At 49.2% G+C, this 53,572-nt stretch overlaps 2 protein-coding genes across 5 annotated transcripts; one reads left to right on the top strand and one right to left on the bottom strand.

Annotated features, from left to right (window-relative positions):
- The first annotated feature begins 2,376 nt into the window (after positions 1-2,376).
- On the top strand, positions 2,377-26,529 carry NUDC (nuclear distribution C, dynein complex regulator). Of its 2 annotated transcripts, none has more exons than XM_019013454.3 (9): positions 2,377-2,651; positions 4,821-4,898; positions 21,588-21,791; positions 21,884-21,949; positions 22,785-22,904; positions 22,999-23,193; positions 25,519-25,602; positions 25,697-25,815; positions 26,262-26,529. In XM_019013454.3, exons 1-9 carry the CDS (start codon positions 2,571-2,573, stop codon positions 26,311-26,313), a joined length of 999 nt encoding a protein of 332 aa, XP_018868999.2. In that variant the 5' UTR covers positions 2,377-2,570; the 3' UTR covers positions 26,314-26,529. The 2 variants fall into 2 exon arrangements, with proteins under 2 accessions (XP_018868999.2, XP_063557410.1); XM_063701340.1 differs by lacking the exon at positions 2,377-2,651 and adding an exon at positions 3,091-3,214.
- A 2,979-nt stretch (positions 26,530-29,508) lies between these two features.
- Positions 29,509-40,589, bottom strand: KDF1 (keratinocyte differentiation factor 1). 3 transcript variants are annotated; one of them, XM_055389029.2, is made up of 4 exons: positions 33,910-34,023; positions 31,448-32,518; positions 30,790-30,864; positions 29,509-30,259 (listed from the first exon to the last, which is right to left on the bottom strand). In XM_055389029.2, exons 2-4 carry the CDS (start codon positions 32,484-32,486, stop codon positions 30,177-30,179), a joined length of 1,197 nt encoding a protein of 398 aa, XP_055245004.1. In that variant the 5' UTR covers positions 32,487-32,518; positions 33,910-34,023; the 3' UTR covers positions 29,509-30,176. The 3 variants fall into 3 exon arrangements, with proteins under 3 accessions (XP_055245004.1, XP_018869020.1, XP_004025300.1); XM_019013475.4 differs by lacking the exon at positions 33,910-34,023 and adding an exon at positions 40,519-40,589 and having other exon boundaries at positions 29,615-30,259; XM_004025251.4 differs by lacking the exon at positions 33,910-34,023 and adding an exon at positions 40,460-40,578 and having other exon boundaries at positions 29,616-30,259.
- Positions 40,590-53,572: the final 12,983 nt, after the last annotated feature.

Genomic DNA, 53,572 nt, shown 5'->3' with positions numbered 1-53,572 from the left:
AGTTCTAGGGTACATGTGCACAACGTGCAGGTTTGTTACATATGTATACATGTGCCATGTTGGTGTGCTGCACCCATCAACTCATCATTTAACTCCGCTGATTTTTAAATTGTTTTGTAGAGACAGGGTTTTGCTGTGTTGCTATGTTTTGCTAAGTGTTGGGATTACAGGCATGAGCCACTGCAGTCGGCCTGGATCTGCTTCTTGTTCCACACATAAACTTGTTTCTTTCACTGCTCACATGCTTCCAGTTGTCTTGGGAATCATTTATATTGGGATAAGACTTCTGATCCTGTACAGCAAGGGTCATGAGGTACAGCAAATGGTAGGAATATTCCTGGAAGCCCTTTCCACACACCAGGACAGCTCACAATGACTTAACTATACACAAAAGTGACTGCCAGCCACCCAGCTATATCCCACCAAATCAATCCAAACTGAGTGTATTTCCAACTCGACTTCACCTTAGCTGGATCACCAAATCCTCATGGCATCTCTGATATCACCTGATTCAAGGGAAAGTGAGATAGAGTGGGAAGAAATAGTAGTCTTAACCAATTGCAATTTTAGAATTTTGCTTTTGCACGTTAAAAGAAAAAAAATATGTATTTGACGCTATGAAGACATTGCTGGGGTTGCCCCCAGTGCCTAGGATGGGCCCGTGCAAGTGCAAGGCCCTGCCCTCAAGAGCCCTCAGTCTGAGGGAGAAGACACAGATCAACTCCAGGAATCTCTAATCCAAAGGGAGAAGTCTCTAGTCTAAAGTGGGGAACACCCAATTCCAACCAAAAGAGAAACCTAAAGGAAAAAAGGAAAGAAGAAGGCGTCAACTGTGTCAAATGCACCTGAGAAGTTGAGTAAGATAATAGTGGTTCATTAGCTTTGGCAATATGTAGCACTGTAACCATATCAGAGCCTTTAAAAAATAGACTAGAATAGGCCAGGCGCAGTGGCTCATGCCTGTAATCCTAGCGCGTTGCGAGGCCGAGGCAGGTGGATCACTTGAGGTCAGGAGTTTGAAACGAGCCTGGCCAACATGGTGAAAACCCCTCTACTACAAATACAAAAAAAAATTAGTTAGGCGTAGTGGTGCCTGTAATCCCAGCTACTTGGGAGGCTGAGAATCACTTCAACCTGGGAGGCAGAGGTTGCAGTGAGCTGAGATCGTGTCACTGCACTCCAGCCTGGGCAACAGAGTGAGACTTGGTCTAAAAAAAAAAAAAAAAAGAAGAATAGATAGACTAGAATATACTGTAGAGAGATGGAAGGTGAGGGAGTAGAAAAACAAGCAAACAAGTTTGCTGCAAATGGGAGCTGAAAATTGGAGAGGTAGCAGCAGAAGAAAGTGGGGCCATGGAATAATAATATAAAAACAGGGCTGGGCATGGTGGCTCACACCTGTAATCCCAGCACTTTTAGAGGCTGAGGCAGGAGGAGTGCTTGAGACCAGGAGTTTGAGACTTAGCCTGGGCAACACAGACTCCATCTCTACCAAAAAAAAAAAAAAAAAAAAAAATAGCAGGGCGTGGTGATGTGAGCATGTAGTCCCAGCTACTCTGGAGGCTGAAGTGGGGAGGATGGCTTGAGTCCAGGACTTCAAGGCTGCCGTAAGCCATGATGGCGCCACTGCACTCCAGCTTGGGTGACAATGCAAGAACCCCATCTCTAAAAACAAGCAAAAAGATATTAAAGCGTGTTTGTAAATTGAAGGGAAGAAGAAAGATATTTGTGATGCAGAAGCTAAAAAAAGGGATAATTAACAGGGATAGAGTTCCTGAAAAGACTAAGATGATGAGATTCATTGCACAAGTGGAGGGATTAGCTTGGATGGCTGGGTCCTGTCCCCGCATTAACAGAAGTGAAGGTCAATTTCAGCACCTGTCATAATTTCCTGGGCCCAGTGCAAAATGAAAATGTGGGTCTCCTTATTCCAAAATTATTAAGAATTTCAAGACTATAACAGAAGAGCATGAAATCAAGCGTGGAGCCTTTCTAAGCCTGGGTGCTGTGCGACTGCAATTTGTACTCCCACGAAGCTGGCTCTAGTCAAGTACGCAATGAGGTCGATGAGGAGGCTGTCCTGTGGTAAGTCCCTTCTAGGATTGGAAGAGATGAGTAAGGCTACTTTCAGCTTCACTGCTCTACAAGCTGAGGGGTCACTAGCAAGGGAGAGGAGCAAAACTTGTCCCTTTTTAACTTCCAACCCTGCCAGATTTGAGTCCAGGGCTTTCTAGAAGTCTCCACGGCATCGGGTGACCATAGCAACTCATGCCAAACTCTCGGGCCCATGGCTCCGCCTACCGCTTCGTGGACGCGCTTGTTGATTGGCTCAGAATGTCGACCAATGGTCGGCGAAGCAGGTTGCTTGCCGCACGGTCAATGGCCGCAAACCGGGAGGAAGGCGGGAAGAGAGGAGGTGGAGGCGGGCCTGGGCAGCCGCGCGCGTGCGTGTTTCCGGCTCCGCTGCGGAAGGCGGACCACTAGAGTCGTTGGGCCCGGCGCGACCCGCAGGAGCGTAGAGAGCGCGGGACTAGAGTGTAGAGCTCGGGACGTGGATCGGAGCCGACGCGATGGGCGGAGAGCAGGAGGAGGAGCGGTTCGATGGCATGTTGCTGGCCATGGCTCAGCAGCACGAGGGCGGCGTGCAGGAGGTAACGGCCCGCGCGGCGTCGGCCCACCCGGCGGCCTTGGCCACGCTCCTTCCGCCTTTCTCTGCCTTCGAGGGCTGAGACCCACCCCAGCGGCTCGCGGGCTTCTGGGATGCCCCCACATTCTCACTGCGCCCAGCTTCCGGCCTGGCCACCCGCCAGCAGGTCTCACCCGGTTCGCATCAGTCCCGGGCCCCCGGCGCCCCTCAGTAGTAGCAAATTATCGCGTCCCTGAGCTTAGGATCCCCCTTTAGTTTCACATATGCCCCCACCCCCGTTTCCACTTTGATGGCGGCTTCCGAGGAGCATCCCTTAGTAAGAACCGTCCCAAATATCGTGATTTGGATCCACCAAGGCTTGGGGCGAGCCGTCGAATGTGTGTGGTAGGGGAGCGGGGTGATGTTAGCACGTGGTCTTGTTAGGCCTTGAATGGGGGAATAGGAGGCCTGTGTTCACGATTAGTTTCCACCACCTACCAACTTGGAACCTTTACATCTCTCCAAGCCTGAGTTTCCTTATCTGTGAGACAGCTGCGAATACCGGTTTCCGGAGAGTAGTTAAGAACCGTAAGTTCTCAGTAATAAGGCTTTTTCATTCAACAAGTATTTGTCGTGTGATTGATGTGTGTCCCACACTCAACAATAAGGGCCAACTGTTACAGATTCTGAAGTTGGTTTTTTTGGAACAAACACAAAGTTAGAGGTAGAAAAGTCTGTCAGGATCAGAATTCTCATTCTCAGAGCCAGAGAAGTGGCAGGGATTTGCCTAGATCGTGCAACATGGTTCTCACCTAGACAGGTCAGTGTGCTTCCCAGAGTCCATGGCTGATTGTGTCTTACTGGAGGTAGGTTTCCATTGAACTTTCTATTCCTATGTAACCTAGATGTCTGGTGACCAAGGACTTCTAAGTCCTTTGTGGTGGGGAGAGTGTTTCTCATTTGCAAGTGTGAAAAGCCTTCCTGTCTCCATTCCTCTAAACTGTTGGCACAAAACTGGATTTGGGAGCGAGTTCATTTCTGAGCAAATTGAAAGTGTCTAGAAGCAAGAACGGAAACCATTGAGATATGTTCTAGCATCAGATTTAATAAGATTTAGACCCACTCTTGGGCAAATAAAGGGCTTGTATGTGCTGACCTTGAGTCACCACTAGATTGTTTCATTCAGCAAGAATTTTACTGAGCATGTACCTTTAGCCATATCTGGTGCCCAGCATTGCAGGTGGCAGACAGACTAAGCCATGGTTCATGGTTCCTATTTGTAAGGTGTTTACCCTCTGCCAGTGGATCTCTTGCTCTGTGCCATACATTGCTAAAGGCCTCACCTCCATGACCTCATGATCCTCACCAGGTCCCTAGAAATAGGTACTGCATCTTATTCCTGTTGTACAGAGTTAAGAAACTTCTGCAAAGTCAAAAGGTAATATATGTCCATCTGATACTCAAACCGTTGGCTACACTTGTACTCCAGCCAGAATTAATCCATCTTATCCTCCTTTGAAGTGGCTTCATTTGCTCTCCTCCTTCTTGCTTTGACCCAGTAACTTAGCCAGTGTCTTTTTTTTGTTTAGACAAGAGTCTCACTCTCACCCAGGCTGGAGTGCGGTGGCACGATCTTGGCTCACTGCAACCTTTGCTTCCCGGGTTCAAGCGATTCTCTGCCTCAGGCTCCCAAGTAGCTGGGATTACAGGTGCCCACCACCTGTAATCTAGCTAATTTTTGTGTTTTTAGTAGAGACGGGGTTTCACCATGTTGGCCAGGCTGGTCTTGAACTCCTGACCTCAAGTGACCCGCCCACCTGAGCCTCCTGAAGTACTGGGATTACAGGTGTGAGCCAGTGTCTTGATGGGCTTTTTACTTTCTGGAGAGGAAAGCTGGGCCCAGGCTTTTCATGCCCTGGATGCAGAGGAGTGTTCCATACGCTTAGGCTGCTTCTAGCATCACAAGGAAAGTGAAAGGCGCACACACGCACACACACACACAGAGGATATGAGAAATCTGCTTCATGGTGGAAGTGACTAAGAGAACCTGCTGGGGAGATATCTCCTCAGTTGGGAAGCTCAGAGGAAAAATAGTCAAGTCCCAAGTTCCCTCCTAGACAAAACAAGTTGACTTGTGTGCAGTTGAAGGGCTCCCAAATGCAGCTGTACAACTTTAATCTTCTCCCCCTTTCAGCTTGTGAACACCTTCTTCAGCTTCCTTCGACGCAAAACAGACTTTTTCATTGGAGGAGAAGAAGGGATGGCAGAGAAAGTAAGTGTTGGAAACCACTATCCTTTGGGCGGCTCTGTCTCTTAAAGAAGAAAAGCTCACCTGGCCTTCCTTTGGCATAATAGTAACTTTCAGCAGAAGCGAAATGCCAAAGGTGAGGAATTGGGGAAGGGAAGGAAGCTGTCATTTCTTCAAGCTCCACTCCTTGCTCAGCCCTCTATCTACCTTATTTCCCATGATTTTTGCAGTTCTACAAGAGGGGCAGGTGTTAACTATCCCCATTGAGGAAATTGGCTCAAGAGAATTTTGCACCTTATCCAAAGTCTTGAGCTGAGCTGTGGGAGAACCAGGGTTGAAACCAGTCTGTTGTAAACCTGTCCTCTGCCCCGACACAGTGCCTCTCAGTTCCTTTTCCAATGAGGAGGTTTTATTTATTTATTTATTTTCTGAGACAGAGTCTTGCTTTGTCACCCAAGCTGAAGCGCAGTGGCGCAATATCGGCTCACTGCAACTTTCGCCTCCTGGGTTCAAGCAGTTCTCCTGCCTCAGCCTCCCTAGTAAGTGGGATTACAGGCGCCCGCCACCACACCTGGCTAATTTTTGTATTTTGATAGAGACGAGGTTTCACCATATTGGCCAGGCTGGTCTCGAACTCCTGACCTCATGATCCACCCGCCTTGGCCTCCCAGAGTGCTGGGATTACAGGTATAAGCCACTGTGCCTGGCCAGGAGGTTTTATTTTTACTTTTATTTATTTTATTTTATTTTATTTTTTGAAATGGAGTCTCATTCTGTTGCGCAGGCTGGAGTGCAGTGGCATAATCTAGGCTCACTGCAACCTCCGCCTCCTGGGTTTAAGTGATTCTTGTGCCTCAGCCTCCCAAGTAGTTGGGATTACAGGCAGGCGCCACTATGCCTGGCTAATTTTTGTATTTTTAGTAGAGATGAGGTTTCACCATGTTGGCCAGGCTGGTCTCGAACCCCTGACCTCAAGTGATCCACCCACCTCGGCCTCCTAAAGCGCTGGGAGTACAGGTGTGAGCCACTGCACCCGGCCTGAGGAGGTTTTAACTAATTACCTAGGAGATGAGACTGGGCAAATATTAGAAACTGATGCTTAGAAATAAATTTAGAAGGCCGGGCGCGGTGGCTCACGCCTGTAATCCCAGCACTTTGGGAGGCCGAGGCGGGCAGATCACAAGGTCAGGAGATTGAGACCATGCTGGCTAACACGGTGAAACCCCGTCTCTACTAAAAACACAAAAAATTAGCTGGGCGAGGTGGCGGGCGCCTGTAGTCCCGGCTACTCTGGAGGCTGAGGCAGTAGAATGGCGTGAACCCTGGGGGGCGGAGCTTGCAGTGAGCCGAGATCGCGACACTGCACTCCAGCCTGGGCAACAGCGAGACTCCGTCTCAAAAAAAAAAAAAAAAAGAAAGAAATTTAGAAATACTCAGAGGCATGTCTTCTCAGATGCTGTGACTCAGAGTTAAAGGATTTCTGTTTTGTAGTATTGATTCTGAGACCTTGAACTTCTTTCTGATTCCTTAAGGTTGTAATTATACTTTTGAAAATTGTTATATCATGAGGAATTTTTTTTTTTTAATTTGAGACAGAGTTTCACTCTGTTGCCCAGGCTGCAGTGCAATGGCACGATCTCGGCTCACCACAACCTCCGCCTTGCAAGTTCAAGCAATTCTCCTGCCTCAGCCTCCCGAGTAGCTGGGATTACAGGCATGCACCACCACGCCTGGATAATATTTGTATTTTTAGTAGAGATGGGGTTTCACCATGTTGGCCAGGCTGGTCTTGAACTCCCAACCTCAGGTGATCCGCCTGCCTCGGCCTCCCAAAGTGCTGGGATTTACAGGTGTGAGCCACCACGCCCAGCCTTTTTTTTTTTTTTTTCTTTTTTTTTTTTTGAGACAGAGTCCCGCTCTTTTCATCCAGGCTGGAGTGCAATGGTGCGATCTTGGCTCACTGCAATGTCTGCCTCTTGGGTTCAAGCAATTATTGTGCTCAGCCTCCTGAGTAGCTGAGATTACAGGCGTGAGCCACCACGCCCGGCGCCATTATCTTTATAATAGGCATAAACAAGAGACATAATAAGGAGACGTTCTTTGCAAACCGTTTTCTGTGGCTTCAGGATTCTAACAAGTTGGTAAACTCTTTAATGTGTCCTGAAGGTCTGAGGCCACTCTGTCATAGACACATTACCTAAGAGTAGGAGTCCCAGGTTCTTGGTCTAGCTTTGTCACCTAGTCGAGTTCCCAGCAATGCTCTGGTTCTTTCCATCTTTACATCTGTAAAATGGGAGAAAGTAGACCTCTTCTAGCTCAGATATTTTTTCTGTATTGTCACTAACACCTCTGGCCTTTCTGTGGGTCAGACTACCTGTAAAACCTCATGCCGCAAACTTATAAAAAAATACAAAAGCACTTTTAGTTTTTATAGCTTTTGGGACTAGTCATTTATTTTTTCTTTCTTTTTTTTTTTTTGACACGGAGTTTCATGCTTGTTGCCTAGTCTGGAGTGCAATGGCGCGATCTCAGCCCACTGCAACTTCTGCCTCCCAGGTTGTAAGTGATTCTGCTGCCTCAGCCTCCTAAGTAGGTGGGATTACAGGCATGCACCACCATGCCTGGCTAATTTTGTATTTTTAGTAGAGACGGGTTTCACCATGTTGATTAGGCTGTTCTCAAACTCCTGACCTCAGGTGATCCCCCAGCCTCAGCCTCCCAAAGTGCTGGGATTACAGGCGTGAGCCACTGCACCCGGCCTACTTTTTTCAATGAATGTTTATTGAACACTTAACACTTTGGATTATGTTAGGTGCTATATCAAACCCTTTGGGATTGCAGAGGTGAATACAGATTTGTTCTTTGTTTTCATGGATCTCACAGTGTAGCCAAAATAAAAAAAACAAGCAGTGAAAAAGTAGTGGGTGTTGGGGCAGAATCCCTGGGAACATAAAACTAACCTAGGTTGGGGCTTAGAGAAGACTTTGTGAGGAAGTGATGCTTCAGATATGAAGGATGAATAGCTGTAAGAAGGGAGAGAGATGAACCCTTTGTGTGTGTGTGTGTGTGTGTGTGTGTGTGTGTGTGTGTGTCAGGTCTTGCTCTGTTGTCCCAGCTGGAGCACAGTGGCGTGATCCAGCCGCCTTAGCCTCCCAAAGTGCTGGGACTACCTAATTTTTCTTTTTCTTTTTCTTTTTCTTTTTTTTTTTTTTTTTTTTTTTGAGACGGAGTCTTGCTCTATGACCTAGGCAGGAGAGCAGTGGAGCGATCTCAGCTCACTGCAATCCCTGCCTCCCAGGTTCAAGCGATTCTTCTGCCTCAGCCTCCTGAGTAGCTGGGATTACAGGCGCCCGCCACTATGCCTGGCTAATTTTCGTATTTTTAGTAGAGCCGGGGTTTCACCATGTTGGTCAGGTTGGTCTCGAACTCCTGAGCTCGTGATCTGCCCGCTTTGGCCCCTCAAAGTGCTGGGATTACAGTCATGAGCCACCGCGCCCAGCCCCTAATTTTTCTTAACTGTAAGAGGGAGCAGTCCTTACCTTACAAGGATGTTACGAGGATTTAAAAAAAGGCAAAGACCACAATCCACTTCAGAATCCCTTGGGGCCACATGTGTTTTGGTATTTAAAATTATTTGGATTTCAAGAAGGCAATACAGTGCATATAATGTGCATTACATACAATAATCTAATCCCAGGCCAGGAGCTGCATCCTGCAACAAAACACATTAATATTTCTGCAGAGATATATATATCAATATACATACCAAGTAGAAGAAATGAAGGCTGTAAATACCTCATGCCACGAACTTACAAAAAAATACAAAAGCACTTTTAGTTTTATAGCTTTTGGGGCTAGGAATTGTAAACTTGAATACAGCCATAGTGATCTAATCAATATGGTATTGATAGAAGAAGAGAAAAATGGACCAGTGAAGCAGAATAGAAAATCCTGGAATAAAGTCTAGCATTTATGAGGATTTAATGTGTCTACTGTGGTAATTCAGTTCATTAGGCAAAGCATGATTTAATAAGTCATGCTGCTACATGAATTTTTTTTGGTTAAAAAAACAAAATTTGCCATCTGTCATACTCTATAAAAATACCGATAAGAAAAATCCTGTAAGGAAAGCTAGGAAACTATAGTCTTATGTGGGGGAGACTTTTCAGCATTAGAAAACTGGAAGCTATAAAAGAAGAGATAGCTGTTTGCCTTTTCAGATGCTGAAACTTTGTAAATGGTAAAAGACATTTAAGTCAATTGAAGAACACCAGATTATGAGAAAATATGCAGTGCAGAGGAAAAATAACATTTAATTGTGAATTTCATATTTAGGAACTCATAAATAAAAATTAGCCAGGCCTTGTGGCACATGCCTCTAGTCCCAGCCACTCAGGAGGCTGAGGTAGGAGGATTGCTTGAGCCTGGGAGGTTGAGGCTGCAGTGAGCCGTGATTGTGTCACTACGCTGCAGTCTGGGTGACAGAGCAGGACTTTGTTTCCAAAACAAAACCCACAATGAGATACTATTTCACATCTGTTAGGATAGCATCCGTTAAAAGATAAAACAAAATAACAAGTGTTGACAAAGATAGGGAGAAACTGGAACCCTTGTACACTGTTGGTGGGAATGTCAAATGGTGCATCTGCTGTGGAAAACGTTATGGCGGTTTCTCAAAAAGTTAAAGAATACAACTATCGTATGTTCCAGCAGTCATGCTTGTGGGTATATACCCAAAATAATTAGAAGGAGGATTTATTTGCACACCCATGTTCACAGCAGCCTTATTCATAACAGCCAAAAGGTGGAAGGAACCAAAGGCTCCACCAGCAGGTGAATGGATAAACAATGTGGTATAGACATACTCTGGGATGTTATTCTGTCTTAAAAGGGAAAGAAATCCTGTCCATTGCTACATGGATGTACCTTGGAGGACATCATGTTATATGAAATAAGCTGGTCACAGAAGGACAAATACAGTTGATCCTTTGTATCCGTGGGCTCGGCATCCATGAGCTTAACCAACCACTGATGGAAAATATTTGGAAAAAAAATCTTTTTAAATGACAGTACAATAATAAAAAATAATATGAATTAAGCCCGACGTGGTGACGCACACCTGTAATCCCAGCTACTTGGGTGGCTGAGATGGGAGGATGGCTTGAGCCCAGGAATTTGAGATCAGCCTGGGCAACATAGCAAGACCCCTTCTGAAAAAAACAAAAACAAAAAACAAATTAAAAAAATACAATCTAATTACTTACATCCATAGCAGTTACATTGTATTAGGTATTAGGTAATCTAGAGATGATTGAGAGTATACAGGAGGATGCATGTAGGTTATATGCAAATAAAATGCCATTTTATATAAGGGACTTGAGCATCCTCGGAAATTAGTGTTGGGGAGTGGTCTTGGAACAAATCTTCGTGGGTACGGTGGGACTACCCTATTGCATTCCACTTACATATAATTGAAGGCATATTTTTTGATGAGTAAATATTATGTGACTATCTAAAAGAAAAGTTACCATTTAAAAACATAACTGTAGGGCCAGGCGCAGTGGCTCATACCTGTAATCCCAGCACTTTGGGAAGCTGAGGTGGGTGGATCACCTGAGGTCAGGAGTTAGAGACCAGCCTGGCCAATATGGTGAAACCCTGTCCCTACTAAAAATACAAAAATTAGCCGGGCATGGTGGTAGGCGCCTGTAATCCCAGCTACTGAGGAGGCTGAGGCAGGAGAATCACTTGAACCCAGGAGGCGGAGGTTGCAGTGAGTCGAGATCGCACCACTGCACTCTACCCTGGGCAACAAGAGTGAAACTCCGTCTCAAAAACAAAAACAACAACAACGACCACAACAAATATAACTGTAATGGTATTACCTTCTCCAGAAAAGCATACCAATTCTTTAAATATTACCAGAGATCCACATCCAGTCAGGGTTCTGATTTCCCTCAATGCTCTCTTACTATTGTGTTTTGTTTTGTTTTGAGACAGGGTCTTGCTCTGCTGCCCAGCCTGGATGGTGTCCAGTAGTGCAATCATGATTCACTGCAGCCATGACCACTAGGCTCAGGCGATCCTCTCACCTCAGCCTCCTGAGTAACTGGGAGTATAGGCGTGCCCCACCACACCCAGCTAATTTTTGTATTTTTTGTAGAGTGGGGGTTTCACCATCTTGCCCAAGCAGGTCTTGAATTTCTGATTCTGATCTCAAGCGACCTACCCGCCTTTGCGGCCGCCATTTTACCCAGCTCTTTTGTTTTTTTAAAAAATATGGGCTGAGATGGGGGGATCACTTGAGGCCAGGTGTTCAAGACCAGTCTGGTCCAACATAGAGCATATCTGTACAAAAAATAGAAAATCATAGCCAAGAGTGGTGGCACAAGCCTATAGTCCCAGCTACTCTGCAGACCAAGGTGGGAGGATCTCTGGAGCCCAGGAGTTTGAGGCTGCAGTGACCCATGATAAACAGCACTGTAATCCATCCTGGGCAACAGAGCTAGAGCCTGTCTCAAAAAAAAAAAAAAAAAAATAGTGGGCTGGGCACAGTGGCTCACACCTGTAATCCCAGCACTTTGGAAGGCCGAGGTGGGCAGATCACCTGAGGTCAGGAGTTTGAGACAAGCCTGGCCAAATGGTGAAACCTCGTCTCTACTAAAAATACAAAAATTAGCTGGGCATGGTGGCAGGGGCCTGTAATCCCAGCTACTCGAGAAGCTGAGGTGGGAGAATTGCTTGAACCTGGGAGACAGAGGTTGCAGTGAGCCGAGATCACGCCATTACACTCCAGCCTGGGCCACAGAGCGAGACTCTGTCTCAGAAAAAAAGTGTGGTAAAAAGCACATCATAAAATTTACCTTCTTAACCTTTGTTTTGGTTTTTTTTGTTTGTTTGTTTGTTTGTTTGAGACGGAGTCTCGCTCTGTTGCCCAGCCTGGAGTGCAGTGGCGCCATCTTGGCTCACTGCAACCTCTGCCTCCCAGGTTCCAGCAGTTCTCCCACCTCAGCCTCCCGAGTAGCATGGGATTACAGGCGTGTGCCACCACGCCTGGCTAATTTTTGTATTTTTAGTAGAGATGGGGTTTTACTACGTTGGCCAGGCTGATCTCGAACTCCTGACCTCAGGTGATCTGCCTGCCTCAGCCTCCCAAAGTGCTGGGATTACAGGCATGAACCACTGCGCCTGGCCTATTTTTTTTTTTTTTGAGGTAGAGTCTCGCTTTTTCGCCCAGGTCGGAGTGCAGTGGCACCATTTCGGCTCACTGCAACCTGTGCCTCCCGGGTTCAAGAGATTTCTCGTACCGGTTGGGCGCAGTGGCTCACACCTGTAATCCCAGCACTTTGGGAGGCCGAGGTGGGCGAATCATGAGGTCAGGAGATCGAGACTATCCTGGCCAACGCGGTGAAACCCTGTCTCTACTAAAAATACAAAAATTAGCCGGGCATGGTGGCACTCTCCTATAATCCCAGCTACTCGGGAGGCTAAGGGAGGAGAATCGCTTGAACCCAGGAGTCGGAGGTTGCAGTGAGCCAAGATCGCCACTGCGCTCCAGCCTGGCGACAGAACGAGACTCAGTCTCAAAAAAAAAGAGATTTCTCCTGCCTCAGCCTCCCAAGTAGCTGGGACTACAGGTGCCCACCACCACGCCTGGCTAATTTTTGTATTTTTAGTAGAGACAGGGTTTCACTAACATTGGCCAGGCTGGTCTCGAACTCTTGACCTTGTGATCCGCCCCCAGCTAATTTTTCTATTTTTTTTGTAGAGATGAGGTTTTACCATGTTTCCCAGGCTGGTCTCTAACTCCAGGGCTCAAGTGATCTGCCTGACTCGGCCTCCCAAAGTTCTAGGATAACAGATGTGAGCCACTGTGCTGGCCCATGTTAACCATTTTTAAGTGTACAGTTCAGTAGTGTTAAGTGAACTTACACTAAGAAACATATTTCTAAGACCTCTTTGCATCTTAGGGAACTGAAACCCTGTACCCATTAAGCAACTTCGCTTTGTTCCCTCCCCTACCTCCTGGTAACTGCTGTTCTATTTTCTGTGTAGGTTGACTACTGTAGATACTTCATATAAATGGAATCATACTGTGACTGGCTTATTTCATTTAATGTAATGTCCACAGATTTATCCACATTGTAGCATGTGACAGGATTTCCATCCCCTTTAAGGCTGAATAATATTCCATTATATGTATATATCACAATTTTTTTTTTTCTTTTTGAGACAAGTCTTGCTCTGTTTCTTGCCCAGGCTGGAGTGCAGTGACACGATCTTGGCTCACTGCAACCTCAGCCTCCCGAGTACCTGGGACTACAGGCACACGCCACCACGCCCGGCTAATTTTTGTATTTTTATTAGAGTTGGGGTTTTACCATATTGGCCAGGCTGGTCTTGAACTCCTGACTTCGTGATCTGCCTGGCTCGGCCTCCCAAAGAGCTGGGATTACAGGCTTGACCACTGCGCCCGGCCACAATTTTTTTTTTTTTTAATCTATTCTTCTGTTGATGGACTTTTGGGTTGCTTTCACCCTTTGGTTATTGTGCATAGTACTTTTGTGAACATAGGTGCACAAATATTTTGAGATTCTATTTTCAATTCTTGTAGGTGTTACTCGGCAGTGTAATCTATTGGATCATATGGTAGTTTTTGTTTTTGTTTTTGTTTTTGTTTTTAAGACAGAGTATTATTCTTGTTGCCCAGGCTGGAGTGCAGTGATGCAATCCCGGCTCACTGCAACCTCTGCCTCCTGGGTTCAAGCGATTCTCCTGCCTCAGCTTCCTGAGTAGCTGGGATTACAGGCACCTGCCACCACACCTGGCTAATTTTTGTATTTCTAGTAGAGACGGGGTTTCACCATGTTGGCCAGGTTGGTCTCAAACTCCTGACCTCAGGTGATCCACCCGCCTCGGCCTCCCAAAGTGCTGGGATTACAGGTTTGAGCCACTGCATCCAGCCAGTTTTTAGTTTTTTGAGGAAATGCCATGATCTTTTCCATAGCAGATGCACCATTTGACACTACCACTAATAGTACATGAGGATTCTGTATTAGTCTGTTCTCATGCTGCTATGAAGGAATACCCTAGACTGGGTAATTCATAAAGAAAAGAGGTTTACGGCTGGGCACGGTGGCTCACGCCTGTAATCCCACCACTTTGGGTGGCCAAGGTGGGCAGATCACGAGGTCAGGAGATCAAGAACATCCTGGCCAACATGGTGAAACCCAAGCTCTACTAAAAATACAAAAATTAGCTGGGTGTGGTGGAGTGTGCCTGTATTCCCAGCCACTTAGGAGGCTGAGGCAAGAGAATCGCTTAAACCCGGGAGGCAGAGGTTGCAGTGAGTCGAGATTGCGCTATGGCACTCCAGCCTGTCGAGAGAGCGAGACTCTGTCTCAAAAAAGAAAAAAAAGAAAAGAGGTTTAATTGACTCAGAGTTCTGCATGACTGGGGAGGCCTCAGGAAACTTAAAATCATGGAAGAAGGCATTTCTTCACAGATTGGCAGGAGAGAGAATGAGTGCCAGCAGAAGAAATGCCAGATGCTAATAAAACCATCAGATCTTGTGAGAACTCACTCGTATCATGAGAACAGCATGGGGGAAACCACCCTGGTGATTCAGTTACCTCCACCTGGTACTGCCTTTGACATGTGGGAATTACAATTCAAGGTGAGATTTGGGTGGGGAAACAGAGCCAAATGGTATCATTCTGCCCCTGGTCCCCCCCCCAAATCTCATGTCTTCACATTTCAAAACATAATCATGCCCTTCCAACAGCCCCACAAAGTCTTAATTCATTTCTGCATTAACCCATAAGTCCCAGTCCAAAGCTTATCTGTGACAAGGTATTACTTCGTTCTCATGCTGCTGTGAAGAAATACCCGAGACTGGGTAATTTATAAAGGACGGAGGTTTTTTTGTCGTCGTTTTTTTTTTTTGAGATGGAGTTTCGCTCTGTCGCCCGGGCTGGAGTGCAGTGGCGCAATCTGGGCTCACTGCAAGCTCCACCTCCTGGGTTCACGCCATTCTCCTGCCTCAGCCTCCAGTAGCTGGGACTACAGGCACCCCCCACCATGCCCGGCTAATTTTTTGTGTTTTTAGTAAAGACGGGGTTTCACCGTGTTAGCCAGGATGGTCTCGATCTCCTGGCCTCATGATCCACTTGCCTTGGCCTCCCAAAATGCTGGGATTACAGGCGTGAACCACCGCGCCCGGCCAGGACAGAGGTTTTTTTGTTTTTGTTTTTTGTTTTTTTTCTTTTGAGACAGAGTCTCGCTCTGTCACCAGGCTGGAGTGCAGTGGGGCAATCTCAGCTCACTGCAACCTCTGCCTCCTGGCTTCAAGCGATTCTCCTGCCTCAGCCTCCCGAGTAGCTGGGATTACAGATGCCTGCCACCACGCCTGGCTAATTTTTGTATTTTTAGTAGAGACAGGGATTCACTTTGTTGGCCAAGCTGGTCTCGAACTCCTGACGTCAGGTGTTCCGTGCCCCCTTGGCCTCCCAAAGTGTTGGGATTACAGGCGTGAGCCACTGTGCCCAGCCGTAAACCTCTTTTCTTTATAAATTACCCAGTCTAGGGTGTTCCTTCATAGCAGCATGAGAACAGACTAATACAGAATCCTCATGTACTATGGCCAGGAAAGAGGTTTAATTGACTCATAGTTCTGCATGGCTGAGGAAGCCTTAGGAAACTTACAGTCAGGGTGGAAGGTGAAGGGGAAGCAGGCACCACCTTTACAAGGTGGCAGGAAGGAGAAGTGCCAGGCAAAGGGGGAAAAGCCCCTTGTAAAATCATCAGATCTCATGATAACTCACTATCAAGAAAGCAGCATGGGGGTAGCCAGCTCCATGATTCAAATTACCCCCCACCAGGTCCTTCCCATGACATGTGGGGATTATGGGAACTACAATTCAAGATGAGATTTGGGTGGGGACACAGAACTAGATGATATCATATATCATCTAGTCAAGACATTTGTCTTTTTTATTGGGTATTTGATTACGATTGTTTGATTCCTAATTCAAATAAGGTTCACACATTACACTGGGTGATAGAAACCTGTAGATTAAGAGACCTCAAACAAAGACAAAAACAAAAAATTAAGGGTCAGGCACAGTGGCTCAGGCCTGTAATCACAGCACTTTGGGAGGCTGAGGTGGTAGGATCACTTGAGCCCAGGAGTTGAAGACCAGCCTGAGTAATACAGTGAGACTCCATCTCTACAAAAAAAATGTTTTGTTTTGTTTTTTGACTTGGAGTCTCTGGTGCTGAGGCGGGAGTGCAGTGGCATGATCTTGGCTCACTGCAGCCTCCGCCTCCTGAGTTCAAGCAGTTCTTCTGCCTCAGCCTCCCAAGTAGCTGGGATTACAGGCACCCACCACCACACCCGGCTAATATATATATATATATATATATATATTTTTTTTTTTTTTTTTGAGATGGAGTTTTGCTGTTGTTGCCCAGGCTGGAGTACAATGGCCTGATCTCGGCTCACCACAACCTCTGCCTCCTGGGTTCAAGCGATTCTCCTGCCTCAGCTTCCCAAGTAGCTGGGATTACAGGCATGCGCCACCACGCCTGGCTAATTTTTGTATTTTTAGTAGAGACAGGGTTTCTCCAAGTTGGTCAGGCTGGTCTTGAACTCCCGACCTCAGGTGATCCGCCTGCCTCGGCCTCCCAAAGTGCCTGGTTTACAGGTGTGAGCCACCGAGCCCGGCCTAATTTTTGTATTTTTAGTAGAAGCAGGGTTTCACCATGTTGGCCAGGCTGGTCTCAAACTCCAGTGGTCTAAATCCTGACCTCAGGTGATCCACCCAACTTGGCCTCCCGAAGCGCTGGGATTACAGGCGTGAGTCACCCTACCTGGCCTACAAAAAAAAATTTTAAGATTTAAAAAATAAAACAAAAGATACCTCTTTTTTCCTTGCAATTTGTTTTTTGAATAAAGGGTTGTTTGTCCTGGCAAAGTTTCCCACAATCTGGATTTTGTGTATTGCATCCTAAGAATGGTTTTTACTCACAGCCATTCTGACACCAAATGTGTAGGGTTTTTCCACCACTCGATGACCAGTTCTCCAGTTCTCTGGACACCAACTGGGTATCCTACAATTCAATTGAATTCTGACTGTAACTACCCAGAATTACTGCAGACTCCACAGGTTAAGGACTCAGTCCCATAAGACAGTGCCCACTTGACACACCAGTTATAAGTTCCAAGTTGCCTCGTGTACTTCTGACCAACCAGCTGTAAACTGGGGTTTGCCATGACCACCTTTTCAGGTTTAATAATTTGCTAGAATGATTCAGAACTCAGGAAAGTGCTTCATTTACTGTTACTGGTTTATTATAAAAGACATAACTCAGGAACAGCCAAATAGCTGTGTAGGGCTAGGTACAGGGGTGGGGCCTGGAGCCTCCATACCCTCTCTGGGTGTGCCACCCTCCCGACACCTTGATGTGTTCACCACCCTAGAAACTCCAAACCCCATTGTTTAGGGGGGTTTTGTTTTGAGACAGGTTCTCACTCTCACGCAGGTTGTAGTGCAGCGGCGCAATCTCGGCTCACTGTAACCTTCAGTTCACAGCAACCTCCGGCTCCCAGGCTCAAGCAGTCCTTCCATCTTAGCCTCCCGAGTAGCTGGGACTGCAGGCATATGCCACCGTGTCCGGCTAATATTTTCGTATTTTTGGTATAGACGGGGTCTCACCATGTTGTCCAGGCTGGTCTTAACCTCCTGAGCTCAAGCGATCTGCCCGCCTCGGCCTTTCCAAAGTGCTGGGATTACCGCTATGAGCCACTGTACCCGGTAAACTTAAATTTATTTGCACAGATGTAGTTCCTCAGTGCGCTAGCATTTTATTTATTTATTTTTATTTCTATTTATTTGTTTGTTTTTTTGAGACAGAGTCTTGCTCTGTCACCCAGGCTGGGGTGCAGTGATGTGATCATGGCTCACTGGAGTCTTGACCTCCCAGGCTCAAGCAATCCCCCTGCCTCAGTCTCTCGAGTAGCTGGAACTACAGGCACGTACCACTACACTCAGCTAATTTTTGTATTTTTTATAGAGACAGGGTCTTCCTATGTTGCCCAGGCTGGTTTCAGACTCCTGGGCTCAAGTGATCTGTCTGCCTCTGCTTCCCAAAGTGCTGGGATTACAGATGGGAGCCCCCGTGCCCGACCTGGATTAGCATTTGAATAACAGCTATTTCATAAAATTCTTCTGCCTTCTGAAAAGTATTTGAGAAGGCTGGCATGGTGGCACATGCCTGTACTGTCCTGGGCCTCTTCTGGGGGAGAGTGACAGGCTTGGATTTAGAGCAGGCCCAGCCCTCCCCACCCTGGTTGGCTGTGGTTCCCAAAGATGTGTCCAGTGACCGAAGCTTGAGTCGGTGACAGCCTCTGGGTAAGCTTCCACACCCCTGGGGTTATCTGTCTGAGGCTGGGCCTAGGTTAAGCTGATGGGAGGATGGGTCAGAGGCTGCTGTGATTGGCCTTGACTCTGCCTGGTGGTTTAGCTCTGCCCTTGCTTAACCTCCAGGAGCTAGGAAGGAAGTACAAATGGGATGTGACATGATTCAGTGGAGCTGGGAGAGGGGAGGGCCCTGCTCCCACCTCCCTTTGGCCACTGGTTGGCAAATGCCTTTAGTTCAAGGTCTCTCTGATTAGGGACTTAGGACCAAGGCCCTGTGGTGGAACAGCCTCTGCTGGTGTAATTATGACCTATTGTTTCTACTGACAGCAGAATGGCCTCCCCTACCAGTTTAATTCGTGGTTTAGGGGGTACGTTTGGTGTTCTTTAACCTTGTAGAGTGTGGAGCTACTGTGATGTGGCATGGGACGGGGGTTTGGGCATAGCAGGAGAATTTGGCGTCAAATGGGTGAGAATCCACAGGGCATTTAGCAGAACCCCAGGTCTGGGGGCCCGTGGGTGACTTCTGTGACCTTGAGCCCCTGCAGAGCTTTCCCTGCAGTTCTGCCTTAGAGATGCTTGAAAGAGGGTTTATTGACCACTGATCACATGGCAAGTGCCCTGCAAGGCCTCTAGGGGTATGTGCGTATGTGTGCACATGCACACTGTGTATGGGTTGGCATTGAGTTGAGTGTCCTAAGGGTATGTTCCTGGCCAGAGGTGAAACTTTGACACTTGACTGGTCATGGAGGATGAATTGGTTTGTTAGGTGACCTGAGAATGGGGATGAGACATTCTAGGCAAAGAACAACACATGCCAAGATTGCTTTTATTTATTTTGAGACAGGGTCTCGCTCTGTTGCCCAGGCTGGTGGCGCGATCTCTGCTCACTGCAGCCTCTGCCTCCCGGGTTCAAGTGATTCTCCCACCTCAGCCTCCTAGGTAGCTGGGACTACTGGCGTGTGCCACCACACCGGGCTCATTTTTGGATTTTTAGTAGAGACAGGGTTTTACCATGTTGGCCAGGGTGGTCAAGAACTCCTGACCTCAGGTGATCTGCCCGCCTCGGCCTCAAGTGATCCACCTGCCTCATCTTCCCAAAGTGCTGGGATTACGGGCATAAGCCACCACACCTGGCCAAGACTGCTTTTAGAAATAATAACATAGACCAGGCATAATGGCTTACACTTGTAATCCCAGCACTTTGGGAAGATGAGGCAGGTGGATCACTTGACCCAGGAGTTTGAGACCAGCCTGGGCAACACGGCAAAACCTTGTCTCTACAAAAAATACAAAAATTAGCCAGGCATGGTGGCATGTACTTATAGTCCCAGCCACTGGGAAGGCTGAAGTGGGAGGATCACCTTAGCCCCGGGAGGTCAAATGCATTCCAGCCTGGGTGAGTGAGACCATCCCTCAAAAATAATAATAATAATAACAAGATAGAGGCACAGAGACATGACCTCAGGGTCACGCAGGTAAGAGTAGACCAGGAACTCAAATCTAGGTGTGACTTTGAAGTATGCATGGACATTGGCCAGGAGGGCTTGTTAAAAATACGGATTGCCTGGCCATACCCCAGAATTTCTGATCCAGTAGATCTGGAGTGGGGCTTAAGATTTAGCGTTTCTAACAGGTTCCAGGTGATGCTGATGCTGCAGGTCAGGGGAACCCTGTGATGTGGACCTCACTAGGCTCTTGATTTGTGCTGTCATACTCAATCCTCATGACGGATAAGGAAACAGGCTTAGAAAGAGTCAAAGTTGTTCACTTGTCTAAGGCCAGGAGCCAAATAATGACAGGTGGCAATAGTATGGGTGGAGGGTTGCCCTTGGGTAGCAGGGATGCTGGCTAGCACATCCTGGAGTGGAAACCTCCTGGGAAGGTGTAGTGGAGAAAAAGGATTTGAAGTTGATAGCTTGCTGGCTGGAGAGAGGGTGAACAGGCTCTTCCTTCAAGAAAGCTCCCTGGCTTTGACCTGGCGCGGTAGCTCATACCTGTAATCCCAGCACTTTGACTGGGCACGGTGGCTCACACCTATAATCCCAGCATTTTGGGAGGCCGAGGAAGGCGGATCACTGGAGGTCGGGAGTTCGAGACCAGCCTGACCAACATGGAGAAACCCCATCTCTACTAAAAATACAAAATTAGCCAGGCGTGGTGGCACATGCCTATAATCCCAGCTACTCGGGAGGCTAAGGAAGGAGAATCACTTGAACCCGGGAGGCGGAGGTTGCAGTGAGCCAAGATCACGCCACTGCACTCCAGCCTGGGCAACAAGAGTGAAACTCCATCTCAAAAAAAAATTAAAAAAAAAAAAAAAGAAAGCTCCCTGGCTTTCTGCTAACGTGGCCTTTTGGGTGTGGTGTCAAGTCTTGCATAGCTGGACTGTGGTCTTGGAGACAGGATGCACTAAGAGTAAGAGTGATTAGTCAGAGGAGTGGGCCTGAGAACTCAGGAAAGGCTTGTGAGGGACTGAGGCTTGAGTTTTTACTTTAAACAGCGCCACTTTGTTTGTTTTGGTTTTTTTGAGACAGAGTCTCGCTTTGTCACCCATGCTGGAGTGCAGTGGCCTGATCTCGGCTCATTGCAACCTCCACCTCCCTAGTTCAAGCCATTCCCCTGCCTCAGCCTCCTGAGTAGCTGGGATTACAGGCGCACGCCACCATGCCTGGCTAATTTTTTTGTATTGTTAGTAGAGACGGGGTTTCACCATGTTGGCCAGACTAGTCTCCAATTCCTTTATTTATTTATTATTATTATTTTTTGAGATGGAGTCTTGCTCTGTCACCAGGCTGGAGTGCAGTGGCACGATCTCTGCTCACTGCAACCTCTGCCTCCCAGGTTCAAGCAATTCTCCCACCTCAGCTTCTCAAGTAGCTGGGATTATTACAGGCCCCCGCCACCATGCCCAGCTATTTTTTTTTTTTTTTTTTTTTTTTTTTTTTTGTATTTTTGGTAGAGACAGGGTTTCACCATGTTGGCCAGGATGGTCTTGACCTTGTTATCCACCCTCCTCAGCCTCCCAAAGTGCTGGGATTACAGGTGTGAGCCAGCGCGCCCGGCCAAGCATCACTTTTTAAAACAGCCAGTTTATTGAGACAGGTGCTTTGCAGGTATTGTCATTACAACCCTATGAGATAGATGTATTTTCCTCATTTTGCAGATGAGGAAACCGAGTCTCTGGGTGCAGTGCTTTGCTCTTGCACCCAGCAGGTAGAGAGTGGGGCTGGACTCCAGGCTATGGGACACTGTCCCCTGCTCTGATGCCTCATGGCCTTTCTTCCCTCTCCAGCTTATCACACAGACTTTCAGCCACCACAATCAGCTGGCACAGAAGACCCGGCGGGAGAAGAGAGCCCGGCAGGAGGCCGAGCGGCGGGAGAAGGTGGAGCGGGCCGCCAGACTGGCCAAGGAAGCCAAGTCAGAGACCTCAGGGCCCCAGATCAAGGAGCTAACTGATGAAGAGGCAGAGAGGCTGCAGCTAGAGATTGACCAGGTGAAGGGTGGGCTTCCCTTCTCCACCCCTCAGATCCCCACTGGCACTGAGCAGTGGGGTCCTGTTGCCAACTGCTGTGCTCTTTGCCCCAGAAAAAGGATGCAGAGAATCATGAGGCCCAGCTCAAGAACGGCAGCCTTGACTCCCCAGGGAAGCAGGTGAGATGGACTGCAGGGACTTGGGATGAGCCAGGAGCTTGGAACTTACAGGAAATCTCCTGCCTACTGCTTTCTCTGGAATACCCTTCCTTATCCTATCCCCTCCCCTCCTGGCTTTGGGAATCTTCCCCATACTTTAAGATCACACTCAGAGACATTGAACCAAAGGATCCAGGTTAAAAAAATAAAAACCTGCCAGGCGCGGTGGCTCACACCTGTAATCCCAGCACTTTGGGAGGCCGAGGTGGGTAAATCACGAGGTCAGGAGTTCAAGACCAACTTGGCCAAGATGGTGAAACCCCATCTCTACTAAAAATACAAAAATTTGCCAGGCATGATGGCGGGCGCCCGTAATCCCAGCTACTCGGGAGGCTGAGGCAGAGAATTGCTTGAACCCAGGAGGCGGAGGTTGCCATGAGCCGAGATCGCGCCACTGCACTCCAGCCTGGGCGACAGAGCAAGACTCCGTCCCAAAAAAATAAAATAAAAAACGACTGACCTTAACCCATTTATGGCAAGAAAACCCAATAGCCAGAGAGGGCAGTGCCTATTACAGGTCCCATCTGAGGTTGGCTGGGTTCTGTGGGCCCAGCCATATCCTTTGTCACATGGTATAATAGTCTGAGCTCCTCTCAGACTGAGATCAGAACGAAGTTTTACCTGGTTCCCAGTGGACCAAGTCTTGGGGGTCTGCCCCTCTGTGGAGTGGGCAGGGACCAGGTCTGTTTTCTTTTGTGGCTGTATGCCCAGTGCTAGCCCTGGGCTTGGCCCAGTGAGGGTTCAATCTGTGTCTTGTCTGTCAAGTAAGTAGCTGAGTGTCCCTGATTGTAAGCAGGAGACTGAGGAAGATGAGGAGGAGGAAGATGAGAAGGACAAAGGAAAACTGAAGCCCAACCTAGGCAACGGGGCAGACCTGCCCAATTACCGCTGGACCCAGACCCTGTCGGAGCTGGACGTGAGTGTCAGGGACCAGAGGTAAAGCTTAGGGGGCCAGCCTGGGGTACCAGCAGCACTTAGTGGCCTCTTCTGACTGTCTCTGCCCTATGCAGCTGGCGGTCCCTTTCCGTGTGAACTTCCGGCTTAAAGGGAAGGACGTGGTGGTGGATATCCAGCGGCGGCACCTCCGGGTGGGGCTCAAGGGGCAGCCAGCGATCATCGATGGGGAGCTCTACAATGAAGTGAAGGTGGAGGAGAGCTCGTGGCTCATTGAGGACGGCAAGGTGGTGACTGTGCATCTGGAGAAGGTATGTGAGGCCCAGCCCTTCTAGCCTGGGGTGTTGATGGAAGTAGAAGGGAGGATGTGTGCTTATTTTACTCAGGAGCCATGCTGGGGGCATTGTGGGATTATCTTAATCCCCATGACAACACTCTTTAAAGTAGATCTGTCTCTGTTTTATTTTCTTAAAGACAAGGTCTCACTCTGTTGCCCAGGCTGGAGTGCAGTAACACCTTCTTAGCTCACTGCAGCCTTGAACTCTTGGGCCCAAGCAATTCTCTCGCCTCATCCTCCTGAGTAGCTAAGACCACAGGTGTACACCACCACACTCGGCTAATTTTTGTTATTAAATTTTTTTGTAGAGACGGGGGCGGGGGGTCTCGCTATATTTCCCAGGCTGGTCTTGAACTCCTGGCCTCAAGTGATCTTCACACCTCGGCCTCCCAAAGTGCTGAGATTACAGGCTTGAGTCAGGAAAAGAGCTCATTGATTTACCCAAGCTCCTACCTCTGGGAAGGGGTGGAGTCAGAATTGAAAGTCTTAGTTTCTAAAGCCACTTCTTTTTCACTAGGTTTGTACATGCATTCAGTTAATCAAATACTTGAACACCTACTCTGTGCCTGGTACTGTTCTTGTTCTAAGTGCTGGAAAGAGAACAGTGAACAAAACATAGGAAAATATGTGCCCTCAGGAAGCCTTCATTCTCAACCTCACTGCCTTTACAGAGAGGTAGGACACAGAGATCAGTAAATAAAGGTGGTCTGAAAAGGGCCAAGGGTCTGAGGAGAACTTCCCAGGGCACATAAGACCCTGTCCCAGCCTGCCCGACTGGCACTGGCTGCCCTCACTCACTCACCCCTCCATGCCTCTGCACTTGCTTTGTCGCCCAGGCTGGAGTGCAGTGGCGCGATCTCAGCTCACTGCAAGCTCCGCCTCCTGGGTTCATGCCATCTCCTGCTTCAGCCTCCAGTGTAGCTGGGACTACAGGCGCCCGCCACCATGCCTGTATTTTTTTTTTTTGTCTGTTTTGTTTTGTAGTTTTTAGTAGAGACAGGGTTTCACTGTGTTAGCCAGGATGGTCTCGATCTCCTGACCTTGTGATCCGCCCACCTCGGCCTCCCAAAGTGCTGGGATTACAGGCGTGAGCCACCATGCTCAGCCCTTTCCCTGCCTTTTAAATTTATTTTTTATTTTTTGAGACAGGGTCTTGTTCTCACCCAGGCTGGAATGCAGTGGCGCAATCACGGCTTACTGCAGCCTTGACCTCCCGGGCTCAAACGACCCTCCCACCTCAGCTTCCTGAGTAACTGCGAGTGCCACCCTACCTGGCTAATTTTTAAATGTTTTTTGTAAAGACAGGGTCTCATGTTGCCCAGGCTGGTCTGAAACTCCTGGGCTCAAGGGATCTTCCTGCCTTGGCTTCCCAAAGTGTTGGGATTACAGGTAGGAGCCACTGCACCTGGCACTTCCCTGCCTAAAAACTTTTTCTGGCTGGGCGTGGTAGCTCATGCCTGTAATCCTAGCGCTTTGGGAGGCTGAGGAGGGCAGATCACGAGGTCAGGAGTTTGAGACCAGCCTGGCCAAGATGGCAAACCCCATCTCTAATAAAAATACAAAAAAATTAGCTGGGCATGGTGGTGGGCACCTGTAATCCCAGCTACTTGGGAGTCTGAGGCAGGAGAATCACTTGAACCCAGGAGGTGGAGGTTGCAGTGAGCTGACTGCACCACTGCACGTGGTGGCTCATGCCTGTAATCCCAACACTTTGGGAGACTGAGGCAGGCAGATCACCTGAGGTCAGGAGTTTGAGACCAGCCTGGCCCAATATGGTGAAGCCCCGTCTCTACTAAAAATACAAAAATTAGCCAGGTGTGGTGGTGCATGCCTATAATCCCAGTTACTCGGGAGGCTGAGGCCGGAGAATTGCTTGAACCCGGGAGGCAGAGGTTGCAGTGGGCCAAGATGGTGCCACAGCACTCCAGCCTGGACAAGAAGAGCAAAACTCCATCTCAAAAAAAATATATATTTCTTCCCATTTTAAATCTGGAATACTGCTTTGTGTCTTAAGACTCAGCCCGAGTGTCACTTTCAAACTTTTCTCCCTCCACCCTGGATGAATATCTCCCTTTCTGCTTTCTTCTTTCCCTTATCACACTGATTTGTAACTCTTTGCCTCTGTGTCTCCCCTAGCTGCAGGAAGGGCAGAGTCTTGTACCTCTGGATCCAGTGTAGGCCTGCAAGGGTCTCAAGTGCAGGATGTGGATGGGAGAGAGTTTGGTTGTGAAAGGGTTAAGGGGTGATTCCTGGTGCACAGAGCAGGCCACCTCCCACCCTCTGGTTGTTCTCTTCACAGATCAATAAGATGGAGTGGTGGAGCCGCTTGGTGTCCAGTGACCCTGAGATCAACACCAAGAAGATTAACCCTGAGAATTCCAAGGTGAGCCCTGGCTGGTTGGGGGAGCTTCAGCAGGAAGGTGAGGGGCCTCGTTGTTTCCAGAGCTTCACCAATTCCTGTCACTGCCTGCCCTCAGCTGTCAGACCTGGACAGTGAGACTCGCAGCATGGTGGAAAAGATGATGTATGACCAGCGACAGAAGTCCATGGGGCTGCCAACTTCAGATGAACAGAAGAAACAGGAGATTCTGAAGAAGTGAGCAATTCAGAGACGGGGTTGGGGGACCGTGGGTGCCTGGGGGCTTAGACTTCGGTGACAGCAGTGAGTGGATCACTGCGCTGCCTCAGGAGCTGCCCTGCCCCCTTTCCAGCCATGTTTATGGCTTTATGGCTTCGGCTTGCCTACTCTTGTCATTTGCTGAGGTCATCTTGAGGGCAAGGCCGGCTCATGGCATATGATAGGAGGGAAGGGGTAACAGGCGGTCATTGCCACCTATAGGAAAACAATGCCAGTGTTGGCGCCTCAGCTTCCAGCCTCGGGACTCAAATGGGTCTCAGATACCCTGGGCCCTGCTCCTACCCAGCCTGGCTTGGTGTTGCTGAGGTCTAAAGAGATTAGACTTGACACGGGGGTGCTGGGAGAAGGGACAGCTTTAGAAGAGAAGGATGAGCTGTTTCATCTTCTTGCTTCCCTTTCTCCAGGTTCATGGATCAACATCCGGAGATGGATTTTTCCAAGGCTAAATTCAACTAGCCCCTGTTTTTTCCTCCCTGAACTCTTGGGGCTGAGCTGCAACCACCCAACTTTCTTTCCCACTCTTCTCTGGGACTTGTGGGCCTCAGGGCTTGAGGCAGGCATGGGACTGGCCCAGGCACACAGGTCCCGGGGCATCAGGAGAAAGGCTGGGGCTTGGGACCTTGTCCTCCCCAGTTGGCCTACTGTTACACATTAAAACGATTTGCCCAGCTCCTTCTGTGTCCTCTCTTGCCTCTGGCCTTTCTCTGGGGCACAGGCCTCTTAACGGCTGCTGCTGGGAACTGGGAGTTTGGCTTTTAGCCCAGATTCTGCCATGTGACCTAGGGCAAATCCTTGCCCCTCTCTGGGCCTTAGTTTCTCATTACTTAAAGATTAAAACAAGGCTTGGCCGGGTGTGATGGTTCACGCCTGTAATCCCAGCACTTTGGGAGGCTGAGGGGAGCAGATCACCTGATGTCAGGAGTTTGAGACCAGCTTGGCCAACATGGAGAAACCCAGTCTCTACTAAAAATACAAAAATTAGCCGGGTGTGGTGGTGCACACCTGTAATCCCAGCTACTTGGGAGGCTGAGGCAGGAGAATCGCTTGAACCCGGGAGGCGGAGGTTGCAGTGAGCCCATTGCACTACTGCACTCCAGCCTGGGTGACAGAGACTCCATCTCAAAAAAATAAATAAATAAAACAAGGCTTTTAGTCTATGTATGTTTCTGAGCAAAGGTTGAGTTTTTCTGGCTACAGAGACCAGAACACATGTCAGATTCTCAAAGGGGTGCACAACCCAGCAAAGTTTTAAGACCGCTGGACTTGTTGATCTGATTTTTACTTCCCACTGCAGCGGGTCTGCCCTCTAGCTGTGAATCAAGTATTCTTGAAACTAGAGACTATTGTGTCCCAGGGCAGAAGAGCAGCAAGGGCCAAGGTGACACTGCCTGGCTCAGGGGAGGGGTACCAGGAGGACAGCCCAGGCCTCAGATCTGGTGTGTGTGGTACAGGGACCTTACCAGGAGGACAGAGTAAAGTCCAATGAGGCTCCATTGTTTGTATCTCTGACCTGGACCTCTGCAGATTCTAGACCTTCTCAAAGCCAGCTCCCAGGGCTGAAGAGGTGCTCCCCTTTGCTCAGATCCAGCCCACAGAGCTGACCCCTGCCCCACTTTGGCTAGAGGGTGGAGGTCAGAATGCTTGGGCCACAGAGATTATAGCAAGAATGTCTAGGTTGACTTGCTGTGAGTGCTTAGTTCTTTGGCTCCTAAATCTCTGGAACACAGATGTCTTTTTTAGAATTCAAGAATAGCTGGGCACAGTAGCTCACGCCTGTAATCCCAGCACTTTGGGAGGCCGAGGCGGGCAGATCACTTGACGTCAGGAGTTCGAAACCAGCCTGACCAAAATGGAGAAACTCCATCTCTGCCAAAAATATAAAAAGTTAGCTGGGTGTTGGCTGGGTGCGGTGGCCCAGGCCTGTAATCCCAGCACTTTGGGAGGCAGAAGGTGGGTGGACCACAAGGTCAGGAGATCAAGACCATCCTGGCTAACACGATGAAACCCTGTCTCTACTAAAAATACAAAAAATTAGCCGGGTGTGGTGGCGGGCGCCTGTAGTCCCAGCTACTTGGGAGGCTGAGGCAGGAGAATGGTGCGAACCCAGGAGGTGGAGCTTGCAGTGAGCGGAGATCGCACCACTGCACTCCAGCCTGAGCAGCAGTGTCCAAAAAGAAAAAAAGAAAAAGAAAGCTGGGTGTGGTGGCACGTGCCTGTAATCACAGCTACTTGGGAGGCTGAGGTTGTGGCGAGCCAAGATCGTGCCACTGCACTCCAGCCTGGGCAATAGAGCGAGACTCTGTCTCGGGGAAAAAAAAAAATTCAGAATAGCTTGTTAAAGATTTCAGAGAGGCTATGCAGTACATAGCTTTGTCTGTTTTCCAAACTTGCTAAACCTTTTTTTTTTTCTGGGAATGCAAATAATGGTTTAAAAGGCTAGGTTTGGAAAATGGTGCTCTAGGGCTGAGGCTTGGTTCGTGGTGTCACTCTACCGCTCTGTACTCCTGTTCTGCCCCGTGGTCATTTTAATCTTTTGGAGGCCTTGACCCGGATGCGACAGCAGAGCCTGGAGTTAGAACTGAACCCTATGTTCATAGCCCTGAGAGATCATCCTGTTTCCCTTAGGAAACTGGACAAACAAGTACAATTTGTCTAGTAGTTACTTTCCAAAGAGTGCCTTTCGGAACAATAAAAAGGGTGGTGGGGGCAGCAGGTCAAATGGGAGCTGGAGTGGGGGGATCCTCAACACTTTCTAGCTTGTTTGTTAATTAAGAATGGGCTGGTGGGCCTGCCCCGGCCTCTCTGCTGAAAGAGGACCAGTAGATAAGCCTGTGTGTGAGGAGCAGCCAAGTAGGATCCTTCTGAACTCATCTGGGCTCTGCTACCTAATGAAGGGATTCTGCATCTGCCCCAGCAAGGCCAGAGCCACAGTTACTAACTGCGTGTCCCACTAAGTTCCTTGACCTCACTGTGAGCCCCACATTTCCTCTCTGTGAAAGAATAATGTCCTTTCTCCAAGGTTATTGGAGAGGCCAAGAAGATACTGGTGAAAACCACAGTGCTGGCCAGGCGCGGTGGCTCACGCCTCTAATCCCAGCACTTTGGGAGGCCGAGGCGGGCGGATCACCTGAGGTCAGGAGTTCGAGACCAGCCTGACCAACATGGAGAAACCCTGTCTCTACTAAAAAATACAAAATTAGCTGTGCGTGGTGGCGCATGCCTGTAATCCCAACTGCTCGGGAGGCTAAGTTAGAAGAATCGCTTGAACCCGAGAGGCGGAGGTTGCGGTGAGCCAAGATTGCGCCATTGCACTCCAGCAGCTTGGGCAACAAGAGCAAAAACTCCACCTCAAAAAAAAAAAAAAAAAAAAAAAAAAAAACCACAGTGCTCTGTTATTACCACAGAGAGCGCGCAAGGGGAGCAGCAGGTCCAAGGCTGGGTAGGGCCAACAAATGATCAGGGCTTTGGGGAAACTGTGGGTTGAGCAGAAGCAGGCCAGCCTGCAGGCAGTGGACTGGGAGAGCAGAGGCAGTTCGGACAGGCCTCCCTACAAGAACCTCTCAAACAGTGTCAGAAACCATTTATCCAACCTTTCTCAGGCACAGACTCTGTGCTTGGTTCTTTATCTCCTGGAACTCACAGTGAACCTGAAATGGGGGCAGCATTACTCCCATTTTATCCTTCCTACTTTAACTGCAGGGCACTAAGCCAGGCTGGACACCTATATCCTGTCTCCTGCTCTGGGCAGCAGTTAAGTGAGGCAGATGGGAGAGAAAGGACAGCCAAGATAAGCAGGCAGATACCAATTACCTTTGTACTTACAAACTATGGTCATGTTAAGATACAGAACATCAGCCAAGAACCAGAACCAACTCCTTAACATAACATAGAGTGGGCCCTGCCCACCCCCAAATACAATACATTTAAGATAAGCTTCTTTTAACTGTTGAATTACCCCAGGGAGGGAGAAGTTTGCATGATTGGTTAGGGTGGCAATAGGGGGATGGAGTCAGCGTTCACTCCCAGAAGGTAATTCCTAAGTCCTTACTTTCCATGATCAGGCCACCTGAAGACCATGAGCAGGAAGGAAGGGGCCCAGGCAGGGATCAGACCAGCTAGGGATGCAAGGAGATGTAGACCCCATGGCCCAGTGAAATGCACATGGTCCAGGAACCCAGTCAGCCAAGGCAGGAGGAGCCAGGGTGGGCACTGCTTCAGGTCTAAGGCCCAGCCTCTCCCACAGGGGTTCCTGGTCCCCCTCTTCATTCTGTAGGCCGTACTTCTCCCAGAAAGGGTGTGGCAGCTGGGCCTGGCAGGGGTTAGCAGTACACCTGGAGCAAGGGTGCCCCCGACGAGTCTGTGTCGGTGCCCTGGAAGGATGAGTCATGGCTTGCTGGGTACCCTGGTAGGAAGGAGAGGAGAGGAGGAAACAGGCTCAGGGGAAGGAGCTCATCCAGATCCCACGACCAGGGAGAAGCCTGCTGAGAAGGAGCAGAGTGGGACTTGAGCCTGGGTCAGTCTGATCCTGGCTGGATGACCCACTCAGTTTATTGACCTCTCTGAGCCCTAGCCTCCCTTTCTGTAAAAGGATAATGATTCCACTCCCAGGGGGTTGTTGTCAAGGGCAAGAAGACTGCAACAGAACCACACGGGTGTCTTTCCAGCACCATGCTGGATGGCCCCCCACCCACTACTTTCCTAGTCATCTGGGCTTGAAGGTTGGGGTCTGATCACTTTCAGCTTGCCTATTCTGGGCACCTGCACCCACTTTAAGCCAGCTTGCTAGATGGAGACAGGTCTGTGGCTGCTTAGGTCCCCGTCCCTTTTTGACATCATCCTCATCACCCCAAGAGAAAGCTGGGAGAGCAGCAGGTGAGGGGCCCCTAGGGTAGTCCCCCACCCTCCACACCCCTCATTAGGTCAAGACCACACCTGGAGCTCCATAAGGCCTCAGCTTCCGGGCGATGGCATCTGCAGTCGTCTCCTGGGAGATCTGCACTGTCAGCTCTAGGGAGGGAACGTGAGGCAAGCAGTGGTCATTAGCACGTTCTTTCAACCCTATTTCCTACTTCTGTTCCCAGCCCGATGAGGGAGGAGCCACTCACTCCTGGGCAGGGCTAGAAAAATAATGCTTAAAGACAGACATAGACAACGTGTGCATGCGCAGAGTGATGGATGAGTGGGAGTTTTGGTTAGCCCAGAACAGGTCAGAGGCCCAAGTTCATGTGGGTCCCTAGGTCCTGTTAACCAGACCAGGCCTAGAAGCTACTCTGGCAGGAGACAGCAGAGGAGAGGAGCCTTTTGGGGAAACTTGTTGAATGCAGAGGGAACCTTGTCCTTTCTGGGGACAGCAGCGATGGCCAGAGAGCTCTCCCAGGGTCTGCATGCTTCTCTCAGCCTTGCTCGGACCTCACCGGGAAGGGCCAGAGTGGGAGCTGGGGAGAGGGGATGCAAGAGTTGACAGAAAGGAGGAGGAAAGGCAGGGACTGGCTGAGGGGTAGACCCACAGTGACTAAAGACCCCATTCCAACCCTCCCCTGGCCAGAGCCTCCCCTACTCTGCCCCTCAGTCCCATGGGGCCCCCACCTACCATCCTGGCTGAGACCTGAGCCCACCATGGTCTCATGGCCACTGTCAGGGGCAGCAGCGGTTGGGGCAGCAGCCCGAGTTGAACGACCCTCCGAGGTCTGTGGGCGAGCACGGCTCTTTCGGGTACTAATGCGAATGATGCCGCGTACCAGGCGGCCCTCAGCATCCTGCTCATCCAGGTGGTAGTCCTGCGTGATGCTGCTGATAAGGTCCGAGATCTTACTGGTCTTCTCCAGGAACACAGTGTCTGATGTGCACTTGGCCAGCTCATCGATCTGGTGTACGCTGAACAGCTCTGTCAGCTTCTTGAAGATGAGCACATCAATCTCTCGGCTCGACATGGAGCCACTGCCCATCTCGGGCAGGTCCAGGTCCGACTCATGGAAAGAATAGTACTCCTCGGAGCCACGAGGACTACTGGCAAGGGTGCTGGGCAGGCTGTGTCGCATGGGTGGGGGATCGGCCAGTGGCTCCTTGCAGCAGGAGTCCGCATCAGGGGCTGGGGAGGTGGCCCTCGGGTAGGGATACACAGGGATGCCTTTGAGCTTAACGTCAGGGTAGCTGAAGCTGCTGCCCATGGTTGACTTGAGCCGCTGGCCATCCCGCCGGCTGGGGGGTGCACGATCAGGGCTGGGGGGCACTCCATTGTGCTCCTTGGCCCAGTTGGCTTCGGCAGTCCCCTCAGTGGGGTCCTCAGTAGACAGGCAGGGGCTGCATCCCCGCACACAGGCTCCACAGCGCTGGAGGCAATCCCGGCAGCGGCGGAAGCAGAAGGCAGCCCGGCACCACTCCCACACCCAGGGTCGCCAGAGCAGGCAGCAGGTGGGGGACTCAGGGGCCGGCTCAGCAGAGCCAGAAATGAAGGTAATGCTCTCTGGCCCATGGTGGCCAGGGTCCTTGGGGTCTGGTCTACGGGTGCGGCGGCTTGGTGGAGGCTGAGGTGGTTTATCATATGTCTCCAGACATAGCTCTGTTGGCCGCTCCCAGGGTCCCAAGCGTGGAGGCCCAGATGCTGGGCGGGGGTGTCCAGGGCGGGGCATGGCTCATTGCATGGTTTGCAGCAGCCAGGCACCTGCGGGGGGAGAGGCCAGGAAGGAGTCAGGATCAGAGGTGAGGGACAAACTCCTGGGCTGACTTGAGCAGCTTCACATTTCTAGTTTCTGAGAGGCCTGGGATGTGGATGGACCCAAGTATGCCCAAAAACCCTTATCTCTTGTGGCCCTCCCTCCACAAAGAGAAAGTCTCTGTGGTCTAACCCAGATTTCAAAATTCCCTGTGACTTAAACCTATTGGGATGGCTATGAAAGGTTGAACATTGGCCGGGCACGGTGGCTCATGCCTGTAATCCCAGCACTTTGGGAGGCCGAGGCAGGCAGATCACCTGAGATCAGGAGTTCGAGACCAACCTGACTAACATGGTGAAACTCTGTCTCTACTAAAAATACAAAAAAAATTAGCCAGGTGTAGTGGTGGGTGCCTGTAATCCCAGCTACTTGGGAGGCTGAGGCAGGAGAATCGCTTGAACCCGGGTGGCAGAGGTTGCAGTGAGCCAAGATCACGCCATTGCACTCCAGCCTGGGCAACAGGGCGAGACTGTGTCTCAAAAAAAATGAAAAGAAAAAGAAAAAAAGAAAGGTTGAACATCTTATCTGAAATGCTTGGGTCCAGAAATGTTTTGGATTCTGAATTGTGGATTGTATACATTATACTTACCTGTTAAGCATTCCTCATCCAAAAATCTGAAATGCTCCAATGAGCATTTCCTTTAAGTATCATGCTGGTGCTCAACTTTCAGATTTTGGAGTGTTTTGGATTTTTGGATTAGGGATACTCAATCTCTCAATCTGTATTTAAAAATAATCTCCCTTCCCCCAGAAAATAACGAGTGTTGGCAATAATGTGGAAAAACTGGAACCCTTGTGCATTTCTGATGGGAATGTAAAATGGTACAGCTGCTATGGAAAACAGTATGGTGGTTCCTCCAAAAATTAAACATCGAATTACCACAAGACCCAGCAATTCCACTTCTGAGTACATACCCAATCTAATTGAGAGCAGGGATTCAGATGTTTAGACAATGTTCACAGCAGCATTATTCACAATAGCCAAAAGGTGGAAACAATCCCAGTGTCTACCAATGGATGAATGACTAAACAAAATGTGGTATATACATACAATGGAATATTACTCAGCCTTAAAAAGGAAAGGAAATTCTTATACATGCTGCAACATGGATGAACCTTGAAGAACTTATGCTAAGTGAAATAAGCCAGACACAAAAGGACAAATAGCCCGGGTGCGGTGGCTCATGCCTGTAATCCCAGCAATTTGGGAGGCCAGGATGGGTGGATCACTTGAGCGCAGGAGTTCAAGACCAGCCTGGCCAACATGGTGAAAGCCCATCCCTACTGAAAATACAAAAATTAGCTGGGCGTGGTGGTGCACACCTGTAGTCCTAGTTACCTGGGGGACTGAGGTGGGAGGACCACTTGAGCCTTGGAGGTGGAGGTTGCAGTGAGCTGAGATCGTGCCATTGCACTCCAGCCTGGGCAACAAAGCCAGACCCTGTCTCAAAAAAAAAAAAAAAAAGACAAATATTGTAAGATTCCACTTATATGACATCTCTAGAATAGTCAAATTCATAGAGACACAAAGTAGAATGGTAGTTGCCTGGTGCTGGGGGCAGAGGGGACTGTGGAGTTAGTGTTGAATGGGTAGGGAGTTTCAGCTGGGGAAGATGAAAAACGTCTGGAGATGGATGGTGGCAATAGTTGTACAGCAATGTGAATGTATTTAATGCCACAGGAATGATGCTTAAATATGGGAATGATGCTTAAATATGTTTTTTTTTTTTTTTTTTGAAACGGAGTCTCACTCCGTTACTGAGGCTGGAGTACAGTGGTACCATCTCGGCTCACTACAACCTCTGCCTCCTGGGTTCAAGTGATTCTTTTGCCTCAGCCTCCCAAGTAGCTGGGATTACAGGCACGTGCCACCACGCCCAGCTAATTTTTGTATTTTTAGTAGAGACAGGATTTCGCCATGTTGGCTAGGCTGGTCTCAAACTCCTGACCTCAGGTGATCTGCCCACCTCAGCCTCCCAAAGTGCTGAGATTACAGGCGTGAGCCACTGTTCCCGGCCAAATGTGGTTTCTTTAAAAAAAGGTTAGGCCAGGCGCAGTGGCTCATGCCTGTAATCCCAGCACTTTGGGAGGCTGAGGTGGGCAGATGATTTGAGGTCAGGAGTTCTACACCAGCATGGCCAACATAGTGAAATCCTGTCTTTACTAAAAATACAAAAATTAGCTAGGTATGGTGATGGGCACGTGTAATCCCAGTTACTGAGGAGGCTGAGGCAGGAGAATCGCTTGAACTCAGGAGGCAGAAGTTGAAGTGAGCCGAGATGGCGCCATTGCACTCCAGCCTGGGTGACAGAGTGGCAAGACTCTGTCTCAAAAAAAAAAAAAAAAAAAGGTAAATAAGTTATCTTTTTTTTTTTTGAGATGGAGTCTCGCTCTGTCACCCAGGCTGGAGTGCAATGGTGCATTCTCGGCTCACTGCAACCTCTGCCTCCCAGGTTCAAGCGATTCTCTTGCCTCAGCCTCGGAGTAGCTGGGATTACAGGCGTCCGCTACCATGCCCAGCTAATTTTTGCATTTTTAGTAGAGATGGGGTTTCGCCATGTTGGCCAGGCTGGTCTCGAACTCCTGACCTCAGGTGATCTGCCCACCTCAACCTCCCAAAGTGCTGGGATTACAGGCATGAGCCACTGCACCCAGCCTACTATGGTAACTTTTATAGCTATTTTACAGAAAGATCTCCTGGATCTCACTTTCTGTGAAGTGGTTTCCCCCAGTTTCTTCCTGCTGTTGGTAAGTTTTTCTTGTTGAGAGCCTCTGTGGCTGCTCAACAAATGCCTTTCCATAAGACTTGCTATGGAACCTGATCATTAATACCTTTTTCCCTCTCCTGGTCCTTCAAATCAGATATGGGAATTTACGAGGTCTGTCAATATTTCAGTCTTACTCACATTTGCCCTGCTAGCAACATTTAACACCAACCACTGTTGGTGTCCTTTGATTAGATAAAAAAGCTGAGCCACAAAATATGTCTTCTTTCCCATTCTGACCTGGTTGCTAGGAAGCTCAGAGCTAAGACTTCCTTTACTTCATAAACACTGAGGCTGGCCCTGTGCTGGGTACCGTAGAACCAAAGATGAATGAATTACAGATCCTGTTCTTGATGATTCACGTATGGTTTTGTAGGGAAAACAGATGCTTAAAAGTTTGTAAGATGAGGGCCGGGCACAGTGGCTCATGCCGGTAATCCCAGCACTTTGGGAGGCTGAGGCGGGTGGATCACGAGGTCAGGATTTCGAGACCAGCCTGACCAACATGGTGAAACCCTGTCTCTACTAAAAAATACAAAAATTAGCTGGGCGTGGTGAAGCGTGCCTGTAATCCCAGCTACGCAGGAGGCTGAGGCAGGAGAATCGCTTGAACTTAGGAGGCGGAGGTTGCAGTGAGCCCAGATGGCACCACTGCACTCCAGCCTATGCAACAGAGTTAGACTCCATCTCAAACAAACAAACAAACAAACAAACAAACAAACAAAGTTTGTAAGATGGAGCATGTAGGATATATGAAGCATCATGGGAGTAAATAACTCTGCCTGAGAGAGTCAAGGAAGATTATGCAGTAGTGTATTTGGGAAGGTCCTTGATCTCATGTAGGGGTTTGCCAGGCAGTAACTATCCTTAGCTTGGATTTTCTGAGACACTGATCCCTTATCCTTTTATTCCTGAATTAATGGCACTGGGGTCTTAAACCGGGGGTGTGTGAGGAACGTGGAACTGGGCATTGGGATATCTGTGTTTTAGTTCCAGTTCTGGCCCTAATCTAACCCCAGATTTGGCACTTGGGAAAATTAATGCCACCTCCCTAAAGAGGGCCATCATTATCTCTCACCCAAATACTGTCACAGCCCCCATTCTGGCCACTTCCATTCCCTCTTACTTGCTGTAGCAAGTAAAAACTTTAAAATGTTTAGAGGAACACGGCAGACACCACTTTAATCAAATGATCAAAGATAATATCACCATAATGGGATGAACTGACATCAAGTTCCTCCTGATACTATGTACTAAGGAGGATACAACTCACGAAGTATTCCTGTCAAAAATGCATAACCTGAATGTAATAATGAGGAAATAATAGACAAGCCCAAGTTGAGAAACATGACAACTAAATGCAGTGTGATCCTAGAAAGGATCCTGGATTGGGAGGAAAAAATTGGAAATTGGATAATGTGAATAACTGGTGAAATATGTTATTTGATAGTATTATATCAATGTTACATTTTCTGAATTTGATTACTGTGGTTATATAAGATAATGTTCTATTCTTAGGAAACATACACTGAAGCACTTGGGGATAAAGGGGCAGGATTATCTGCAACCTAATCTCAAATGGTTCAAACACAAAAGAACAAAAGTTATGTGTGTGTAGAGAAAGGGAAAGAGGGAATGTTGCCCATGGTAAATGGGGATGTGAAGGATACAGTTCTTTTATTTATTTTATTTTATTTTTAGAGATAAGGTCTCCCTCTGTCACCCAGATTGGAGTGCAGTGGTGCAACCCTAGCTCAATGAAGCCTCAAACAACTGGGCTCAAGTGATCCTCCTGCCTCAGCCACTTGAGTAGCTAGGACTATAGGTGCATACCACCCTGCCCCACTAGTTTTTTGTTTTGTTTTGTTTTTTGGTAGAGATGGGATCTTGCTATGTTGCTCAGGTGGTCTTGAATTCCTGGCCTCAAGTGATCTCCTGCCCTGGCCTCCCAAAGTGCTGGGATTACAGGCATGAGCCTCTGTGCCTGGCCTAGGATACAGTTCTTTAACCATTCCTACAACTCTTTAACCTACTCTCCTGGCCTTACTCAGCACTCCTTCTCCAGGGACCTTCTGGAACCACTAGTCAGATGGGAGGCCCTCTCCCCATGGCCTTCTGCTGGGCTGTCAGCTGGGTCAGCCTTGTACTGATTGTTTGAGGATAAGTCTATGTCCCCAAGGACCATGACCCTGAAGTGCAGGGACTGTGTGTAATTCTTTTCTGCCTCAGGGTCTGGAACAGGGTTTGGTACACCAGGTGCCTCAGGGGACTGACAGATTTCAGGTTGCCTCAGGGTAGAACCAGGACCACTGGGTACAAAGGAAAAAAGACTTAGGCTCTACGTTGACCAGAGTATGGATGGGTGATAGGAGGTGAGGTAGGGAGTGAAATCCCATCTGCAAAGGTATCCCAACTAAAATTGTAACAGGTGATTTTAAATTCCCTTGCAATCCGAGGTAAGTGGTTTAAAATCTTTGCTTTAGTTTGAGAAATGTGGGGTATGGATTCACACATTCACGCAATTAACAGATATTTACTGAGGGCCCACTGTGTGCCACATGCTGGATTTATTATTATTATTATTATTATTATTATTATTATTATTTGAGACAGTCTTACTCTGTCACCAATGCTGGAGTGCATGGCACGATCTTGGCTCACTGCAACCTCTGCCTCCCAGGTGGAGGCAATTCTCATGCCTCAGCCTCCTAAGTAGCTGGAATTACAGGTGCGTGCCACCACACCCAGCTAATTTTTTTGTATTTTTAATAGAGATGGGGTTTCACCATGTTGGCCAGGCTGGTCTCGAACTCCTGACCTCAAGTGATCCACCTGCCTCAGCCTCCCAAAGTGCTGACATTACAGGCATAAGCCACCGCGCCCGGCCAGCTGTTCTAAATTCTTTTTTTTTTTTTTTTTTTTTGAGATGGAGTCTCACTCTGTTGCCCAGGCTGGAGTGGAGTGCAGTGGCGTGGTCTTGGCTCACTGCAACCTCTGCCTCCTGGGTGCAAGCGATTCTCCTGCCTCAGCCTCCTGAGTGGCTGGGACTACAGGCGCGTGCCACGCCTGGCTAATTTTTTGTATTTTTAGTAGAGATGGGGTTTCACCATGTTAGTCAGGATGGTCTGATCTCCTGACCTCGTGATCCACCCGCCTCGGCCTCTCAAAGTACTGGGATTACAGGCGTGAGCCACCGCGCCCGGCCCAGCTGTTCTAAATTCTATGGATAAAGTGATAAAACAGACAAAATCCCTCAGCCTCAGGAGTTTACAATCCAGTGAGAGTTGATTATTGATGGCTTACACTGTTCTAAGTACTTCAGACATAATAACCAATTAATTTTCACAACCCTCTTTGTAATATTATTACCTGTATTATTATACTAAAGCACAGACAGGTTAAATAAGTTGTCCAAAGCCACACATCTATCTGTACACAATTGGCCTGGCCCCAGACTCTTATCCACTACCCCATCCCATCTATTACTTGGGAGAAAAGAGGCAGTCAAAGCTGCCAGCTCCATGGACCAGCGTGTGCCCAGAGAGAGCCCATGTTGGGAGCCCTGTCTTCCAGGCTCAAGCCTTCAGGAGAGTGGACAGTTCTACAGTTAACCATGCTGAGCTCGGAAGTACGTGGGGCTCCTGAGGATGGATTGGCTATTGTCTTCTCCCCAACCTCCAAAGCTTTAGGACTCTCTATTATTGATTAAATTAATCCAACGAGGTGCCCAGCGTTGTGCTAAATGCTGAGAAAACAGCAGTGAATGGGCCAGAGGACTTTCACCTTATTTGACTCTCACAATTGCTCTGTAAATAAGTAGTATATCTCCATTTCACAGATCAGGAATCTGAAGCTCAGAAAGGTGAAGTGACTGGCCCAGAGACACCTAGCAAGAGAGGGCTGGAGTAAGATTTGCACTGTGGCCCGCCAGGCTCTGGAGCCTGCGTACTTTGTGTGTGCCACCCATCTCCAGCGGTGGTGGGATGAGAAGACCTGGGATAAGGACAATGCCTGCCTCAGTTCCCCACTTCCCTACAGCCATTGAACCCTCCTGAAGTCAAACTCAGGCAGTTTCTTCCAGGCTGTATCTCCCCGACCCTGCTGCTGCCACCGCCCCGCCACCACCCCGCCCAATCCTAGGAACGTGGTCACTTGGTTTAGTGAGGGGAGGCTCCCTGTCCCTATTGTGGCTTGAGGCAAGATTCTTAACCTCACTTTCCTCATCTTTAAATAAGGAGAGACTAGTATCTTCATGCCCCGCCAATCCCGTGAGATTTAAATGAAATATTGAGTGCAGGGGGCTTCCCGCAGTGGCCTTGCCCATGGGAGGGGCTAGGTCACTAGGCGATCTAAGGCACCGCAAGGATGTTCCCGGGGGTCAGAGGGTCCCGGCCCGCCCTCCCTGGATTTCTCGTTGATGCTTTCCTCTTTCCCCTTAGTCCCGCGAACACACACACACACACACTCAAGGGTTTATGTACCGTTCCCTCCTCCTAGGGTCACCAGGACAGGCCCGGCCGCACCAGCCTCTGCCCCCAGCCCAGCGCCAAGCCTCGGACACCCGGCCAGGGAGGACCACCCAAGTCCTGCTCGAGAAACAGCCGTCGGCTCAGTGCACCCTCGGCCTCCTGCCCCAAAGGTGCAGCCCGAGAGTCCCATATCCGCGGGCACCTAGTCCTGGGGACAAGGAAGAACCAGATCCTGGCACTGTCCCCTGGGCTACCACAGCCCCTACACCAACTCTGCCCTCGGGGCGAGCACTACCCTCTCCAGCTGCAAGGGCCCTACCCCGCGGGCGGACCCAGCCTCCCTCCCGTCCCGACGCTGTTCCTCGGGGTGAGCACCAGCGTTTGTCCCATCCCGACGCTGCCCCCCGGTGAGTGCGGCCCCCGCACCCAGCCAGTGCAGCGCTGAGGGCGAACGCGGCCCCTCACCCCATTCTGCGCGCCCAGCCCGGGCGCCCGCTCAGGCCGCTCCCCAGCCCGGCCTGCGCACCCCGGAAGTAGGAGGGTGGCCCCCGAGGAACCGGGCCCGGGACCCTCTCTTGTCCGGGCTTAGCTTCGGGGGGCTCCCGACACCGGCGCCGCCCTGGCTTGCGCCCCCCTGGGCCCGCGCGGGGCTTACCTGTCCCGCCAGGTGAGCCGCCTCCGGCTCAGCCCCTCCCCCGCCCCCTCGCCGCTCACCTGGGGCGCAGGTGAGCGTCTCGCGGGAGCGCTGCACGGGCCGCCGCTAGGGACACACTTCCTGCCTCCGCGAAGCGCCGCCGCGCACCTGGACCGAGGCCCCGCCCCGGGGCTCTGTGGAGCTGCGCGTCCCCGCTCGGGTGCTCGGCCCGTTCGGCCTAGTCCGGGTAGGTGAGGTGTGGCGGGGAGGGGTCGAGAGGCGCTGGGGCTCAGTCTCCTCTTCTGTTCAACAGGCTGGTGGTCCTGTCAGTCTCTGAGCACCTGTGGAACTTCTGCCCGGCCATAAAGCTCCAACTCAAAGGGAAGCTCTCTTTGGGAAGCTTTCCCTGATCCTGTCTGTTTTTCTGCTGGTTAGAACAGTCCCTGTACTCAGCACATTGTCGTTTTCTTATCTTCTGTCTCCTCCTTTAGCCTCCTACCTTGCAGGGTTTGGTCTTGTTCCCCTGTGTTCCTGGTGCTCAGCACAGGTCCTGGCACATACTAGGTGTTCAACAAATATTTTCCACTGAATGAGGCCCTGGGCCCCAATTTCTCCCTTTGCCCTGAGGCAGAACTGGGAGCCTGGGCCGCTGATCAGTTTACCTTTTCTTTTGTTCAGAGAAATCTGCAGGTAAAGACAGGAACCTCAGCTCTGAGGCCCCGAGTAGGGTAGAGGAGGGGGACAGGATATGCAGCTCTGAAAGATACATCCAGGATCAGAAGTGGTGGCCAAAATGGGCCATGGTCACTACATTCAAAAAGGTCTCTGCAAGAGGCAACACCATTGAATGTCAATAAGGCAAGGCTCAGACTATTCTGGGTTACTGTTCCCCTTAGTATTAATAACAACTCAATAACTTAACAATAGCGTTAATAAACAAGTGACTTGGCCGGGCGCAGTGGCTCATGCCTGTAATCCCAGCACTTTGGGAGGCCGAGGCGGGAGGATCACGAGGTGGGAGTTTGAGACCAGCCTGGCCAACATAGTGAAACCCAGTCTCTACTAAAAATACAAAAAATTAGCAGGGCGTGGTGGCAAGTGCCTGTAATCCCAGCTACTCGGGAGGCTGAGGCAGGAGAATGGCTTGAACCCGGCAGGCAGAGGTTGCAGTGAGCCGAGATCGCGCCACTGCACTCCAGCCTGGGCGACAGAGCGAGACTGTCTCAAATAAACAAAACAAACAAACAAACAAGTGACTTTTAGGGAGCATCTCCAGGAGCCATGCATGCCGAAGCCGTTAATCTGTGAAGTGGGTCAGGTATTATCATATCCATTTTACAGTAAGAGGAAACTGAAGCTTAGAGAGGGGACATTGTTTGCTCAGGCAGTTGGCACAAACTGACTTTTGGCAAGGCACTTTCCTTCTCTAAACCTAATCTCTGGAGATAGTAGTACCTCTCTTTAACTGGGAGGATTAAAAGAGATCATGGATGCAACAGGAAGATATCACTGGGATGCGTTAGGCATAGGTGTTCAATTTCCACCAGAGACCCTCCATCCCAGCGCCTCCCACCACATCTTGTCCACATTCCCTCCTGAGGAAAAGTGCACATTGTATTCTTATTTGGAGCTCAGAGAATGAGTCACATCCTCACTTCACAGTCACATCTTGTGCAGTTGAACATCTGTGTACTCTAAAACCTAGCAAGTCCATTCCTATGGTACAGCCACGGTAAGCTCTTGTGCAATGCACCAGGAGAGAATGTATACAAGAATGTTACTAGAAACATTGTTTGTGGTAGCCCCAAACCAAAAACACGGAAATGCTACTGACAGGAGATAGAGAAATGTGGGATATTCATGCGAAGGAATTAATTATAGAGCAGTAGAAAATGAATGAAAAATAGCAACATGGTTGGATCATGGTAATATAATATTGGATTGAAAAAAGGCAAATCTCAGAAGACTACATATGGAATGACATCCTTTATATATGATTCAAAAATAACTAGAACTACTACATCTAAGCATAATATTTGGTTGAACCATATGAATTTGCTGTTATTTGACCTGTTTTGATCTAAAAGTAATGGCAAATTCATGTGCTTCAGCCTAATTTTTACATGAAAAAAAACTAAGAAAAGAGCAAGGGGTTGGGTGCAATGGCCTGGGCCTGTAATCCCAGCTACTTGGGAGGCTGAGGCAAGAGAATCTCTTGAGCCAAGGAGTTCGAGACCAGCCTGGGCAACATAGCAAGACCCTATCTCAAAAAATAAAAGAAAGAAAAGAACAAGGGAATGAGAAACACAAAGTTCAGAATAATGAATACCTGGCGGGCTAGGCATGGTGGCTCATGCCTATAATCCCAGCACTTTGGGAAGCCAAGGATTTGGGAGGTTTGGTTGAGCCCAGGACTTCAAGACCAGCCTGGGCAACATAGAAGGACCTGTCTCTACGGAAGGAAAAAAAAAAAAAAAAGGGCTGGTCATGCATCTGTGGTCCCAGCTACTTGGGAGGCTGTGGCAGGAGGATTGCTTGAGCCCAGGAGGTCAAGGCTGCAGTGAACCATATTAACACCACTGCCCTGCCCTCCAGCCTGGAACACACACACACACACACACACACACACACACACACACACACACACACACACACACACACACAAAATTACCTGGGGGAGGATGCAGGGATCCTCCTATTAAATCTACCTGTGGGAGAGAAACCCACAGGTAGATTTAATTTTTAGCAATGTTCTGGTTTTTGTGAATAGTGGATTCAGGGGCTTTCATTTTATAATGAATGAATGAAAAAATGGAAGTTTATGCTCTAATGCTAAATAATTAGAGTTAGTGTCACTTGCAAAGTTCTCAAGATACACAAACACATGAGAGCCTAGGGTCTTATTTTATTTTATTTTATTTTATTTTTTTGAGATGGAGTCTCGCTTTGTCACCAGGCTGGAGTGCAGTGGCACGATCTCGGCTCGCTGCAACCTCTGCCTCCTGGGTTCAAGCAGTTCTGCCTCGGCCTCCCAAGTAGCTGGGACTGCAGGTGTGCACCACCATGCCCAGCTAATTTTTGTATTTTTAGTAGAGACAGGGTTTCACCATGTTGGCCAGGATGGTCTCAATCTCTTGACCTCAATGATCCGCCCGCGTCGACCTCCCAAAGTGCTGGGATTACAGGCGTGAGCCACTGCGCCTGGCCTAGGTTCTTATTTAGTTTTTGTTGTTGTTATTGTTGTTGCTGTTGTTTGAGACAGGGTCTCACTTTGTCACCCAGTCTGAAGTGCAGAGATGTGATCTTGGCTCACAGTAGCCTCCGCCTCCTGGGTTCAAGGAATCTTCCCACCTCAGCCTCCCGAGTAGCTGGGAGTATTAAGTATTATTTAGTTTTCTCCCCATTTATTTATTCATTCTTTTTTTAAAAAGAAAAAATTAAGGTATAATTTACCTATAGTAAAATTCACCCTTTTTAGTGTACAGTTTTGTGAGTTTTGAAAAATGCATACAATGGCACAACCGCCACAGCAATCAAGATATAGATCAGTTCCATCACCCCCCAGAAATTCCCCTGAACCCCTCTGTGGTCAGTTCCTCCCCTTGACTCCAGCCCTTAACAACCACTGATCTTTCTTCTGTTTCCATAGTTTTGCTTTTTCCAGAACTTTAGTTGTAGAAGTGCAGAATTGCTCTACAAAATTCTAGTTCTGTGGTACCTAAAATGCTGTAGATTAATAAGAATATGATGACTGAAGCAGCTCAGAGCTACTTTCCTTGCCTAGAAAGAATAAAGGAAGAAAGGAAGGAAGGAAGGAAGGAAGGAAGGAAATAAATAAATATGATCTCTGAACCTCTGCCTACGCTTTCTGGTGAGTGTTTTGTGAAGAGTTTTGCAATAGGCACAAGGTAGCTGTTATTCTAATTATAGCCACACTGAAACCTCCCTTTTCTCTGCTCGTCTCCCTCCCTCACTCAAAGATACTGGGCCCTGTTCCGAAGGGTCCTTCCCATTGCCACGGTGCGTATTCAAAAAGTCTGTCAAAAATCAATGACACTCTTGGGCCAGGCACAGTGGCTCATGCCTGTAATCCTAGCACTTTGGGAGGCCGAGGCAGGTGGATCACTTGAGATCAGAAGTTCGAGACCAGCCTGGCCAACATGGTGAAACCCCGTCTCTACTGAAAATACAAAATTAGCCAGGCATGGTAGTGGGCGCCTGTAATCCTAGCACTTTGGGAGGCCGAGGCTGGCAGATCACCTAAGAGCGGGAGTTTGAGACCAGCCTGGCCAACATGGTGAAACCCTGTCTCTACTAAATATACAAAAATTAGACAGGCATGGTGGCAGACGCCTGTAATTGCAGCTACTCAGGAGGCTGAGGCAGGAGAATCGCTTGAACCTGGGAGGCGGAGGTTGCAATGAGCCAAGAACACGCCATTGCACTCCAGCCTAGGTGACAAGAGCAAAACTCTGTCTCAAAAAAAAAAAAAACAAAAAAAATCAATGACACTCTAGATACATACACAAAATAATCAGAACAGGGCTTCAAACAGATACTTATATGCCAGTGTTCATTGCAGCGTTATTCACAATAGCCAAAAGGTAGAAACAACCCAACAGATGAATGGATGAACAAAATGTGATATATACGTACAAGGGAATATTATTCAGTCATAAAAACAATGAAGTTCTGACACATGCAACAACAGGTATGAACCTTGAAGACATTATACTAAGTGAAATAAGCCAGACACAAAGGACAAATATTGTATGATTCTCACTTACATGAAATATCTAGAATAGTCAAATTAATAGAGACAGAAAGGTTAGCCGTTATCAGGGGCTGGAGGGAGAGGGGAATGGGGAGTTACTGCTTAATGGGTACAGAGTCTCTGTTTGGAGTGATAAAAAAAAGTTTTGGAAATAGATAGTTGTGATGGTTGCACAACACTGTGAATGTAATTAATGCCACTGAATTTATATTTTAAAATAGTTTAAATGGCAGATTTTATGTAGAATTATTTTCCCACAATTAAAAACCAAGCAATAATAAAAATACTAATAATTTTATTAATTTAAGTAAATAAATTTTTATTAGTCAATTTAAGTAAATAAATAAAATTTTTAAAATAAATAAATAAATAAATAACAAAACAAGCCAGGCGCGGTGGCTCACCCTGTAATCTCAACACTTTGGGAGGCCGAGGTGGGCGGATCACCTGAGGCCAGGAGTTCGAGACCAGCTTGACTGACATGGTGAAACCCCGTCTCTGGTAAAAATACAAAAAAATTAGCCAGGCGTGGTGGCTCATGCCTGTAATCCCAGCTAATCGGGAGGCTGAGGCAGGAGAATAGCTTGAACCCAGGCGGCGGAGGTTGCAGTGAGATTGCACCATTGCACTCCAGCCTGGACGCCAGAGCGAAAATCTGTCTCAAAATAAATAAGTAAATAAAAATAAACAAACAAAAAATAACAAAACCAACCCCCTCCCTACAAAACAAACAAACAAACAAAAAACAAACAAAAAATTGACACTCTTTGAAGCAAAACAGAGTACCTTATAGGTCCATCATTCAGCCGACAAAGGAGAGAGAGGTCTACTGGGGTGAGTTTTCCAGGTCACAACCTGCCTCTCCTGTGCACTTTTCTTTACACTTTACAAAACAAACACATTTTTTATTTGATCCATATTACAGCCCTATGAGGTTGGCAATGTCATATTCATTTTTACAAGTGGAGAAACTGAGGCCATCAAGGTTAGACCATTTGCTCAAGGCCACACTTCTAATGAGTAGTAAAGCTGGGTGGGAACCCCATCTTTCTGACTCCCCATACAATGTTCCTCACTGTGCCCTCCTCCAAGCCCTTACAGCTGTGTCTGGGTTTCTTTCTTTTTTTTGAGACAGAGTCTTGCTCTGTCTCCCAGGCTAGAGTGGAGTGGCGTGATCTTGGCTCACTGCAACCTCCGTCTCCCAGGTTCAAGTGATTCTTCTGCTTCAGCCTCCCTAGTAGCTAGGACTACAGGCGTGTGCTGCCACACCTGGCTAATTTTTTGTATTTTTAGTAGAGACGGAGTTGCATTGAGTTAGCCAGGATGGTCTCAATCTCCCGACCTCGTGATCCACCCACCTCAGCCTCCCAAAGTGCTGGGATTACAAGCATGAGCTACCGCACCCAGCGTGTCTGGGTTTCTTTCTAAGCAGAGTGGACAACTGCCTCTGTCATCAGCCTCTTGAGCTCAGTTTTTCCTTTTGGCCTTGACCTGGGGCCATTGTCCCAATCCCCTGCTTTCCCCATGGTTGCTCCACTCTGTTCAATTTTTACTTTTCTGATCACCCTCCTCAGCCACCATTTAGGCTCCCAGGCTGGTGGTGACAGCTTGGTGGGAGGAGGGAAGTATCAAGGATGACTCTGGGCTTCTGGCTGTGTTACTGGATGAATGGAGATGACTGGGGAGGACCAGTTTGGGATGTAAGAATGCAAACGTAGTGTTAGACCTATTGAATTTGAGGGTCTGTAAGATAGCCCAGACATATCACCATTGTATCCATGGATGCCATTTTGGAGTGCTGTTTAGGAGCTGCAACACGTACAGTGCTGGGGCTGTGGAGGAGCCGTGGGTCAGGGGAATGTGGGCAGTGGTGTGTGGAGCCGGCTTCAGTGGACCTGCTTCCCTTCCTTCCCTGGGTATCTGCTGCTTGCCTCTGGTGTGCTTCTCCCATAAGGGCACTAGGGGACAGCACACAACAGTGGAAATTGCCAGAACTTCAGGGTCACAGGTTCTGACTTGGAATACTAGATGCTCAGCTGTGGTGTGAACTTAGCCTCTTTGGACCTCAGCATTTCCTTTTTTTTTTTTTTCTTTTTTGAAACGGAGTCTCGCTCTGTTGCCCAGGCTGGAGTGCAATGGTGCGATCTTGGCTCACTGCAACTTCTGCCTCCCGGGTTCAAGCGATTCTCCTGCCTCAGCCTCTGGAGTAGCTGGGATTACAGGCACAGGCCACCACGTGCAGCTAATTTTTGTATTTTTAGTAGAGATGGGGTTTCACCATGTGACCGGGCTGGTCTCGAATTCCTGACCTCGGGTGATCCGCCCACCTCGGCCTCCTAAAGTGCTGGGATTATAGGCGTGAGCCACCATGCCTGGCCTGGACCTCAGCATTTCTCATCCAAAAATGGTTTTAACATGAGGTAAGATAACACAGTGGTTTGGAGTGTGAGTTCTGGAGCCACAGGACCTGAACTCGTGCCCCAGCTCATACACGTACTTGCTGTGTGTTCCTTTGGCCAAGTTATTGAACACCTCTGTGCCTCAGACACCTCATCTGTAAAGTGTGGGTGATAGCTTCATGTGGTGATTACAACGGAGACCAGCACATGGTAAGTGCTAAACAGATGTTAGCTATTTTATATTAACCCCCTTCCTCACCTCCACACCCCACCCTCTGGCTCCCTGCCCCGCCATTCTGGGGCTGGGACTCTCAAAGGCAAGACTACTGCCTCTGAGAATAAGCTGAGCAAATTACTGGTATTGACCACGACTGCCTACAACGTGTTAGGTTTATTATGTGCCTTATTCCATTTAATCCCCATAATAAGGCCAGCAGGGTGGCTCACACCTGCAATCCCAGTACTTTGAGTGGCCAAGACAGGAGGATCGTTTGAGCTCAGGAGTTCAGACCAGGCTGGGAAACGGTAAGACCTTGTCTCTGCCAAAAAAAAGGAAAGAAAAGAAATTAGCCAGTATGGTGATGCACGCCCTTGGTCCCAGCTACTCAGGAGGCTGAGGCAGGAGGATCACTTGAGCCTAGGAGGTCAAGGTTGCAGTGAGCAGTGATCATGCCATTGCACTCCAGCCTGGGTGACAGAGCAAGACCCTGTCCCCCAAGCGAAAAAAAAAAAATCCTCACAATAACTCAGTAAACGGATCTCAAACTCCCGTTTTACAGCTAAGAAAACAGAGGCTCAGAGATTTAAACCACTTGCCCAGGGTCACATAGCTAGTAAGTGGCAGAGCCTAGAGCTGAGCCCAAGTTCATTCTGGTTCAGAGCCTGAGCTCTTTGCAGTGGCTCCTCTGGGCCCCCCAGAAACTGGGTCCTTAGAGGCCGGCTGCAATGGCTCACACCTGTAATCCTAGCACTTTGGGAGGCCGAGGTGGGCGGATCACCTGAGGTCACGAGTTCAAGACCAGCCTAACCAACATGGAGAAACTCCATCTCTACTACAAATACAAAATTAGCTGGGCATGGTGGCTCATGCCTGTAATCCCAGCTACTTGGGAGGCTGAGGCAGGAGAATCGCTTGAACCTGGGAGGTGGAGGTTGCAGTGAGCCGAGATCACACCATTGCACTCCAGCCTGGGCAACAAGAGCGAGACTCCATCTCAAAAACAAAACAAAACAAAAAAAACTGTTACGCTTGTGGGGTGGGGGTGGCGGTGAAGGGGGTGAGGGGCAAGCGAACAGGGCTCTGTACTGTGTGAGAGCTGTGGAGAGAGGTGCAGGGGAAGCCACCTGGAACTCCAGGCTGCACTGTTAGACGGGAGCCCCCAGGGATTCCTGGGGTTCTCTGGCTTGAGCCAGTGCTGCACCCCATTGGCTGGGCCTAGAGGGAGCTGCAGGCTGAGGAACCCTATCTTGTGCCAGGTTGAGGCAGGATCTGCTGGTTGGTTCCAAGTCCCTAGTAAAAGTATTTTCCAGAGTCCTTGTGCCAAAAGAAGCTTCACCCAACCCCCTCAATTTGCCAATGAGAAAATGAGGTGCAAGAGGGGAATGAGCTTAGTTGAGGTCACATAGTGAGTAAGGGGTGGGCCTTGGTGAATATGGACCTCTGCTTCCTCACCTGCCTCTGTGTGGTGTCAGGTTAAACCTGGGTTCAGATCCTGCCTTTACTGCTTGGTGCTTTGTGAGCCTGGACAAGTGACTCAGACTCTCTGGGCTTTAGTTTCTACATCAGTGAAATGCATTTATTCATTCAGCCCTTCTCTTGGCTGCACCCTCATCCCCCACCATACTACTCCCTCACTGTTACACACACACACACACACACACACACACACACACCCACACACACACACACAGAGGCAAGGCTACACATGGCCAAGCTGAGGCTCCTGGTCACTCAGAGAGAGCACTGCAGCTCTGGCCACCGAACACCACCCCCTACTTTCTGCCCACCCCAGCCAATGTCACTTCCAAGAGCCAATGCCTCTTGGAAGCCTTCCTAGAGAGCCCCCAGCTAGAAGGCTGTCCCCTATGCTAAGTCAAGGCCATCTGGGTCCCCGAGTGATCTTGACCTCCCCTGCTGCTTTTCCTGCCTTCAGACTGAAGCTCCCAGTGGGCAAGGTCTGTTCTGATTCATCCCTGAGTCCCCAGCACCCAGCCAGGGCAGAGCCCAAAGGCTCTGGCTGGGAGTGTTTATGGAGGGGGTAAGTGAAGGAGGCCCCTCCAATTCTTCCCCTTTCTCAGGAGTCCATGACCACCAGCTTTGCCTCCCAAACCATCGATGTGGGAGAAAGTGCCCTGGAGAGAGGGTCAAACAGACCTGGGATGGAATCCTGGTCCAGCCTTTTCCTAACTGTGTGAACTTGGGAAATGACCTCACTTTTCCGAGCCTTAGTTTCCTCTTCTATAGATAGCATTCCTGAGGAGGAGACATTTAAGCTGAGAATGGAAAGACCTAGATGGAAAGACCGAGAGGAAGAGTGTTCCAGGCAGGGTGAACAGCTGGTGCAAAGGCCCTGAGGTTGGGATAAGCTCAGCACGTTAGAGGAACAGGAAGGAAGCCAGTGTTGTCCGAGTGCAGTGAGCGAGGGGGAGAGGGACTTCTTTTAATCTTTTTTTTGGAGACGGAGTCTCATGCTGTCACCCAGGCTGGAGTGCAGTGGTGCGATCTTGGCTCACTGCAACCTCCACCTCCTGGGTTCAAGTGATTCTCTTGCCTCAGCCTCCTGAGTAGCTGGAATTACAGGTGCGCACTGCCATGCCTGGCTAATTTTTGTATTTGTAGTAGAGTAGGAGTTCACCATGTTGGTCAGGCTAGTCTCGAACTCTTGACCTCGTGATCTGCCCGCCTTGGCCTCCCAAAGTGCTGGGATTACAGGTGTCAGCCACCATGCCTGGCCGGGACTTCTTTTAATCTAAGGGATATGGGAACTGACTGGAGGGTGTTGAGCCAGGGAGTGGCCCTGGTTGCTGTATGGTGATTGCAGGAAGGCAATGCTCATGCAGGGAGTCCAGGTGAGAGATGATGGCACCTGGGGACATGGTGAGAAGTGGTCAGATCCATGAAATATTCCAGAGGCAGATCCCACAGGACTAGATGCAGAGGGTAAGGGAAGAGGGGACTTAGGGTATCCCTTATTTCAGTTACTTATTGCTGAGAAACAAACTATCCCCAAAACTCAGTGGCATAAAACAACGATATATTATTTCTAAAAATTCTGTGGCTTGGCTGGGGCTCAGCAGGGCAGTTCTGGTTCCGCCTGGCTGATGCATGTGGCTGGAAGCTTAGCTGGGACTGGATCGCCCAAAACGGCTTGTCTTCCTCCATGGCCTCTCATCATTCAGGAGTCTAGCCGACCGTGTTTTAGCGTGGCAGCTGGCTTCCAAGAGGACAAGCCCCAGTGTGCAAACACTTATCAAGCCTCTGCTTGCTTCATGCTTCTTGGTGTCCCGTTGCCAAAACAAGTCCTACAGCCAAGCCCAGAGTCAACATGGGAGGGGACCATACAAGACCGTGGTTCATTGGAGGCCACCAGTGTAACAGTTTAGCACCACCCCCTACATTTGTGGTAGAAGGAAATGAATGAAATTCAAGGGTAGAGGGGAGTGGGTGGGGTTTGCCAGAGGTCATGGGGTGATGGTGCAGGGTCCTGCCCAGGACCTCCCAGATTAGACACAGGAGGACACTGGGCTTGGGAGAGTCAGCAGCAGTGGAGACACAAAGTCCCTGGTAGGTATGGTGAGGCAGGGTGGGGTGGGAGTGGGGGTGGGGAGGGGGCAGTAATCGAGGTAGGGAACCCAAGAGGTCTCCCTGAGCCCCTACTCCATGCCTAGCCCTGGGCCAAGCACTGAGATAACAGGACTCAGCGAGTGACCTTGGGGAGCCCACAGTGTGTCAGGACACAGACTATGCCCGGAGATGCCAACACAACGTGAGAGGCGACAGTTTAATGCTGCAGTGGAAGGTTATCCAGGGCTCGTTGGGTCCCAGGGGAGGGATTCCAGGAGTGCTTCTCAATTTGAGGAGGCGCTAGAAAATAGTTGTTGGTCAGACAAGGTGGTGCAGGGTGAGATACCAGCCACCTTCCATCCCTGGCAGCAATAGGTAAAAGCAGACACACAAGAGAAGACCATCTGAAGATAGGATTCTTCCCATTTTATGGATAAGCAAACTGAGGCTCTGAGTGAAGAAGTAACTCAACCCAGACCTGTCTCCCCACATCCTGGGCTTCTTTTCATCCTGTCCAATTCTTGCCTAAATCATAGCAAAGGTGAGGGAAGGGAGGGCTCTCTGCAGAGCTGGTGTGGGATGGGGAGGAGCTGCTGTGGGAGTGCCCCTCCCTCTGTCCTAGGCTTGTGCTACCTCCCTTAAGGACATCTTTTCTTACTGTGGGCAGAACCCTGTGAGGAGACATCAAGGGAGCTAGTGCCATGGACTGGGAATGGGCAGACCCAGACTTGTCCCCAAGGAGCCCCCAATCTGAGGAGGGAACCCCAGCCTTGCCTTCAGGCCCCCCTCTGTGGAATCCAGGCCTCAGAGGCTCCCCGTCTGAGGGGGCAGGGAAACATTGGTCTGATCTCAGGAACCCCAAGTCTACAGGGATGAAGGGGAACTGTGTGAAGGTCAGAAGCCATAGGTCAGGGCCAGGGAGAGCATGGAGTATCTCAGGTTGGGTCTGAGCAGGGTTCCCTACCAAGTGGGGAAGGAGAGTCATTGCCAGGTTTAGCCCTTGGGGCTCAGGTTAGGGAATAGGAGGGAGGCTGGGAGCTCAGAGCCTGGTCTAGCTCAGCCTTGGTCTGAGTGACCTTGAGTTTCACCTACTCTTCTAGGCTGGTCCTGTGGGTCTCCAGGACTCTGCCAAGCAGAGCTGCAGCACGGGAGCTCAATGACACATAAGCCATCCCAGAGGAATATGAATGGTAGAAAAAAGGAAAATATACACGAGCCAGCTGAACTCTGGCCTTCTGCAGAAGGGAAAGGCAGCCCCACATTCGACCACATCCTGAGCCCTGCTGTTCCTTCCCCCCAGCATGTCTGGGGGCAGGGGTGGGGGTGGCTGCTATGTCCTCAGAAATGGGAGGAGGAGGATAGAAGGGATGGAGGCGGAAGGGGAGGTCCTGGTATCTGATGCGCTCACAGCAAAAAGCCTCTTTTCCTTGGAACTAGAGCCTGCTGTAGGGGGCTGGAAGCCAGCCTGAGAGCCTGGGGTCTCAGGAGGGGAGGAGACTGGGGGCAGGGCAGGCAGAATCTGGGAAAGAGAGGGGATGGAGACAGAGACCTAGAGAGTCAGAAGAGAAAGAAGGGAGAAAAAAGGCAGAAGCAGGTGTAGTGGGGATGAGTACTGGTGCACACATTTAGGTAGGCAAGAAACGGGCTATTTTTAAAAACACACTTAGAGCCCTCATTCTACCTGGCTGTTGTGAAATCCAGTCTCCATCATTGTTGGGCTCTCTTAACCTGTGACAGCCCCCAGAGTTTGGCCAAGGCCCAGAAATGTTACAGAACCAGATATGAACAAGACCCTTCAGCCGGGTCCGATGGCTCACGCCTATAATCCCAGCACTTTGGGAGGCAGAGAGGGCAGATCACTTGAGGTTAGGAGTTCAAGACCAGCCTGGCCAATATGGTGAAACCCCATCTCTACTAAAAATATAAAAAGTAGCCGGGTATGGTGGTGGGTGCCTGTAATCCCTCAGCTCGGGAGGCTGAGGCAGGAGAATCTCTTGAACCTGGGAGGTGGAGGTTGCAGTGAGCTGAGATTGCACCATTACACTCCAGCCTGAGCGTTGCAGCGAGACTCTGTCTCAAAAAAAAAAAAAACCAAAAAAAAAAACCACAAAGATTAGCCGGGTGTGGTGGCATGCGCCTGTAGTCCCAGCTTCTCAGGAGGCTGAGACAGGAGAATT

Source organism: Gorilla gorilla, chromosome 1 (assembly GCF_029281585.2).
Source record: "Gorilla gorilla gorilla isolate KB3781 chromosome 1, NHGRI_mGorGor1-v2.1_pri, whole genome shotgun sequence".
Classification (NCBI taxonomy): Eukaryota; Metazoa; Chordata; class Mammalia; order Primates; family Hominidae; genus Gorilla; species Gorilla gorilla.
The sequence above is the reverse complement of the archived record's forward strand: the minus strand, read 5'-3'. Positions and strand labels throughout refer to the sequence as shown.

Coding starts and splice junctions, on each gene's coding strand:
- NUDC (XM_019013454.3), top strand. CDS start 2,571: ATGGGCGGAGAGCAGGAGGAGGAGCGGTTCGATGGCATGTTGCTGGCC. Junction 4,899..21,587: donor AAGAAGGGATGGCAGAGAAA/GTAAGTGTTGGA, acceptor TTCCCTCTCCAG/CTTATCACACAGACTTTCAG. Junction 25,603..25,696: donor TTAACCCTGAGAATTCCAAG/GTGAGCCCTGGC, acceptor GCCTGCCCTCAG/CTGTCAGACCTGGACAGTGA.
- KDF1 (XM_019013475.4), bottom strand. CDS start 32,486: ATGCCCCGCCCTGGACACCCCCGCCCAGCATCTGGGCCTCCACGCTTG. Junction 30,865..31,447: donor CTCAGGTCTCAGCCAGGATG/GTAGGTGGGGGC, acceptor TTCCCTCCCTAG/AGCTGACAGTGCAGATCTCC. Junction 30,260..30,789: donor GAGGCCTTATGGAGCTCCAG/GTGTGGTCTTGA, acceptor CCTTCCTACCAG/GGTACCCAGCAAGCCATGAC.